At 35.0% G+C, this 72,089-nt stretch overlaps 1 protein-coding gene and 2 long non-coding RNA genes across 3 annotated transcripts in view; 2 read left to right on the top strand and 1 right to left on the bottom strand.

The window, feature by feature from the left end:
* Positions 1-49,124: 49,124 nt before the first annotated feature.
* On the bottom strand, positions 49,125-50,027 carry LOC136811185 (uncharacterized). Its single transcript, XR_010847206.1, has 3 exons — positions 49,752-50,027; positions 49,430-49,535; positions 49,125-49,246 (listed from the first exon to the last, which is right to left on the bottom strand). It is a non-coding gene; the product is annotated as an uncharacterized lncRNA (long non-coding RNA).
* Positions 49,439-52,289, top strand: LOC136811184 (uncharacterized). Its single transcript, XR_010847205.1, has 3 exons — positions 49,439-49,523; positions 49,651-49,737; positions 52,229-52,289. It is a non-coding gene; the product is annotated as an uncharacterized lncRNA (long non-coding RNA).
* Positions 52,290-70,374: 18,085 nt separating this feature from the next.
* LOC136811182 (zinc-regulated GTPase metalloprotein activator 1A-like) overlaps positions 70,375-72,089 on the top strand; it is a 16,209-nt gene continuing 14,494 nt past the window's right edge. The window contains exon 1 of the mRNA XM_067067800.1: positions 70,375-70,593. Within this exon, the coding sequence (XP_066923901.1) occupies positions 70,389-70,593 (205 nt within the window). The 5' untranslated portion in view covers positions 70,375-70,388. The remainder of the gene's footprint in view (positions 70,594-72,089) is intronic.

Here is a 72,089-nt window from a genome sequence, read left to right as displayed (position 1 = left end):
TTTTGAGACATGCCATAACTTACCTGAGAAGTGCAAATATATTATGGCACGGATTGTCTCAGAAACTGAAAAATGCCAAATTCTGCTCAGCGGGGGGTCTAATTTCAAGTTTCAAGCAATTTTTTGGGCTCAAAATCCCCCTTTCGTCAATTTTAGGGGCTAAAACTTGAAAAAAAGTCAAAATTTTCTGAAATTTTCACCTTTTTGACTTTTCGTAAATTGCACCTTTTCAAAAAGTTAAATATTTCACAAAAAATTGATTTTGACCTAATGGAAATGCCTCAAAATGGTTGGAAAAGGGTTATTTTTCACATTTAAGGGGTTTTCTCCTAATTTTAGACCCCCCGCAGAGCAAAAGTCGGCATTTTTAATTTTCAAAGACAATCAAGGACAAAATACTTGGCACAAAAGGGAAATTCACCGGGGTGTTTTGAAACCACAATCGATTTGTAAGTGCTCTAAAGTAGGTTCGAAGGGTAGAGTTTTAACTCTGAGTTTTAACGCTAGACTTAAGACTTAGGACCTTAGGATCTGAGGATCCAAAAGTTCAAAAATGGTCCAGTAGGGCTTGAAATATAGCCTAGAAACCAATAAATCCCTCCCAGATCGAAATAATCGATGAAATCAAGTTGAGGGCCTAAAATTGACATTCTCGCTCGAACTTCAATTTTCGAAAAATGGTAAATTAGCCAAAAGTGCAAATATATTATGGCACGGATTGTCTCAGAAACTGAAAAATGCCAAATTCTGCTCAGCGGGGGGTCTAATTTCAAGTTTCAAGCAATTTTTTGGGCTCAAAATCCCCCTTTCGTCAATTTTAGGGGCTAAAACTTGAAAAAAAGTCAAAATTTTCTGAAATTTTCACCTTTTTGACTTTTCGTAAATTGCACCTTTTCAAAAAGTTAAATATTTCACAAAAAATTGATTTTGACCTAATGGAAATGCCTCAAAATGGTTGGAAAAGGGTTATTTTTCACATTTAAGGGGTTTTCTCCTAATTTTAGACCCCCCGCAGAGCAAAAGTCGGCATTTTTAATTTTCAAAGACAATCAAGGACAAAATACTTGGCACAAAAGGGAAATTCACCGGGGTGTTTTGAAACCACAATCGATTTGTAAGTGCTCTAAAGTAGGTTCGAAGGGTAGAGTTTTAACTCTGAGTTTTAACGCTAGACTTAAGACTTAGGACCTTAGGATCTGAGGATCCAAAAGTTCAAAAATGGTCCAGTAGGGCTTGAAATATAGCCTAGAAACCAATAAATCCCTCCCAGATCGAAATAATCGATGAAATCAAGTTGAGGGCCTAAAATTGACATTCTCGCTCGAACTTCAATTTTCGAAAAATGGTAAATTAGCCAAAAGTGCAAATATATTATGGCACGGATTGCAGTTTATACAACCTAACATGTATGTAGTTACATGAAATATGGAAGCCCTCTACTGTTAGAGACTAGAGAGTATAATATGTATACCTTCATCAATTTTCCTTTTGGCGTGTTTTCGTTGCGATTTTGTGATGGTTTGTTGAGGGCACAATTCATTCCTCTGTCTGTTAGCTTCATCAAGGGTTCCTGACATTAAAAAGAAAAATATATCAGAAAAGGCCGAATATTAAAGATCTCAACTGAATGTTTGACATATCTAAATGCTCCTGATGAAATGCTCCTGCTCATGAAATCATCTTCTCCCGAAGCAATATATTCTTGTTGGCTATCTGGAAATGGTATCGCTTCTGATGAGACATGGGAGTCCTTGAAATGACGCTGTGCATTGTACTTTCTTTTAAATTGTGCCAGACAGTTTGCGCAATAATATACACCTCCGACATGAATGACATCCATTTTTCTTTTGTACTGCACGAGGCTATTCATGTATATTTATTCATGTACTTGTCTCGAAATACTTTGATTGGCTAGCCTCTGGCTGTTCAAGCCGGGTCAAAAAGAAACTGGCCTGTCGCCCTTCCTTCAGCGCATGTTAACCCGCTGAACTTAACTGTTTGTAGGTAATGGTAACTGCAGACGTGCAGGCGCTCATTAACGTCCCCTATGTTGAATAAAAAAGGTGACACCGCCCAAACAGGGCGGGTGCAAAATTTACGCCCAAAACGTCTGTTCTTTTTGAAAAGAGATTTTTGAGCCCCCTCAGAAAAATCCCAGATCCGCCTCTGTCTAGGTATATTGATTGACTCTCACCTCAACTGGAAAACACACACCACTTTTCTGTCATCAAAACTTGCACGATCCAATGGTATTATATCAAAACTCAGGCACTATGTTTCAACAAAAACCATTGTTAATATCTACTATGCTCTTTTCCATTCTCATTTACAATATGGTTGCCAACTTTGGGGACTCACTGATAATACTACATCAAAACCTATCTTTATTCCTCAAAAGAAAGCCTTACGTCTCATGACCTTTAATAACTCTCAATGCCCTTCTTCTCCACTTTTCTTAGATCTTAAAATTCTCAAAATCTTCGACCTTGTCAGATGCCTTAATATTTCTTTTGTTCACAAATTCTTGAACAACAGATTACTTTTCGATCTCCTGCAATTTTTTAACTTCATTCAGCTTGATGCTGACGGTGATGATAATCAAGGTACCAGAGGAGCAAAATTGAAACTTCTTTTTGTTCCTTCCTTTAACACTATAACTTTTGGTAACAAATCATTTACTAAGACCTGCATAACACAATGGAATTGTTTACAGCGATCATACCCTGATATAACCTTGAGCCCATCTGATTATGATTTCATTAAATCTCTTGCCTTCACTCACTGTATTGGAGAATACTGAGCACACCCCCTCCCCAACCAAGAAAGCAAAAAAAAATAAAAATTTATTCTATTTTTTATTGCTTCAATTTTTTCGGCACTTAGGTGGCCGCATCTTTTTTGATTAGCTTAGCTATAAGGCGGTCTCCTTCCTTTTTATTTGGTTGATTCCGCCTCTTTCCGTGCTAAAAAGGTAAATAAATACTTACTTACTTAAAAAGATACCGAAAAATAGCTAGATCTCCACTGGCATATTCTAATGTGCTACCTTGTGCGAAAAAATTGAAGCAATAAAAAATAGAATAAATTTTTTTTTTTTTTGCTTTCTTGGTTGGGGAGGGGGTGTGCTCAGTATTCCCCAATACAGTGAGTGAAGGCAAGAGATTTAATGAAATCATAATCAGAAGGTTATATCAGGGTATGATCGCTGTAAACAATTCCATTGTGTTATGCAGGTCTTAGTAAATGATTTGTTACCAAAAGTTATAGTGTTAAAGGAAGTAAAAAATTGCAGGAGATCGAAAAGTAATCTGTTGTTCAAGAATTTGTGAACAAAAGAAATATTAAGGCATCTGACAAGGTCGAAGATTTTGAGAATTTTAAGATCTAAGAAAAGGGGAGAAGAAGGGCATTGAGAGTTATTAAAGGTCATGAGACGTAAGGCTTTCTTTTGAGGAATAAAGATAGGTTTTGATGTAGTATTATCAGTGAGTCCCCAAAGTTGGCAACCATATTGTAAATGAGAATGGAAAAGAGCATAGTAGATATTAACAATGGTTTTTGTTGAAACATAGTGCCTGAGTTTTGATATAATACCATTGGATCGTGCAAGTTTTGATGACAGAAAAGTGGTGTGTGTTTTCCAGTTGAGGTGAGAGTCAATCAATATACCTAGACAGAGGCGGATCTGGGATTTTTCTGAGGGGGCTCAAAAATCTCTTTTCAAAAAGAACAGACGTTTTGGGCGTAAATTTTGCACCCGCCCTGTTTGGGCGGTGTCACCTTTTTTATTCAACATAGGGGACGTTAATGAGCGCCTGCACGTCTGCAGTTACCATTACCTACAAACAGTTAAGTTCAGCGGGTTAACATGCGCTGAAGGAAGGGCGACAGGCCAGTTTCTTTTTGACCCGGCTTGAACAGCCAGAGGCTGAACGTGTAATAATCGTTTGTGGTGATATTCATATATACATTGGGAAATTCCCTAACTGCAATTGCGCACATATAGTTTCATCCCACAAAACTTTCATAAAACGGAAATATAGTTTGAGCAAAGAAATATAAGAGTTTTATTATATTTCTTATATTTCTTTGGTTTGACCTTTTATTTTGATAAAACAGACACCCAGATTATGCTCAAAACTGCTTATTTGGTGTATATTCTTTTATATATTCATGGTTCTTGCAGAAAATGTTTTAGAGAAAGCCATGGATAAAAGAGCAAATAAATGGTTTTGAAGAAAAGTTTGAAGAAAAAATAAGACAATTTATAATATTAAAGGGACCCCTCGCTTAAAAATGATAACAAGACACTCACTTCATATTTATATGAAAAGCAACTTCCCAAAGTATTAGCACGCAAAACTCTTTCTTCGATCCATAATTAGAAATTATAAATTTTGATGTTCACTCAACTTTCAGAAGTTTCAAATGGCTTCTGAAGGCCTTCGAATTTTCTCGCGCTCTTGTCGCACCAAGTTGTCGATACAAATGCACCGGAAAATTACAGTACGAGGTGTAGAGGCCGGCTCTGGTTCGAACAGTCTAGAATCTGCGCTCTTCTCCTAAGAAAACCCTTTGCTTGGAGTCGAATTGCGGGTTTATGGAGAATCGGTATCGGCTTCAGAACTCCCAATGAGCCCTGGTTGTGTTGGTTTCAGTCAGACGGAGACGCCATACTGTTTTCAGAGGAATTTTTCGATATCTCCGCAGGAACTAGCAGTAAGTTTTATGTCCTTTGAATATGCTGTTAGGGGTTTTTGGACCAATATAGTTTAATTTCCTAAAGATCACAAACAAGCGAGGGGTCCCTTTAAATACTTTACACACTTCAGTTTGATTTCGTGAATATTTAAATCATGGTAAAAAAGTTCGATGATTTATTCTTTTAACCATTTTTTATGGAATTTCTTTGTAGCGAATTAATTGGCTGACAATCAAGCAAAAACTTTTCATGTCGAGTATGTTTACATTATAAAACCAGAAATGGATAATATTTTGAAAACAGTGATCAAGTTAAAAAATAAAGGAGATTATTTATATAATACATATAATACAAGAGAATACAATAAGATGGAAAAATAAAAGATTGCCAAAAAGTGGAGTACACCATAAGTACTGAAATAATGTGTTTTATGTGCAAATACACTCTAGAAATTCTAGCTTTCATTCAGAAATTAGATGAATAATCTCATAAAAAAGTACTTTTTACATTCAAAGTAAAAAGTTTGATGTTTTTTAAAAGAATTATTAAAGGTACTAACAGTAATCATCAACAATGTGTAGGAAAGCATTTTTTCAACTTTTACAATTGTACGGAGTGTTGTTTATAATTCTATTGGTAGAGATTGTTGTTATATATCATTTCATAAATTCTGCATTCAATCGTACTCTGTTATGCTTACTTGTAGGGGGTGGAAGAGGCAGGGGCAGTACTCTCAGAGAAATTTCATAAAATGGGGGGTCATTATTAACTGATTTTGGGTTGATTTTCCCATAAAACCCAAGGAAAATGAAGGTTTTGGCACTTTATCAGGAAAATTTCATAAATTTGAGGTCATTACAAAATGCTAATTGGGTGATTTTTACCAAAAAATTGCAAAATTACCACCTGCAATTAAGCACAAGAGGGTAATTTTTTCAGAGGTCACCAATGTCTCTTTTTGTATAAAAGTACCATATTTTCATATGATCACGTAAAAGTAATCTTAGTTTTGTTTTGCAAGTATAAAGTGGTATGAACTCTCTCTTCTTACGACATGACGAAACCAAAAATATTTCCTCGCATCACATTATCTTGAAGCATGCATGAAGGTTCACCTTTCCAGAAATTTCATTCTTCAACTAAATTCAATCAAATTGCTAAAATGTTGTTCCCTAACCGAACCTTTCTTCCAGTCTCTGTTATAAAACAAATTTTGTTTTGTTTTTCTATAATAGTTTTCAAAAATAAAGCTAGCTAGCTTTTTATCCATGTGAAATTCATCAATGTCCAATGATGGGAGAAGAATGTCTCGAAACGTAGCCATGTGAAATTCATCAATGTCCAATGATGGGAGAAGAATCTCTCGAAACGTAGCCAATCACAAATCTCGTGATCCATATATAGCTAGGTAGATTTTTTCCCCGTGATATTCCCGATGTCCGATGATGGGAGAAGAGCCAAACGTAAATCTCGTGATTATATTCAAGACACGATAAACTTCCACCAAATATTCACAATTAAGTTCTTTCCCATAAAAAATTACAAACTTCATTTATCAAGCAAAATTTATTTAAGTTTTGTTTTTGTTGGTATGAATGCTTCTCCTCTAAAGATAAACTGAAACAAAAATGTTTCCTCAGAATGAAAGTCGTCTTTTCTTTTTCTTTCACACCACATCAAACAAAAGCAGGTGAAAATTCCATCATACAGAGTCTTTGTCAAAATCATCATACATTGATTGATATTGTTGTGTGATTCTCTCAAATTTACTGATTAAATTGAACCAAAAATGTCCTCAAAAAGATAAGTAATTGTCTGATTATTAACACTTTTCAGGACTTCAATTCCTTTCTTTTAAACACTGCATTGAACGCTTGCAAAGAAGTGAGGTCGTTTGCCGTACGAATGGCTACCCTTCAAATCATTTCAATATTTTGCCGGCGACGACATGCGACTGAATGTTATTTTTGTAGGAAAATCTTTTACGGTCAAAACGGTCGGTCAGGTTCGGTCTCGTATTTTCGAGAAATTTCCTTGAACCACCTCAAATTTGCCATTTCACTGGATGCATTTTCTGAACCAGGTTCAAAATTAAAGATTTCCTAGATACAACCACTGGTAAAATAATATCAAGGTATGACCAAGAAGAAAAATCAGTTCCGATCAGAAAACTAGATTTCACTTGAAGAAAGCATGGAGGTATAAAGAAACAGGAGAAGTATGCTATTGTAACCATGCTCGCCCTACGATTAAAAAAATTACGAGGTATGCATGCTCATAATCTCATATATCGTGCATTTTTAATGAGCTCTTTTGTTGATAGGTGAAATCTTATTGGCTAACTTAAATGTTGGAAATAAGAGGAAACGAGATTCATTGTTTCTGACATTGGTGTAAGAAAATATTTGGACTAAAAAAGAGCCTGTAAACTTTGCAATCCTTCATCAAATGACAAGGTTTTCGATCAACATTTTCTTCAAGATGAACCCTATTGCTTAATACTTTCCTCCAAAATTCTCCAGCGACTTTTTGTCTACAAATTAGGTCTGAAATTGTGTGTGCTTATAAAGAACTTTTTATTTTCTGGCTGGATAAAATATCTTTTCAAAACAAAATTTAATGGATGCCAAAAAAGAACGCAAACTTATTTCGTGGAGCTAAATTTTATTTTATTCTCGTATATTAAAAGGCTAGAAATCTTCGATGCTGATAGTAAGAATGTTCAGAACAGACTTGAGTTCTACTAAAAAGTCGTATTTCGTCGGGCGAGCCTAGAATTTCTTTTGATTTATTACATAAAAGAAATCAAAAGACTTTAACGACCAATTACCGACAAATTCATCTCCTGTCTTTCTTTATACCTCTATGAAGAAAGGGTTTTTTTATCTACTAAAAGGGTTGGGGTGGTTCAGCTGAACCATTTGAACCCCCTTAGATCCGCCACTGTGAAATCTTGCAAATTCTGAAATATGACGGACAATCACCCTACGAAGACTGCAATCTAGCTTTGCGTTATCAGCACCCTGACGGCGCATTCTTTCAATGAAAACTTTAGCTTTAACTTTCAGGTCCTCGAAAAGTAACGTTGATCGAGCAATCCTGAGAAGTTCACCAACAAATAAAGAATAAAAAATGGATTCAGGCATGTTGCTATCTTTATGTGGCATTCAAACTATAGAAAAAGGAAAAGCGTCGCGCTTATCAAACAACTTGTAAATAAAAATCCCGTCTTTGATGGAAATATCTGGGTTTAGAAAAGAAGCATGAGATCCAGAATGTTCAATTTTGAGTTCAAGTTCATCTGGATAGATTTCTCCATACACAGATTGAAACAAGTTCCCATCATTGATAGCACACAAATCGTCAATGAATCTCTTTGATGAATGAAAATGGCGAGCTTTAACCTTATCTTCCTCGATGAGCTTGCTCATGTACCGTTGTTCATATTGGTAGAGGAAGAGATTAGCCCAAAACGGTGCTGGATCAATTCCCATGGGAATTCCAATCACCTGACACATAATAATGTAACCTGCCTTGAAAAAACAATTTTTAATAAGATGCTTCATAGCTGTCTTCAACGAATTTTGAGTAAAGGACACAGAAGATTTGGGTTTTGTTATTGACCAGTATGCTTTATCATTTTTCGAAATAGCAATGTATTTACAATTGCCAGCATCAAAAACAAAATCAATGACTTCTGAAAGTTCTTTAATCGGGTGCATGTCACTAGTCCGACAGTAAAATAGTCCGAATCTATAAAATAAATTAAAACAGCTAAATCCAATTTCTTGACTCTTGAAAGCATAATCCTAATAAGCTTACCAAAATTTAAGAAAAGTCGGGTTTAGGGGCCCAACCTCAAAGTCGGAACGTGGTTTCTTATAAAAGACGTGTCTCCTCTTCAGCGATTTATATGTTGTTTGTTTACTCGTTGTCCGACAAAATTGTTGACGGAATACTGACGCATTCGTCAAATCCAACGTCGGACATTTTTACTGTCGGACTAGAAAGTGTCGGACTACTGACGACCTCCCCTTTAATCAGCTTGTCATGAGGAATCTTTGTGTACAATGTACTAAAATCAAAGATCGAAATTGATTTAGCATTCTTCTTTTTATTGATTCGGTTAAGAGACTCTAAAACCGGCTCACAATTTTGAATTACCCAAAACTTGTTGTAATGACTCAAAAACTTGGCTTTGGTATGAAAATTTTCAACTTGACGGTAGATCAGTTTAAAAACAAGACTAACTGATTTGGAAATTTATTTGGTTGAACAACGTTTAGAAGCAATGATAAATCGTTTTCCTGTTGGATTCTTGTGTATCTTTGGAGTCCAATAGATACTAGGAAGAACCAAGTCCTTCTCAGAAATAGCAAGACGAAGGCGTTTAGAAAAACCAACATTATTTCATTTACAATCTCTGCCTTACCCCGATCAATCCTAACTTATGTTTCATTTCCTGTACCCAATATCCCAATCTACTTCGAAATCACTTCAATATAAAAACGTTTACAAATAAATGCAACGTTATTAGCAGCTTTATCAATGGGAACAATGAAAATTTGTGTGAAGTTCATTTAAATAGTCAATGACATCTTTTCTCTTGAGCACTGAGCTTACTTTTTTGTACTTGGTCTTCTTTTTGAGGGATGAGATCTAGCATCAACCTGGTTTAATACTTCATCTTTCCACGGAAGAAAATTTTAATTTGTCTCATTAATTTTTGCTGAAGTTTTATTCACAAAACTATCCAAACCACCAGAAATAACATCTCTACATTTATTCCAACTGATATTTCGAGGTTCGCGATAATTTGGTCCTTTAGATATCAATTTTCGCAAATGATTATCTTTAATGAAACTTAGATCCCCGGTCATGACATGACCAAGTACATGGTGTTGATCAATAAAAGAAGAGTTATGAAAATCACATGATGTAAGGTTGGTGCCAAAAGTTTCTAGGTCTGTTGTATTGATGGAATCAACAGTTTCTTTATAATTAAAGATTTTATTTCTGATCGTAGGAGTTAGAGAATAAACAATTGATGGTGGATCTTCTTGAAGTTTTTCAGGGAGTTTCGAATTCACACAAGGTTTGCGATGAATGTTTTTGAGCTGAATAAACTCAAGACCTTTAGTGTGGAAATAAATAGGAAGGATATTGGAAGGACATGTTTTAACATTAGGTTTATCAAATTGCATCGTCTTCGCAAGAAATGTATGTATCAATAATTCATACCATCTATATGATTATATATTTAAAACCTCTGTCATGTTAGTCTAAACGAGATAATATTGGGGAAATAGACCAGGCCATGACTTGCTGTCCCAACACCTTTCAATAGAAAATTCTCTTAGTGTTTTTTATTCCCACTGATACGTAGAAATCCACAGGGTTGACGGGCCAAACAGGCCCACGGGGGTCCCCGGGCTGAAATGGTCACCAAGGGTCCCCTTTACAAACGAAAATTTGAAGGTCTGTAATTCTCATATCTAATATGACCAACTGGTAGGGCTTGAAGAGTAGATGAAAAAAGTGGCCTCAGTACGCTCATAGTAAAGTTCAGGTATGTTTTTGGAAAAAGTGTGATTATTTAGAATCACTCAAGCATTTTCTTCCACTTCAATCTGTGAAAGTGACAGAGAACTCACCTAAAATTGGGTACCAGTATTGACCTTCTGTTGCCTACAGTATGCCTTTAAGGTTGATTGAACTGACCAGGACACTGTAAAGAAAGAAAAAAAAAGATTATTAGTATCTGTCTGAAAACCCTCTCCAGGGTGGTCATTTTTTCACTGATTACACCCAACTCAGTTCTCGCCAAAGTTAAAACTTCTCCCGACTTGTTTTGTGCCACTGCTTTTTTTGACGCATCTGGTATTAAAACAAAGGTTCTTGAATTTTAAGGGTAAACTCAGACCCACTCCCCCTCCTGGTTCAATTTTTGAAAATGGTTTGGTGAGAGGGAATTCTGGGTTAAATGATGTAATCTTCCTGGCCTCAGAGAACTGTTGCTCTATTAACACTTTCTTTTGAGAGAAATTGTGACCTGCGTTTTAAACTAGCCCGTCAAATGACAATCAAACCAATAAAATACCAGTAATACTGTAGACCTTTTGATTTTACAGCCACAATATAAAAAATCTTATGCATCCCCTATTTTGTATCCACGCGATAGATAAGAAAATTTAAACCACTATTGCGGCTGTCCACATTGTATTTGTGCACTGATAATATCGAAAATTTGGTACCCCTGCCCCTGTTCCAAAGCGTATGCAAATGCCTGCCATTCCAATCCGTAAATGGGAGGGGGGCAACACAGAATTTAAGTCAAAATGATTTTTGAAAAACTTGGGATTTCTAAGATATTTTCTGAAAAATGAGAAAAACATGGAATTTCCAATGCCTCCTCTAAAAAAGTGTAATTTAAAAAAGTATTTACATTTAAGAAGGAACCAGACCTATGTGATCAATCCTATCGACTATCGGGATCACAAATATCTTCGTTTCGCGTCACCCGACCGACTCCTGAAAATTGAGTAAAATTGAGTCAGAGAGTCGGTAAATTTTTCGGACTTTTTGTTTTGATGACGTTTCCTTTGCTCAAAAATTTTATTTTTGCCGATTTTTGTGAGCGATTTCTAGCGCATTCGCAGCATTTTAACTTTGTTTATCATTGCACGTGCCATTAGGTGTCAAAGGTCACAGTGTTTAAATCTCATAATCTGAAACCACGCAAAACATACACGCGATTGGGCCTCCTGCCGCCTCAGTTAACGCCTTTTTACCTTTTATCCTCTCACAGACCAATTTTAAGAAAACCCAAAATTTTTTACTACCAACCGACCGACTGACCGACAGACTCACTTTTTGAATCCAACGAGGACGCGAAATGAAGATATTTGTGATTGCCGCCTAGGAGATTGATAGAGGATTCAGCCATAAAAAAGTCTTGAGTATTGATCCTTTGCTGATTATTTATCGAGCTAGTATTAGTTCAATCAAGTATATCGATTGTAAATTGATAGAGCTTGATCATTAGAAAGAATCGATAAAATCAATATGATCGATAACAGATTATTGATGATAAATCGAATGCATAATCGATAATTAATCATAAGCTTATAAAATATCTTGAGTATCAATCCTTGATCGATCTCCTATCCGAATCAATAAGTATCCATCAATCACATCTCGATCTGTCATCAAGCTGTCCCGATGATAGATCCTATTGACTATTGTATTGAGCAGTCAGGGACAGTCGCCTTATTAGGAGACGCCTCCTGATTAGGAGACCCGTCTCCTAATCAGGAGGTTCACGTCTCCTAATCAGGAGACGGGTGTAATTATCTCGTGAACGAGCAAACTGCGAATGATTTGATTGCTCCCAACGGAAAGAACACAAAAAATTGATTCCATATGGTGATTTTCAGAAAAATCCACCGGTGGAATCAATCACAATTCTAATAATCCATAAGAACCAATCAGAAGTAAGAATCTATCTTCTGAACAAAAGCGTCTCAAAAAGAAAAATGGCGGATATGAAAAAAATCAAGAGGGGCTTCCTTGTAGAGCTTTATATTAGGATTGTGATCGATTGCACCGAGAAATTTTGATAATTTTTTTAAAACTTTACCAATTCGAGGCTGCTCTTCCCATTAAAACTAGTTTCAAAATGCGTGGAAAAGCCTAAAGCCCTTAAAATTGAGATCAAAGTTTTATGTCTCCTAACTAGGAGACGGGTCTCCTAATCAAGCGACCCCAAGCGACCTACATGTCTCCTAATCAGGAGGCGTCTCCTAATAAGGCGACTGTCCCTGACTGTTGAGCGCAGCGGTCTGGCCTGGGAAGGAAATTCCTAACCAAGGCCCTAATTTTTACGAAAATGTCGTCCGCAGGGGTAAAGATGACAAAGTTTAAATAAAAAGGTCTAAGTGCAAAAAAGTTGAACATGTGCCTGTAAAGTTGGATGCATGTAAACAAACATTTTTAGTTCCTCACTTTTTTGAGTCTTTTTATGTTTGTCTGCGAGTGAGGTAAATCTATTTTGACGGCCAGAAAAAAAGCAACATACCTTTCAAAAATTAATCCTTATTGTTCATGGCACTTGGAAGCAGGAGAGATGTTGCCACAACACGGTTGAATGACAAAAAGAAATTAAACAGAAATTGTATAAAAGCATCCTTCTTCTTTCTCGATAAGATTTTAAAAGAAAGTTTCGCAGAAATCCAACCAGGTTGTTGAGAGTTAGCCTGGGCATAGACTGATTTGATTATAAATAACGAACATTGCGGTCTGAACGAAAATCTAAGTTCTAAACCAATTTGATAGTCTTTCCCGAACAAAAAATATAGCGCGAAGTTGTAGATCTCAATTATTGTTTTATTTATCTGTTCAAGCCTCTCCATTATAGCCAAACAGCCTGGATGGTTTTTTACTTTATGACGGAATGCGGCTAATAGCTTAGCGTTACACACGAACACGACTCTCTTTAAAGGCCCAGTTACGCTAAAGCTCTGGGCCAATAAGGAAGAATTGAATGCCAAACTTGAAGCCCAGAATAATCTGATCGAAGAGCATATCAATTTGATTATGGCTATGCAGGAGCGAATTGATCATCTGGAAGAGTTGGCACAAGCAGCCCCTGTTCTTTCACCTGTAGCAGTAGATCCAATTCCTTCAGAGCTTTCGGTATTTGCCTTATATAAATATCAATTACTCTCGGGTATCTAATAGCCGGGGGATTGGAAAAAAATCTCAAAACTTAATAAGCAGGGGGTTGGAATAAGAATGTCCTGGGTGGAAAATTTTTGCAAAAATTAATCAGCGGTGGCGATGGCTATTCGGTAGCTGAGAGTACTGTCTCATCTTTAATTTGAATATATTTTCTGTTTGGAGTTGCACTAGGTTGCTTTTAGATAATTGAGGCATTTTTTAGAAAAACTGTCAATTGAAGAATAACATATTTGTTTATTTTCCATTGTAGGACAAGGTGGCTTGTAGTGATCGTGTTCGATTGTTTAGGTTGAGTGATCCAGAACGTGGTCAACAAACCATCGATTTTGAAGCTGCTTATAAAATGAAGGATGATGAGAATGAAAGGTGGAACTTTGACTTAAGGTAAGAATATTACTTCTGCAACATTAACTAACTATTTAGACCTATTTTACATATCCATGACCTGTATGCTATATGGATTGGTAGCTATGTACTGAAATGATAAACTTATATGTGCAGGGTGTTATATATGTTACTGGACAAAATAAAAATCAAGCGGTTCAAGCATGGTGTATCAAATATTAATTTGTAGTAAAATGACTTCATTTCAGGTTTGATGATAGTGCCAACGTTAGGATTACAGCATCCATAATCGAAGATGTGGCACCATTCGATCCTCCGTATCCAGTAAAACTGATCAAAAGTAAGTTTTTGTTTACCATTCAATCCTTGCAATGGTTTCTTTTGAAATTTTTAGATTATTGAATAACTGAATGACTTTTTAAAGTTCACGCGCACAAGTTTTCACTGCTAATATATGAAATTATATTAGTTTGTCTATAGTTTTGTACATAAAATCTGACCTTGTTGACAATATCGACTCATCTTTCATTCATAAGGAATATTGGTTAGGCCTAAACATAGAATCGTTTAATTCTTTCTCATCTGTCCAAGTCTTACATAGTATGAACCCCCCTTTTTTAAGGGGGGGTCCGAGTTTTCAAGAAAGGCTTTATAGGGGGGGGGTGGGCAATTTTCCAGTTAAAATGGGGGGTTTGAACTTATAGAGGGGGTCAAATAAAAATGGGGGGATAGTAACTTTTTGGTCAAAAAATTATTTTTTTTATGTTATATGCTGATTTAAGTCAATGAAATTTAATATCACATAATTTCGACTTATCTGATTTATCAAAATTCTTCCCCAATACTGGGAGTACAAATTATATGCTGGGGGCTCGGACCCCTGTAAATGGTGCGGGATCAAAAAATTTAAAAAATAGGGGAGATACATTTATAGGGGGGATGAAATATTAATGGGGGGGGGGGGTTCAGACCCTTCTGCACACTATGTCTAACTTCTTGAGTCTTAATTGTAACTTTTTTGTTGTTTCCAGGTGCATGCAGTCGCTACTTCAGTCATCTGAAACGGGCGAAGAAGATGCAAGAGCTGCTATCTCCAGAGCAATTAGAAGTGAAAGCCAGACAGGCGCGAGTAGCGTTAAGGCGTAGCAAGGTAAATAAACAATCATTTTGTATTGATACAGAAATCAAATTCTATTACATACTTTGTAGTCATTTTCTGATAAGTATATTGTAAATACTTAATTGAAATGCCTCACGTCCATCCCCATACTCGTACTCTCCCTTTTGATGAAGATTTCGATTAAAATGTGTTACCAACTCCAAGAGCATATGGAAATGAAAAGTACTACAGTATTGTTTGAAAGTGTTATGGCTTAACATAAATTTGTATTTATCAGCTTCTTAATTATTTTTTACTTTTTTTACAGCTCTGCAAGAGACGCCAGAAAATGGGCCAAGGAATGGACTTAAATGAAGACGAAAAACTCCTCCTGTCAGATCTTCGAGCAGAACTTATGACAGACGAAGAGTCAGAAGTGGACGAGCTAGGGAATAAAACCCTAGTTCGTCGGAGGTTGACCTGGCGAAGTGAGCCGTTAGAAGAGCTAATTGTAAAATTAGACGCCAGCCGCTCTTCAGCGAGGGGTGTTATGTCCAGGAATGAAGGAGCTCCTTCCACCCGTCAGCCGTCCGTCAGCATTCAAGGAATGTACCTAAGCAACATGAACGTAGCTGCTGAATAAAAATTTTTTAATAACTTTTACTTGAAACTAACTTGTTAATTTTGTACTATTTGTAAATAAATAAACTCATTTGTACTATTAAGTCCTATTTCTTTACACACTAATATGATTAAAACTAATCCCTTAAGAAAAAATTAAATGTGCAGCAACTGTACAGACAATGTGCAAGTGAGCAATCTAGTTTGCAAGTAAATATTTAAGTGTGCAAGTAAATATTTAACTGTGCAAAAAGAATGCACACTTCAGACATTTGTATTTAAATGTGCAATTTTAGTGTGCAAAAAAAGTTAAATGTGCAACTTTACTGTGCGTAAAGAGTTGAATGTGCAATTTTACTGTGCACAAAATCAGGTGTGCAATTTTACTGTGCACAACATCAGGTGTGCATTTTTAGTGTGCACATAAAAAAATTAATGTGCAATTTCTCTAGTGTGTAAAAATTTTTCAAACTGAAGTGTGCATTTTTTATGTGCACAAAAAGACTTAGAAAATTTTCCAAAAGAGCCACAAATTGTCTCACAAAGTAAGCAAAATTCTGTCCTAAATGTTTGTTTTTTCTAGAAACTTTATTTGGTAGGTCAGTCTGTAGTGCAATAAATAAACCTATCATCATCTTATGGTTGCTTTGTGACACGTCAAAAAACTTTGAAAATGTCAAACTTCAACGTTACCAAAGAGCTCCACAAACAATAACCTTCCAAAACGACCAACCATTTTGTATTCTACTTTGATTTCCGATTTTAGAAGTCATGCGCGCGCAGAAAGTTTTCTGATGGCGTATTGGCGGCCGCCCACAGTGCTCCTTTTTTTATGTCGATGTCTTCAGTCGGGTTCAGCACCCGTGAAGCGTAAAAATTGAAAAAAATCGAGAAACACTCACTGAAAACCGGGATTTTTCATCTGGTTTCTTGGCGAGTTCCACAAACGAAACCTTTCAAGAGTCCAGAAGCAAATTCGATTTTCCCTACTGCAAAAGCTTCAAACGTTTAAAGTGACGTCAAAGAATCTAATGTTCGGAGCCCATGGCGTTCTAAATCTAAGCCCAAAACCTAAGTTTTAAACATTCGAAAAAGTCGCAAAGTGAAATAGACGTTAATTGCAGAAAAAACGCAGGCGACATCTAGTATAGGCTACGAAACAACGTTTACCGCATGAACTAATAGTAACGATTTAAAGCAATTTAAGCATGATATGTTTGTGCCGTGAGGGACGAAGGGAGTTTTTCGCGAGCTGTTCGGGAAGTTACTGGTTAAATTCTCTTCTAGGAATGGCTCTGCAATAGATGGTGTTTTTTCCGCAAGAGTTGGAGATTTGGCCCAAACCCGTATAACTTGCTGACTGAATCATGCAGCTAGACCCAACAGTTGCGACACTGTGATTATAATATTAAATACCAACGCATTTAATTAGCTCCTTCCCATGTACTATGCTCTCAAGTCACATAGTGATGTAATTTACAACCTTTCAAAATCAAAATTGGTTCTAATTGAACGTTCGCTACATATTTTTCTATATAATCAACAAACTTGCTAAGGCTCGAGCCCTCAAATAATAATTTGTTTTCTTTAAGTTAAAACTTGTTAGATAATCTGACAATAACAAGCCATAACTCTTGACCCAATGAGCATAAAAATATGGTATACTATCAAGGGCGCCAAAAAATTTTTTTCAGAAAAAGAGCGTTGTTACTAAAAGAGGTAACGAGTGGTAACGAGTGGTAACGATGTGGTAACGAGTGGTAACGAGGTGGTAACGAGGTGGTAACGATGTGGTAACGAGGTAACGAGTGGTAACCAGTTGAAAACGGTGGCCCTAAGTCTCCAAATTTTAATTTCTCGATTCTGGTGTTTTTGCAACAGATGATGATGGATCTTGAGGTTCTGCAGCAGGACCTGGCAGATCTGGTGAATGTGCAGTAGGAATTTGAGATTTGGGGGAATGTTATGGTGGAGTTGATGGATCTGGTGAATGTGATGGTAAAGTTGGTTGTTTGGGTGAATGAAATGGTGGAATTGATGGTTCTGGTGAATATGAATCAAAGATTGATGGTTCTGGAGGTTCTGCATCAGGAGTTGGTGATTCTGGTGAATGTGCATCAGGAGTTGGTGATTCTGGTGAATATAATGCTGGTGTTGATGGATCTGATGGATCCAATGGTGGAGTTGTTGATTCTGGTAAATGTACAGCAGGAGTTGGTGGTTCTGGTGAATGTCCAGTAGGAGTTGATGATTCTGGTGAAAGTACAGCAGGAGTTGGTGGTTCTGGTGAATGTCCAGCAGGAGTTGGTGGTTCTGGTGAATGGGCAGCAGAAGTTGTTGATTCTGGCGAATGTGCAGCGGGAGATTGGTAATTCTGGTGAATGCAATGGTGGAGTTGGTGGTTCTAGTGAATGTACAGCAGGAGTTGGTGGTTCTGGTGAATGTGCAGCAGGAGTTGGTGGTTCTGGTGAATGTACAGCAGGAGTTGGTGGTTCTGGTGAATGTGCAGCAGGAGTTGGTGGTTCTGGTGAATGTGCAGCAGGAGTTGGTGGTTCTGGTGAATGTACAGCAGGAGTTGGTGGTTCTGGTGAATGTAAAGCAGGAGTTGGTGGTTCTGGTGAATGTGCAGCAGTAGTTGGTAGTTCTGGTGAATGTGTAGCAGTAGTTAAAGCTTCTGGTGAATGTTCAGCAGGAGTTGGTGGTTCTGGTGAATGTGCAGCAGGAGTTGGTGATTCTGGTGAATGTGCAGCAGGAGTTGGTGATTCTGGTGAATGTGCAGCAGGAGTTGGCGGTTCTGGTGAATGGTCATCAGGAGTTGATGGTTCTGGTTAATGTGCTGCAGGATTTGATGGTTCTGGTGAATTTGATGTTGTTATTGATGGTTCTGGTGAATTTGATGGTGGCATTGAAGGTTGTGATGAATGGTTGTAGTAGTTGAAAATTCTGCTGAATTTGCAACAGGAGTTAATAATTTGATAAATTTTTATTGAGATGTCATTCATGGATGTAATGAAAATACAGTTATGGTTAATCTGAAATTTTTTGCTAGTTAATGAACGTGTTGTTATTACATCCATGAATAACATCTCAATAACAATTTATCAGTATATTAACTCCTGCTGCAAATTCACCAAAACTATCAACTCCTACAGCACATTCACCACAACCATCAATGCCACCATCAAATTCACCAGAACCATCAATTTAACCATCACATTCACCAGAACCATCAAATCCTGCCTGTTTATGCTGAATGAAAACATTTTTCAAGCCTTATGATCGCATTTTGAATCGATTTTAACCTTTTTCTGCTGAGCAAAAACGCTTTTGATGCCTTCAGATGGTATTTGAAATGAATTTTAAGCGTTTTATGCAGAATGAAAACACTTTTGAAGCAGTCGGGTGGTTTTTAGAATCAATTTTAAGCTTGTTTTGCCGAATGAAAGCACTTTAGAAGACTTGGGATGACATTTTAAAGCTTTTTCTGCTGAATGAAGACAGTTTTCAATCCTTCAGATGGAATTTGGAATCGATTTGAAGCTTTTCCTGCTGAAGGAAAACACATGAAGCATTCAAGTGGTATTTAGAATCGATTTTAAGCTTTTTCCGCTGAACGAAAACACTTTTGAAGCATTGCTAATCTAAATGAAAGTAGCTTTAAAAGATTAAACACACATTTTTTGCAAAGTTAGGACCTCAGTTTTGATCGAAATTCAAATTGAAAATTTCCTTGATTTTACATTGTAACTTTGACACACTGCAAAGTGAAGACCTGAAATTATTTTGTATTTTTACCTACATCTTTCAAACAGGAATAAGTAATGATGATTAAAATGTCAATACTTACATCCAGAGTATATTTACGATTTTTAGAGCTTCCGTACTATTTGAAACACAAGAACTTTACCTAAATTTTAGTATAATACCATGAATTTTGAATGGTCAAGATGATTTATGGTTGGTTAAATTTGTAATTGTTTTTAAGTCAAGATGTAAGATGTTCCTAGCATGATAAAATTATCTTAGAAAAGACGATGGCAAAGCGAATCTAAATGAAAGTAGCCATAAACGATTAAACACACATTTTTTGCAAAGTGAGGACCTCAGTTTTGATCGAAATTTAGATTGAAAATTTTCTTGATCTTATGCATTGTAATTTTGACACACTACAAAGTGAGGACCTGAGATCATTTTGTATTTTTACCTATATCTTTCAAACAGGAATAAGTAATGATGATTAAAATGTCAATAATTACATCCAGAATATATTTACGATTTTTAGAGCTTCTGTAATATTTGAAACACAAGAACTTTACCTAAATTTTAGTAAAATACCATGAATTTTGAATGATCAAGATGATTTATGGTTGGTTAAATTTGTAATTGTTTTTAAGTCAACATGTAAGATGTTCCTCGCATGCTAAAATTATTTTAGAAAAGACGATGGCAAAGCGAATCTAAATGAAAGTAGCCATAAACGATTAAACACACATTTTTTGCAAAGTCAGAACCTCAGTTTTGATCGAAATTCAGATTGAAAATATCCTTGATTTTGCATTGTAAATTTGACACACTACAAAGTGAGGACCTGAAGTCATTTTGTCTTTTTACCTACATCTTTCAAACAGGAATAAGTAATGATGATTAAAATGTCAATAATTACATCCAGAATATATTTACGATTTTTAGAGCTTCTGTAATATTTGAAACACAAGAACTTTACCTAAATTTTAGTAAAATACCATGAATTTTGAATGGTCAAGATGATTTATGGTTGGTTAAATTTGTAATTGTTTTTAAGTCAACATGTAAGATGTTCCTAGCATGATAAAATTATCTTAGAAAAGACGATGGCAAAGCGAATCTAAATGAAAGTAGCCATAAACGATTAAACACACATTTTTTGCAAAGTGAGGACCTCAGTTTTGATCGAAATTTAGATTGAAAATTTTCTTGATCTTATGCATTGTAATTTTGACACACTACAAAGTGAGGACCTGAGATCATTTTGTATTTTTACCTATATCTTTCAAACAGGAATAAGTAATGATGATTAAAATGTCAATAATTACATCCAGAATATATTTACGATTTTTAGAGCTTCTGTAATATTTGAAACACAAGAACTTTACCTAAATTTTAGTAAAATACCATGAATTTTGAATGATCAAGATGATTTATGGTTGGTTAAATTTGTAATTGTTTTTAAGTCAACATGTAAGATGTTCCTCGCATGATAAAATTATTTTAGAAAAGACGATGGCAAAGCGAATCTAAATGAAAGTAGCCATAAACGATTAAACACACATTTTTTGCAAAGTCAGAACCTCAGTTTTGATCGAAATTCAGATTGAAAATATCCTTGATTTTGCATTGTAAATTTGACACACTACAAAGTGAGGACCTGAAGTCATTTTGTCTTTTTACCTACATCTTTCAAACAGGAATAAGTAATGATGATTAAAATGTCAATAATTACATCCAGAATATATTTACGATTTTTAGAGCTTCTGTAATATTTGAAACACAAGAACTTTACCTAAATTTTAGTAAATTACCATGAATTTTGAATGATCAAGATGATTTATGGTTGGTTAAATTTGTAATTGTTTTTAAGTCAACATGTAAGATGTTCCTCGCATGATAAAATTATCTTAGAAAAGACAATGGTAACGCGAATCTAAATGAAAGTAGCCATAAAAGATTAAACACACATTTTCTGTTCTCCATTTGTCCAAAATCCAAACAAAACCAAAACTATATACAAATGGTGCATTCAATCTGTCCGCTATTTCAAACGTAAGCAAATAAAATAAACAAGAAATAAGGGGAGAGGTTACCAGCACTTCACCCTTCAATATTTAAAACATAATCATCAAGATACCGTGGGCGCCTAACATTGCGTCTCGCACGATTGTTGGTGTCTTCCTCAGGGTCAGCACCGTAAATGTTAGGGGTGTCATCTGGTTGAAGAGTTGTTTCCTCGTCAGATGAAGTGAAGTCGTCGAAATGGTTGTTGTCCCAGTCGTGGAAGTATAGTCGTTGGCGGGGAGTTGCGGGGTATATACGTGTCAAAGGTAGATTGTACTTTCGAGACATGAAACGTGAATTATCGAACTTCTGAACTGTAGCCATATGGCCAACAATGTTCGTAACGATATATTGCTCGCTAGATTTATGCTTGGAGCCTTCTTGTTTGATGAATACCAAGTCCCCGACTTGGACGGTAGCATCTTTAGCGGCATCCCCGCCTCGGCCTTTGGATCGGGCACTGGGTTGATGGTTTCGTTGTCGGAGAAGCTCGTGTTGATGAAGAAGTGTGTTGTCCTTCACGTCGATTTCATTGCCGGTTGATTGATCTCGTCGATAGATGATTTATTTCGCATACAAACCACGGGATCGAATACGTGTGTCGAGGTTGTAAAGGGCTTGCTCGAGAGCAAGCGGGGTTAATGGCTTCCCCTCTCGCTCAACACGGATTAGTTCATTTTCGAGCTCTTGAATACCCTTGTTGATTGTTGCGTTACTGTTTTTATTTTTTACCAAAGTTAATTAAAATACCGGCAGATGATAAACTTTTGTCTATCTTGAGAGACTGAAAGCCAGGGGCGGCATCGACACAAATGATTGTAGAAGTTGTTCTGAGATGGTAAGTGGCAGATAGAAGAGCAGAACGAAGACTTTCAGATTTTTCGTCGGGAATAAAAACGGCGGTAGTGTAGCTCGAGAAAATATCGCGAGAAACAAAGATTTTTCGTTTTGTGCGGCGTAAAATGTCGGCAGAGAACATCTTTCCTGGGTGGTGTGGCAGGGTTGTTGAAGTTTGCTCGTAAGTTTCGTTGAGAAGTTTCATTATGGATTGAAAAGTGTGGCTTGATGTGACAGACTCGATTGTAGAAATGCTATTTATAGCATAGAAATGGCGATCAAAGGCCTTTTGGAGTAGAATACGGGTTGGGTGATTGAGTTGAATATGAAGGGCGGTGATAAGCCCGGGGAGGATGGCGGATGGTACCACGATCAGCTGTCGTTGGTGGACGTAAGGGTCATTCTTCTTGACGCCAAGGAGATTATTGGCAGAGATTGTAGCGACGCGTAGGTACTTTCGAACGTCTTGAATGTGTCGCGCCTTCCGTGGTGGACGTGTCCCTTTTTGTAGATGGGCGAATGCACGACGTAAGGAGGGACATTCTTGTTGTGCAGAGTGCCAAGAAGAATTGTTGAGGAAAGGCATTCTAGCGGATCCTGAAAGGATGTCGTCGATCGGTACTTGCTGAACCAATGAATCGACTGTCTCTTGTACGAACTTGCAAATTTGGCACGATTTGTCGCGGCATTCGTTCGGGTTACGAGAACCAAAATCGCTCGAATGGTTGGATAAACCACTGATGTGGCAAACTTCTACGTTGAATTCGCTGAGTGTGGCAAGAAAGGTCGAAACGCGACTCGAGGTGGAAAACTTTCCTTGACTTAATCGTCGGTTTGCACGGTTCGTTGTCGGTCAGCACGATTCGTTGTCGGTCAGCACTTGAGTAGAGTGGCGAGAGTCTCGTATGTATGGAGCAAAGTGATGAAGAGCGGATGATATGGCAAGGGCTTAATGTTCACAAGGCCACAAGACTTTAGTTTAAAACTGAAGAATCCGCCGATATGACGTTTGCCATCACGATCGAGGAAGAGTGTAGCGGCTAAACCTTGGTTGACTGGAGAAGCGTCTGTTGTCAATGTAAGCTTATCGTCGGGTCGAGGTATGGTGATCGTTTTGGGTGAGTTGACAGCCTCTTGGCATCAAAGGAATGGAGTCCTCAGTTCGTCCGTCCAGTGTATCTTTTGCTGGCCCTGCATGCCTTTAATGGAATCCTCCAGTGGTGCAACGATCGAAGAGTAACGTGGTATGCAACGAGCAAGGGCTTTAAATGCACCGATGAACGATCTCATTGATGTGCATGTTGCTGGTGGCTTGACGGAAGCTAGGGGTGATGTCTTGTGGACGCAGGGTGATAATGTGCCATTTTTCCATTTCCAGCCAAGGATTGTTGTTTCTACTGGACAGACCACGGTCTTGGCAGCGGATAAGCAGAGATTGTTTTAGGAGAGTCGTTGGAGCACCTTTTCCCAATTCTCTAAAAGTTCCTCGATGGTGTTTCCAACAACGTGAACATCGTTAGCAAGAATAATAACAATTCCTTGCTGAATTAAATCTCCAAAAATACGACACATTAGCTCTTGTAAATGTTCAGACGAGCCGGGCATACCCATCCCTTACAGAACTTCCACGCGTTTTAAATGCATCAAATTTGTCATTGAAATTTGAGTTTAATTGCAATTTAAATGTAGTGAAACCTGGACCTAGACAAAAATGTTAAACGAATTTAAATCGCATTGCTAGAGTAAAAACTTTGTAAATAAAATGCATCATGGAATAGCATACAGTATGCACTTTAATTGCATTGAAATAACATTTGAAAAAATAGGATCTACTACTACTGCTACTGCTACTGCTATTAATGGGTTTTTGCCTTTAACATCGAAAATTGGGAATGAGCGTAAAAAGTGAAAAGAAAAGAAGAAACGTAAATTTCATTTGCCACATAGGGCATAATATTATAATAAACAACTACAAAAAAAATTTAACAATAAAAAATATGTACATTACAAAATGTACTTAAATATCTGTAAAAGTATAAACATTTGATGCTAAAATATTAACAATAAATAAATTGCTTTATACTCTAGGAGCTGAGTTGTGTCCCGCATGCACATCGGCGTATAGTCATTTTTTCTTTTGATCATGAAAGTATAGTCCTTGAAGAGTCAGAAAACGTGTGTGGCGTTATTTGGATCAGGCTCAAATTTCCATAATGGCGGATTTTAGATTTTCAACCCTTTTTAGCCCTCTTGCTTGAAAATGAATTTTTTTTTGACTTCAAACATAGACATATTATATACCAATCGATCACAAATTTTATGCTGATTAAGAAAAAGGTCAGAACCATGGTCTGAAAATTTCGCTATCTAAAGATATGAAGCACTTTCGATTTTGATTTTTTGAAATGATTACTTTTGGTTCCAAATTTGCGTGGCTGTAACATTTGATTGGCTTACTTGATTTACTTGAAATTTTCCGAGGGTCTGGTCTACCTTCCAAATAATAAAATTCAGGAAAAATTTTTTTTTTACATGAATTTAGAAATCCATAATGGCGGATTCAAAATTTTCTTTCGTCACATGGGGTCCTAGGCTCTGCTAGCCTAAGAAAAATATTTTTTGATCTTAAAACCATGTATATTATATACCAATCGATCAGAAATTTTATGCTGATTAAGAAAAAGGTCAATATTATGGTCTGAAAATTTTTCTATCTTGAGCTATGAAGTACTTTCGTTTTCAAAACTTAGAAAACGAAAGTACTTCGTATCTCTTGATAGCGATATTTTCAGACCATGGTTCTGACCTTTTTCTCAACCAGCATAAAATTTCTGATCGATTGGTATATAATATACATGGTTTTAAGATCAAAAAATATTTTTCTTAGCCTAGCAGAGCCTAGGACCCCATGTGACGAAAGAAAATTTTGAATCCGCCATTATGGATTTCTAAATTCATGTAAAAAAAAATTTTTTCCTGAATTTTATTATTTGGAAGGTAGACAAGACCCTCGGAAAATTTCAAGTAAATCAAGTAAGCCAATCAAATGTTACAGCCACGCAAATTTGGAACCAAAAGTAATCATTTCAAAAAATCAAAATCGAAAGTGCTTCATATCTTTAGATAGCGAAATTTTCAGACCATGGTTCTGACCTTTTTCTTAATCAGCATAAAATTTGTGATCGATTGGTATATAATATGTCTATGTTTGAAGTCAAAAAAAAATTCATTTTCAAGCAAGAGGGCTAAAAAGGGTTGAAAATCTAAAATCCGCCATTATGGGAATTTGAGCCTGATCCAAATAACGCCACACACGTTTTCTGACTCTTCAAGGACTATACTTTCATGATCAAAAGAAAAAATGACTATACGCCGATGTGCATGCGGGACACAACTCAGCTCCTAGAGTATTATAAATATGTGAGTGATAATAGTACAAACTCTTTGTCTTAATTTAAGTATAAATATTGCACAATGGAAAAAAGATTACTTTATCAAATGTTAGTTTAAATAACATCTCGTTCTTTACTGTTAAAAAAGTTGAATTAACAACTCTTGCTGAATTGATTAAAGATGAAAATTTAGGTGGGACAAGGGAAGGGTAATAGGGCTGTGGACAAAGGGAAGAGAAAATAGACTTTCATAAGGAGGTAAAGACACTTGAGTCATGGAAAAAAGGACACTACCACATAGTGTTACAGAGATGTTCATGAAAAATAAAATAAAGCTGCTCGCTCACTGATCAACTGTTACTTGTAAGATTAAAATCGGACTAGATTATCGTGTATGAATTTTATCAGTTTAAAAGGAATAAAGTTTCAAAATGTTAAAAATGTGGTTTGATCAGTATAGAACCATTCTTGCTTGCCTACATGTGTTGGTAATCGAACTATCCAACTCTCGGTTGGAACATAGTGACAGTGTTTTGCTTTGAAATGGCATATCGTCACTCAATTGACTAAAAGTTCATCCCTCTTCATGAAAAAGCCAATCTCAATGTTCGAGATTAATCAAGTAGAAGATTTCACACTTTGTGAAGCACTATTAATGAGATTGAACTGGTCAAGTGAACGACGATATGACAGCATCATTTATGACTTCTGACTATACTAGTCATAGCTTTCACTAAATGCCCCCACATAAAGATCATGTCATGCACTTAAAGCTTTAATGCTTTAAAGATTAACCCTATTCAAACTAGGCTTTTAGGGGCGGTTCAGAACTAGGGGTGGGGGGGCTTTTCCTGTACCACCCCTTAACCTTTGATCTAGTGGGTCTTTTTGGATGAAATTTGGCACACAAGATCCTTTTGACGTAAGGTAGCTTTTGACAAAAATTTTTTTTGATGACGTCACTCATCATGCCCAAAGTGAGCAAAAACCGAAAATTTCCTTTGTTCTTATAAATAGCTATTGTATTCTAACAAAGGCTTTAGAAAAAAGTTGCCTGAGTTTAAAATGCTTATTTTATCCTAAATATTCAATAAATTACGGTTTAAACGATATATTTGACAATGAAAATAAATTTGTATTGGAAAAGTGTCAATTTTTGTGACACCTTACTGTCAGAAATGTCATCATGCTCAAGGTGTGAAAATATTTAGGTGTCAAATTTTTTTTTATTTTGAAGCTAAATAAAAGTTAGGAATTTACAAAAAATTTCACGGCAAAAGCTCTATTATTTCAGGAGCTATTAGCAATAGTTTGACCTCCGAACAGAAACAGCCCCCCCTAGTACGAATAGGGTTAAAACATTAAATAATAATCAGGAATAATTGATTGATTTAATTATTGATTGATTGGTTGATTGATTGATTGATTGATTGATTGAGGCATTTGCTTGAAAAAAAATTATATTCCATTAACAAAATACTTGAAGAATTCGCAGCTTGAAGATTTAATAAAATTTAAGGAAAAGCTGGAAAAGCTTGAAAAATTATGGTATCGCTTACAGGTTTTCACATCTCCTGTTTGTTTTTTTCTCCTTAGTTTCTTTCTTACAACAATATATATCGGGATTATTATTCACTAAATAGACCTTTTCTGATAATGCCGCAGACATCTTAGATTGTAGGCAAAATATATAGTGGTGAATAAATCAACAAGGTAACCAATCAGAAATAGCTTGTTTTTTTCATTGGCTGCTATATTTCAACAATTCTCTATTGCAACTTTGCATAGTACTTTTTCATGATGCAATCTTTTCTCCAAGCAGCGCAGCCGGCCTCCACTTGCGTACGCTGTGATTGCACTTCTCAAACAAAATCTTCTATTTTATTGGTCAAAAGAAAAATAAAGGAATGCCATTGTGGTCCATTCAGACGTACAGTCGAGAAAAGTTGAAATGCGCCTAAATTTTTTTTCAAGTGCATAGTACTTTTTCATGATGCTATCTTTTCCCCAAGCAGCGCAGACAATGAAGAGACGTGCCTTCAGGAAGCTAGACTTTTTGAGTTTATAGCTATATATACTTTCCCTTTATTGTGTTTCTGTATGACTGTCTGTGTACCTAGTCTAACCACCGTTAAATGCCTTCGGGAAGGTCCATCCTAACTTGGATGGCCAGAATTGGAGCTATTCTACCAAACCACTGGAGCATAAGTTATTTAGGCTATCACAACTGCATGAAAAAGTTGAATGTGCGCATGTAAAGTTAAACGAATGTAAACAAACTTTTTGCAGGTTTTTGAAATAGATTTACCACACTGAAAAAAACAGTGAAAAAACTCTAAGTGAGGTAAATCTATTTTGAAGACCGAAAGAAAAGGTTTGTTTACATTGATTGACATTCAACATTCATTCAACCACTTTTGGATTCAACTTTACATATGCATACATTCAACTTTTTTGTACTTTGCCGGTATTTTGTTTTACTAAGTTAAGATGTAAGAAGGGCTTTCTCGAGTTACGACCATATGATTGTATTTAAAGCTCGAGAAGCTCTATAAACAATAAAGGTAGTTATTAATAAAATAAAAGACAAAGATAAATTAGAGTGTGAACAAAAATATCAAATGTACATTTGAAAACTTGAGCAAAATTTCTTTAAGGATTCCGGAAAAAGAATTGAAATCATTGCTGAAGTGAACTTCTGACTAAATTACAGTAGTTAGTATTCAGTTTCAAAGAGAAGAAACAAAATTTGACATACAAAACACTTTTTCCAGTCAATGAATCAGCTCATCATCATCATAACCAGTCTGCCATTTTGTTTGTTTTGATTTGCACAAGTAATATTGTAATTCGTGTTATATCATACACTGTTATGATTTGCATTTATAACACTCGCTTCAGCTTTTCAAAGCTAAATCAAAACTAAAATTGTAATATGTAATAATAGTAATAGCATATAACGTAATACTATACTATTATATGTACTACTAAATATTTACTACCGTCCCGAAAAAAAACCGAACATTTACGGAAGAGACTAACTACGGATATGCTTACGCGACAACAAGAACAAAACAATTCGCAAAATTTTGAGATTCCAGTCCAATATCTATGCGTGAAACTATGAGTGCCTCCTCGTCGCTACGCTCCTGCGGGGGCAATTATCACAATAACTTTTCTCAGTTGAAAAAAATAGATTTCGTCCTCAAAAATTTAAAAAAATGTTAAAGGTTGTTTGATCGGTATGGATCCATCTTGACTTTTCAAGATCTTCATGATAACATAACCAATCTTGCTTGCCCACATGTGTTGGTAATCGAACAATTCAATTCTCGACCAGAACATAGCGACCCGTGTTTTGCTTGTTTTAGGATCAGATTTCAGGAAATCTCAAGTGAATTAATTTTTGTGTGGACGAAAAGGGGTTTTGATAATTAATTTTGCGACTTCTTCGATATTCTTGCAGATGTGTACTTTAAGATTTTTTGATAAACTTTTATGACTCCCATAACTTTGATTTCATACTTTGGAATATATTTGATTTGTGTTTTTTTTGGTATCTTAATAAAAAAAGCTTATTATGAAAAGGACATGTCCATTCATTTCAGATGTAATAGAGTACATTTTGTGAAATCATTTTTCATACTTTGTTATAAGATTGAAGCAATTTTGTACGATTTATAGTTTTCTTTTGTGATAGAAGGGTGAGAAGAGTAAGCGTTTTCAGATATAGTCTCTTCCTTAATACAACATATATACATTATTATAACTGTTTTATATCTTACTTAAACTCAACTGATTCTTAATTATTTTTTCAGCATAAACACGACATGTTAATAAAATGATAAGTGAAGATTATATGAACCTTCCCGGTTTGGACAGAAGCACCACTAAACCATCAAGAAGCTTTTCAAGACCTTAACAATATGCTAAAATCGAAAACCAACATGAACCCATCTTTATCGCCAACTTGTTCAAGAAATAGTAGTGGATATATTAACGATAGAGATTTGAATCGTAAAACGACTTGTCCGACAAGGACGTCAAGGACTAGAGCTAAATCATGTAGCTCGTATCCTACAAATAAATCACCTACACATACACCTTCATCTACGCCACAATTATCAAATATTATTTAATTATTCAAGTAATGAAAAATGAGGACAATTTTACCTTTAATTGCATTACTCTCGTTTTCAGGCAACTTTTCATATTCTGATCGATCACTTAGTGTAGACATCGATAGACGTTCAAGTGAATACATCTTCTTCATGAGATAAGCTATGCACGAGCCAGGAATGTTTTTGGACCTTGCAAGGGCTATGGTTGAAGCTTGAACCTTGACATTGGATCCTGGCATAAGTTCCATTATTCCATCATCTCATTGATTACTGTCAGTCTAAATATAAATATGAATATAAAATAGCACTGAAGCACTACCAATAAGAAAATATATTGACATAAATTGAAAAAAAGCTGGTTTACAAGGTAAAATCTTCATAAACTGTAATCTTGGCCCATACTCAAAATTTCTCTGGAGCACTTGCAAAAAACTTTATGAAGAGAAATTGATTGATCGCTTCTGGGTCTACAACGGAACTGTTTTTATTTCGATTAATGAAAATAATATGGATGTGCATACTAAGATTGAACACATGAACACGTTGGAGAAGATATTTCCAGGTTATGATTTTTATACCTTCTAGATTTTCAATTTTACTAGAATTATTGTCTTTTTTTGGATCCTTGATTCACGGGGGCACTCCCTCTTTTTTTTCCTTCGCTCTGTGATGCGAATACCCATTTTTTAGTTTAGAAGCCAACTCGCAATTTTGTTTTGATTCTTTTCAACTTTTTCCCGTATTCACTTTCGTTTTCTCGTTTCCTCATTTCAAGATTTTTTTATACAGTTTTGTTGTTTTTTTCGTTTGTTGGCGCTGGTGTTTTTTACCTTTGTTTCGTTTAAAACTCATTATAATTAAGTAAGTTTAACTTTTATGCCTTCACTATTTCCATGCTCAGTATGTTCTAAGATAGTCAAAGAAGAAGGCAACTCTATATTCTGTGACTCCTGCAAACTTTGGACTCACTTAAAATGCTCAGGATTAACTCTTGCTGAATTTCAATTTTTATCTACCAGTTCTAATGACTGGTACTGCCCCAAATGTCTCCTTGGGGCCCTTCCCTTTAATCCCAAACCTCGACCTTCCCTCCCTGGTGCTTTAAACCCTAAACTCATCGATGTTGCTTGCAATCTCCACCTAATTTCTGAGAACTGCCAAAACAACTGTCTCGACCTTGATAACCTCATGGCTGCTGACTGTAAGTATTACAAAACTCCTGACTTTCAGAAACTTACTCGTGAAGTGGGCCCTTCTCTTTTTCGTCTCTTCACCTTAATATTGCTTCATTAGCTCTACACATAGATGATTTAACCACTATTCTTTCTAAACTTAATTTTAATTTTGATGTTATGGCAATCACTGAGACCCGTATTTTGAAGGGGAAAAACCATCTTTTAATTTTAATCTTGAAAATTTTCCAGTGGTACTATGCTATACATTTCAAGCAATCTTACTTTCGAACCTCGGAAAGATCTTGACTCTATGCTATACTGCTCAACCTTTCTTGAATCTACTTTTGCAGAAATCTTGCATCCAAATTCTCCTTATACTATTGTTGGATCCATTTATAAACACCCTCTTTTTTCACTTGACAAATTTAATAAGCTTCTTGAACCACTTTTGAATAAAATTAACAAAGAAAATAAACAAATTCTTCTACTATGGGATTTCAACATTAATCTTTTGAATACTTCTACTGACCCCAATATATTATCTTACTTGAACAACCTTTGATCACACTTTCTTATACCTAATATTTTTCATCCGACTCGAATTACTGACCACTCAATGACACTTATTGGTAACATTTTTTCTTCGATTTCTGAAAAGCGTACCTTTTCAGGAAATTTACTTTATTCTATCTCTGATCACCTTCCTCAGTTTCATCTTGTCTGTGGCCCCTCTATAAAACCAAAGAATGAAAAAATCTACCGAAAAGACTGGAAAAACTTTAAGCAAGACGATTTTGTTTTAGACTTTTTTAATATTGATTGGTAAATAAATTATATCATATAACAGATGTTGATCAAGCTTTCAAACCTTATTGATCATCATGTGCCAACTGTTATAGTGACTAAACACCAACAAAAAACTCTGGCTAAACCATGGATCACTCCTGGAATTGTTAAATCGATCTCACAACATTTGTAATGAATACAGACACAAAACGATTTTATGCATCAGAAAATGTATTTCCATTATGTAAAAAGCACTTATATACAAAGTTAAGCATCCCTGTAAATACAGGGTGAATCAAGATGAGGTAAATACAGGGTGAATCAAGATGAGCTGCAACAGTTCAAACAAGGCATTTTTCTCAAAACTTTCACCTTCTCCAACTTTCTCAACGATAATGTACACACAGCAAAAAACTATCGGAAACTCTTGGAAAGACGTTTTGTGTAATATTGTGGGGGTTGAAGCATTCTGCATCTTGTTTATGCCCAAGGGGAAAACAGAAGTAAAAAAAAGCAATAAAGCTAAAGAAACATAAAGAGTGTTACAAGGAGCAAAACTTTGTATTTTAATGTTTTGGTAAAAGAAGTCCTTTCTCTCATAAAACGATACCCCTGTTTTTAACCTTTTTTGACATATATCTAAATTGATATTTTAGGTTTTTGATCATAACTTTTGAAGCAATGAAGTAAAATTAAAAAGTAATACACCAAACTTTAAGTTAGGCTTTGCTCTGAATGATTCCGAAACAATCTTTGAAAAATCTCTTTTCTACTGCCTACAATATCAAATCAAAGAGGGTAACTTATTTGTGGCACACCCGGTATAAATCGAAAACTCATTTCATTCGAACAGATTCTGTGGTCCCCTCAGAATTTACCCTGAAAACCTTACAAGAAAACACTTATAATTCGAACCCGTGTAATTCGAAAAGATTTCCGGTCCCATCAAGAAATTTTAATCGTGTAATTCGAATTTTTTCGAGTTTTTGAAGCTTACAAACTTGACATTTTGTCAATCGATCGTTTCCAATGAGATTGATGACGCGATCGAGACTCTCAAAAAGATGACCCTTTTCGAATCATCAAACGTCATCCCACTGACTCAGAAGATCTCCGAAGAGATTTCCAAGAAACGAGAGCAGGAAACAAAACAATCAATTTTGAAAAATTATGAATTTATTATTTCATTATTCTAACTCGAAAATACAAAAAATGTTCAAAAGTAAACCTGGGAAAGACTTTTTTCATCGAATGAGGTCAAAAATACGAAAACTCATCAAGTTTGAAACTCATGTAATTCGAACGAAATTCTCGGTCCCTTGAGAATTCGAATTACATGAGTTCAAATGTAAAGAAATTAACATTACGAAATTTACAAATATCTTTTTTTTTTAAAGAAAAATATATAACAAAATAATAAAGATAAAAATATCGTTAAGAAATTTACAACTATTGTTATTTTAAAGAAAATACAAAATAAAACATTCACCTTCTACGAGGCCCCCAAGCGGTTTTCGTGATGGCGTGATTGGCGTTTTTTAAGGTCGTGATTTCGTGATTTGAGATTTTAAAATGCGTGATTGCGTGATGGGAGGAACGAACGTGATCGTGATAGATAAGAAATTTAACTCGTGATTACGTGATTGAGACTGTGTTTCGTGAGCGTGATAAACATTTTTTATCCAAAAATCATTTTTGTTTACTTTATAAGAATCCGAGGCCGTAAATATACGTTTTTCGGGCGGTTTCATCTGTCACTAGCTTGGATAACGACGTCTCTCTACCAATTGCTGTCAAAAAAATGGAAAGTCAGGTGATAACATTAAGAGTTCGTTCATTAATCAAGTAAGACTGATACAAATGTGTGAAAACCGTGCAAGAAAAGTAGAAGATCCAGAAATGATATTAGCAAACGATACATTCAACATATGCGACAGCTACTGTGACGAGTGCTTCAAAAATGACAACGTGTGCGCTGAGTGTACATTAAAAGGGCAGACACATGTTGTCCCGTCGCTCAGAGCCTGTGAAAATTGTCTCAAGTATGACATAAAATGTATCGAATAGTAAAACAAAAAAGAAACAGAAAATGAAGAATATAGCACAATTCTACAAGAAGTTGATCTTTGTTTTTCGTCTTTATTAATTCATTTTCTTCTAGAAAGTTTTCCAGTCCTTAATTATGTTTTCAACGGGCACAAACGTGATGTCTAAATCATATTATATCAAAAGTTATATTGAGACACACTTTACACCAAGATGGTAATGCAAAAGAAGTCAATGAAAAGCTCAAACTTCAAACTCTGTTATCATCCCCATTTAGCTATCTTTACAATGCGACAGAGCTTTTAGTGTACTGTGATGGGTTAAAAAAGTCATCACAATGTCATCAATAAATTAAATAAATTGATTGATTAAATGTTAACCAACAAGCAAAATGTCCCAATTAAAAATTTTTAGAAAGAAAGTTTGTACCTTGTTTGATGTCACACTAATATTTGAATCTAAAAGGGACTTTTTAGGATCATCATCAATCTCTTCTCTATCCTAAAAATATTGGAATTTGTAAAAACATAAATAATAAATTTTAGTGGGAATTATTTTTTTGTGAATGACAAAAAAACTATTTTCATTTACTACCACTAATTTAAACAAAATGTAAATTTTTCGGTCAATCTTGGGATAAAGGATGTAATTTGGGATTTCCCTTAAAATATATTTATTGTTAAGTTTAAAATTTTTCGTAATATTTTAGTCCAAGAGCTTTGTGCCTTTTGTAAAAACATTCTTTCACGTCAAACAATTTGTGCCACTAAATATTTGAGACAAAGGGGAGTTCCCAGTGTAATTTTGAACACCACAATTGAATTTTAAGCGCCTTAAACTACAGTTGGAAAGTAGAGTTTTAACTCTGAGTTTTAACATGAGACTTAAGACTTAGGACCTTAGGATCTCAGGATTTAAAAGCTCAAATTTGCTCGAATGAGGCTTGGAATATAGCCTAGAAGCCACCAAACCCCTCTAAAATCGAAATATTCAATAGAAGAAAGTGGAAGTGCTAAATTAGCAATTCTCACCCGAACTTTAAATTCTGAAAAACGTTAAAGTACACGAAAACACTAAAGTCTCAATATATTTCGGAGATTGTGGGTCCCAGAGGTACCCGCGAAAGGTTTAAGATACATGTAAATAACTTAAAATTGAATTACTTAACTTTTACTATGAAGGACAAGAGATTGGTTGGCATCACATTGTCAATTTTTACAACTGGGATTTGGGACCTGCAAGACACGTTGTAGGATTACGCATGGGCCACAAGCTCCGTGAAGAACATGTCAATTTAGATCCACAAAGTAGAATGAAAGTCAATCTAGCAGCTCAGGTATGTATATTTGGTCCTTATACTGGCATCTATTGAGTATTATTTCACAACTCGTACTTATAAATACTTATAACTTAAATATTCGTACTTATTTAAAACATTGTTGTAAGGTTTGGTAATATTTCTCAAAAAGTTGAAATTTAAGAGAATTTTCTTTTGACATGATACCTTTCATACACTTTGTTTATAAAAAAAACAGTAAATTTTGGCTAGAGCTGGGCTGTTCTTAAACTTTTGAATTTTTCAGGCTTAAATGTTCTTACAATGTTCTTAATACGCTTTGATTCTTTACGTAATAACTTAAAATGGGTTTAAAACATGTTAAAATCTGTTAAAACTTTATTAATAATTTCTGAAATTGAGGCTCAGATTGTTCTTAATTTGTTCTTAGGTTTTGGCCAAATTTCAGCTACAAGCAATAATATGCTTCTGTTAATGTCTTTGTCTTAAGGTTCTCAGCAAGACAGTTGCTGACATGCTTGCAGAACAAGATCTCATAGACACCAAATCGACAGAAAAGTTCATCAGACTGATTGACAAGTTTTTCGATTGTCTCAATGTTACTGCAAGAGGAAAAACCGCAAAGCAGACAGATCTTCCTATGAATCTGCTAATGACTCAAGGTTTGAGGTATGTATGCTTTTTAGTTGAGTTTGGTTGGGTGGTTTTGGGCTATTTAGTATTTAAACCATACAAGATTTTCATCGGGGTTTTTCTGGTATTCTGGTATTGTTGCTTTGGTAATTAAATGAGTCCCATTTTAATTGAAATGCCTACTCTTTTGTGCTAAATTCGAAAGGGTGTGGTGTTTTTGGAGTGATTTTCCTGAAATAACTGTAAAATTAATTTTTGACACTTATCTAGGGAAATTTCATGACATGGGGGTCTTTTGAATGTTTAAATATGAGTGATCTCCATCCCTACCATTTTAAACAGTCTTGTTATAGACAAATAAATAAACACTACTACTACTACTACTTTAGAAAACTTTTACTATTTTCTTCTTAGTGGCTGGAGAACGATTTTCTCGAATTCCTTGACAAATGGGAAGCAGAAAGTAAAGACTTGGACCTAACAAAAACTGAGAAGGGTAAACTTTGTTTGAGTAAGCAGACACTCCAAGGATTGCGCACAACAAGTACGTATTTTTAAGGATCCTCTTAAGAGGCCCCCCCCAGCGGTTGGCGTGATGGCGTGATGGAGGGTTTTTCGTGGCGTGATGGCGTGAATTTTTGAAAAATATGGCGTGATGGCGTGAAACTGAAGTGCCGGCGTGATCGTGAAATCAAGGTTTTTTGGGCGTGATAGCGTGAAAATTTTAGTAAAGCGTGATCGTGAAATCAGGTGAAATCAATTTATCGAGGCGTGAATTATTAAACAAGCCACACTCCCTTTTTTTCTATTCTTTATGACTTTTACCGTCAAATCAAAACGGTGGAGACATTCTAAAAGCAAACAAAAGATTGTTTACAACTCACCTGACGCAGAGAGAAAGGTAAGAAAATTTTCCTTTTCATTAGTATTTTATTTATAAGAAATATATCTTCTTTTTTTTATAAGTAAAATTCTAAACAAACTGTGTTACATCTTAAATATATGCTTATAATTACTTTTTTCTTATGATGGAAAGGAAGTCATTTCGGTAAGAAATAGTCAGTTTTCTTTGAAAACAAATGATGTACCGTAGGACTGTAGGACCTGTTTGAGTGATATGGAAGAGTAAATAAAGTGTTAATTAGAAGAATAAATCAAATATGGAGTCTGATGAAGTAGAGGTTGTAGCCTTCTTTTACGAGCTTGGTAAATCGAAGCAAGATTTCTTGAGGAAAGAAACGCATCACATTGTCGCGCCGCGAAAGGTGGGGCAAAAGGACCTGACGCTTTCAAATCTAAAGAAGATCTTTTCGTAAGTTTTATTTTTTTCGATTTCGAAACGAATGAACAGTAAAAATCTTTCTTTTTTATCAATTATTTTGAATTTGTTGTAAAATTTGACTCTTGCAGTGCATTCTCACAAAAACACACCCTTACACACTTTGGTATGCTGAAAAACCCAACCCTTAAGCGCGGCACATGGCGGCTAAAAGATCCGTATTGCTGACCGTTAGACGCTTCTCTGCAACGTCACATTCGCGAATCTGAAACTTCAGATTACACGCTTTTTTAATAAGAATACATGATGAAAATGGCCAATAAACTAAGAATATGCTAAGAATATCACCATCATGGGATTTTGCTACTGAAGCTAAGAATGCCATTTTTAGAGCATTTTCAATTTTTAATTATCAATTATCCCCATGTTAGGCTCACTCCTTTTACAAAAGTTCCATTTTATGCTTGAGACATATGCACTAAATGTTACATCTAGAATGAATTAGTATCCTAACCTAAGAATGTGCTGTAAGAATATTTTAGGATGATTTTCCCAAAAAAGTTAAGAATATCCATGATGGAACGGATTTATACCATTCTTATAAAAAAAAAGCGGACTGGGTTGTACCAACCAGGGCGTAAAATGAAGTAACATTTAATGTTTCAGGGAACAAGCTAGCGTCAGGGAAACGGCTAAACAGCTGGGATGGTCAGATTGTAAAGTTGAACTTTCAAGAGCAAGAAAATCTAAAGAAAATGGTACTCAGTTGTTCGCATTGAAGTCTGACTTTCACGTTACATTAGAGATGCCTCGAATCATTAATGGTGCTGACAGACTCCATGGTAAGAAAAAATATTCAGTAAAGTTTCACAATTAACTTAAGACCTTTTTTCATGAGTCTGTTAAATGACGCGCCTTACGCGCCCACGCGCCTTTAAGTTTTGACGCACCTTCTTACGCGCCTTATTATCGATGTTCCCTAAATTTTTGACGCGCCTTACTTACTTGCCTTATTGTTTAAATCTCGAGATATTTTGGTTTAAATATTGAAAATTATCGATATTTTTTGCTGAGTCAGCAGTTTTTCAGCATATTTATCCACCTTAAAAATGAATTATCTCGAGATCCATACATTGAAAGTTGACAAGTCATACCATTTTTGGATACTGCTAATTCCGGGCTATCCAGCTGTGGGAATGATCTTTTCTGAAAATGCTCCTAGGAAAATGCTGACGTCATCGGAAAACGCCAAAAACATCGATTCTTCGCCTTAAAATGCCATTTCTCGGCACCAGGTGGTCGAAACTTAACAAATAACCCCATTTTCTTTATCTACTTTTCACGCTGAATTCGTTGGTAGCCTCAGATATTTGATTTTCAGACTTCGAAAAAACCGTTAGTAAAGGGGGCAAATCGATTCACTCAAAAACTGCAGGAGATTCTAAATGTAAGGGCAAATTTTTTTTTGTCAATTCTACACCCTATTAGGAGCATAATATCAAAAGTTTGCCCTGATCTAAGGGGTGCCCTACGAAAACCATTTTTAAGGCCTTTTTTGAATCTCGGACGCTGGTCTAAAAAATTTAAGGTAGAAATACTGTAAGGCACGTTAAAAATTTAGGGCGCATTGATAATAAGGTGCGTAAAGCGTGTGGGCGCGTAAGGCGCGTCATTTAACAGACTCTTTTTTCATCTATTGCATACATATTCCTCGTAAAAATCTACCACCCTCTGTCCTATCGCTTAGAGAAGACTCGATTTCGTAGTAGAGGAATTTTATGCAATGCAAGCTTAGTTGATAAATTAATTTATGGGCAGCTATTTTCAATAGGGATTTCAGATTCGGTGAATTGATAGAAAGATACTTAAGATTTAGCAAGAACTTTATTTGACATTGTACGCTAATTTTTTTTCCAATCAACGGTCGAACCCCGATTAGCGGTCGAAAATCGTTCACTTGGTATTCATGAAATTTTGGATACGGAGTAATTAATGGCTATTCCCATCCTATACTTTTACTTGAAGTTCCTTAAATTGAGAAAAATTATTCAAAAGTAACGCCATCTTGGTGGGGGGCGTACGAGATTTCGGTATTGCGGAAATGGGCCTATTTTTGTGCGGAATTTCGGTAATCACGTCAAAACACTCCGGTATTTCGGAATCCAAAAGGACTTCGGTTCCGGAAAAAATGCATATTTTTACTGCGGAAATTCAGTCTGAAGAGCTTTAGTTTCGGTTTTTCGGTATCCGATTGTGTGCTTCGGAAATAATTTCTATCCACAAAAGACGCTTTTTGAATCAATGACGTCAAGCACAAACGCGCGCTAGAAGCTAGCGGCGTTCGCGCGCACATATGATGGGTATAGGTAGGTATGGATTGCTCCACAGTACAATCTTATTTCTTGCGCGGACCTTTTGTAGCCGTGCTGTCTTTTATAAATTTAGTTGCTCAGGTAAATCATAATTTGAAGCTTTTAACTTTCGAGTCCAGATTGAAAATGAACAAATAAAAACATGCGTGCCTTTTCTATTCAGGAAAAGAAAGGTAAACGAATCTAAATCTTTTGTTTTTTTCAGTTCAAACTTAGCATTTTTATAATAAGGCGTTAATATTTTACTTTTAGTCATATCATCACCTATCATTCGAAACGATTGAAAGTCCAGTTCTATAAGCTATATAGCTTCGGTTTCAAGGTCAAGATTGTTTTTATTGCAGGGGCCTGCCTCAAGGGTCTCTATCTAATTACAATTTTTTACTCTCTTCAATAAAAGGGTGAAGAAGAATAAGAGGGTAGACAAATTATTGAGGCGATCTATTTACATTACCGAGGACAGGTATGAGCTAGATTTTTTCACTTTTCCACAGAAAATTATGAGCTGAAGTCGCTTCCAGAGGCCAGTGCCGTAGCAACTGGGGGGGGGGCAAGGGGTGATATGCCCCCCCCCAATAATTTTTTACAAAAATGGTTATTTTGCAAAATGCAAAGTTTTTCTTTTTTAATTTGTCATAATTGGCTTTTATGTGCATGTTTTGAGTGTATTAGTAAGCAATCTAGAGCTCAAATTTTCAAAATTTCCCCCCTCAGGCCAAACCATGGTTGGCCCTCGCGGTGTCACTAAACTTCAGCCCCCCCCCAATATGAAAATGCTTCCTACGGCAGCACATTGGTATCTGCAGCATTAACCTAAAAATTAACATAGAAACCCTGGCTTCCCTAACTGGTGTTCATGGTTTTGTTCCGACCAAATCATTTATCTCACTTCTGAATGGTCTTTAAAAAAACTTAAAGAAAACACCCACATGTTTAATTTTAAAAGCACTACATGTTGAGTATATGATGACGCTTTCGGTAGAACATTTCCACTCAACTACACACACACAAAACAAGTGCTTATGAGCCAGCTACAGTACTCGCGTGAATTTATGAGGCCCGTGAAAGAATCTCTTAAACGTTTGTACCCATGGTCGGCTCACTATTTTACCAGCAGGAAAGGTAGCTGGTATGATCGAAAAGTTCGATAAACTTCAAAGAACTTTTTCGTGTTTTACCACGAAAAAACGATCAAGTCACCCCAATCTCCAAAACCGACGAAAAGAAACTACGAGTCTGGGCAAACAGATATACTTGTGCCGTTCGTCAACGCACAGTCCGCCAAGAGACAACTATGGCTAAGACGGGTACACTTTCCCACTATTTGTATTCGACCAAAATTAGTGAAATTGCAGATACCACTGAACTCAAATCAAGATGATATTTGGTGACAAAGATAAAATGAACCTGAGAAGGAACCCACAAATTTTGCCAAAGACAAAGATGAGAAGGAACACGAAGATTCTTACGATCTTGAGAGTGGAGGCAGTGAAGCTGAGGACGGTCACAAAGATAATTCGGAAATTTGAGGCTTAGACCAAGCGTCATTCTTTATGATTGGTCGATCATCAAGATTCGGTCGTGCAATCAAAAACAACTCAGTTCTTCACCCAATTTTAAATTGATTTGATTTTACTCGATGATTTTAATTAATTTTGTAAAGCGTGTTTAATTTGAAACTAGAATTATGGTGTAATAGTTGTACTGTATCTGGTTTTATGGGGGTATAGCAAAGGTTTTTCTTAGGTGAAAATTATCTACAGAAAAAAAATTCGGTATCGGAATTAGTGAAATATTTTTGCGGAATATCGGGAATCAGGTCAAAAATGCTCGGAATTTCGGAAATCAGAAACCCCGTACGCTCCCCCCATCTTGATCTTTGGATGAAAATTGTACAAAATCTTTCAAATTTTCTTTTTGTCAAATTTCCCCCTATCTTCTCAAAGACCCGGTGGGACATCCTCTAACATGAAATGAGGCAAAAATATTGTCTCCAGTGAAAAATTAAACTCCAATTCTTGTCCCTGCCTTACTGAAAAATATCGTGTTATCTTTCCAACCCACTGAATTTTCTGACTTCACAAAACTGAAATTCAAATCCCCAGCCGTAACAAAACGGATGTCTGCGGAAACGCATAGTACGATATTCCAACGTTGTTCTTCTCAGATAAGTTTAACTTTAAAACCATTTTATTATAGCGATCATGTACCCTATACTATCAAGATTCAAATCAGGAGCGCCAATAATAACACTCGAAGTAAAAGCCAGTGAAGAAGGAGAAACATCAAAAATAATACCCAAGCCAGAAGAGCTTAAAGATTATGCATCTCTCGCAACTGGTTAGTTATAGTAATTGAATGGAAAAGCATACATACAAGACATTTTGTCTGTGATGTTATATTTCATAACAGTATCCAAAATGCACTATTCATTGTGTGAGGTACCCACAGTGATTGATTTAAATTGAATAATAAAATCTCCTAGGAACATGGAGGAATCAAATTTTGCCTTGGAAAGGGGGGTCCTGAGAAAATTTCTTTCATTATGTTTATTTCATTCCAGAACTCGAAAAGCTGTCAGCATCAAAACTCTCAAACGGTGCTTCAGGAAGGCCAGTGAAGCTAAAACGAGGGAAATCCATCATTTGGCCGTGGAACGTCATTTGTGGGGTATGCGAAGAGACTTGCATGGTGCGATTTGATGGTACGACAGCAGGACGAGTAGATTACTTCAAAAAGAGTAAGAAATTTTCTACTAATGTTTGTAGTGTAGTGCTGAGTTTAAAAATGAATAGCAGATTTCTAAGGTTGGATTGGGATTGATTTTTACTTATTATTATGCCTTTGACGTGCTCCTTTAGGGACAAGCTTTTCAGTGAATTGGTAGCCTGGGGACACTTACGCAAGTAAATGGTTGCAGCGTTGCGGGTATGTGCTACCCTTAAGGATCTGAAAAGTACTAAAAATAAATACATGAAAGTACCAAAATAAGAAAATTTCCCACCAAGAGTCGGAAAGATAGGAAAATATTGAAAAGATTGAAATTTAGTCAAATAAGTTCCTATAAGGATTTCAAAATCACGAAATCGTCCGTCCGAGGGTCAAAAGTCAGGCGGCATATACCTTTCAGCTCGCAACCCTAGTACCTTCCGGGATTAGTAGTCTACTAAATAGCTCCGTTTTCATAATTACAATTCAGGTGTTTTGGCATTTTAGGAGATATGTATGTCTCTATGTTTCATTAGAGCAGGCAATTATAAATATCCTACCACTATTTTAAAATTCGATGACAATATTTCAAGTTTCAGAAATATTTTTGAACATACTATGATGTCAACTCACATGGATAGGGTCATCATAGTGATGACCTCGGTGGGATTTGAATTTGCTTCAGAAATGTTACCAAGCACGGTGATCTGGTGATGGAAGTATGAAAAATCGGGAAACTTGGACTCGGTTTTTTTAATAACTCGAGTTTTAATAGTCGAATGAAGATGGAAATTTTTTTATATAGTGCAATTGATGTAGTAAATAAATTAAAATCTAAAATTTCCTAAAACAATAATAAGGTTTTTTGAAACAGAGCACTTTCGTTTTCTCAGATCCCTCAAAATCCCTAGAAATCCCCTCTCAGATCCTGCAAATCGGAATTCACACAATTCCGACTGTAGTGGTGTTACAGATCTAAAATTTTGGCTGTAGGACCAGATCATAAATACAATAAGGATAAAACAAAAAACTTTTGTTGAATGATAAATTTTTCTACAAAAATTGAAATTTATCGATATTTTGAATCCGATAGCAGATCGCTGTGAAGTTTCCCCTTTCTTTCAGAACATTACGACGAGTGCTTAAAAAAGAAAAATATGAAAGAGAAGAGCGAGAAAGAAGAAACAATTAAACGTAAACGACCACCGCCTAAAAAGCGATTGAAAAGATTCCCAGCTAAAGAAATCTTCATTGGGGGTAGTAATAGGCTGCTTGCATCCTCTAACGAATTCGTGCTTCTTTTAGAGGATGCTTAATAGTCGGTAAATCCTCTTTCCAGAGATTTGCCGCTCTTAGCCGTATATCGGCTAAAGACAGTTTTCAGCTGGCGAGAGGTTAGAAAGTGAAGCCCCAGACATTACGTAATGTTTTCGAAATTGAACTCTCCCCGATACGAATTAGGCACGACTTAAAATTTTTTTCACGAGTTTCAAAATTGAAGCGGTGGTTGTTTGTTGGACTTGGTTGCTACTTATTTTCTTGTATAGCATGGATGAATCAACTTTGTTGAAGAATTTGGCGTTCCAGTTTGGTATCGAAGCTTTTCACCAGCCCCAAGTTAATGTTCTGAGGGCATTTTTTAATGGAAAACACACATATTTCAGTGCCCCAACAGGTTTGACAGGCAGTCATTATATTAATTTCATCTCTCCCAAAAACTCTACTTTATTTGAGACAACTTCTCAAGATTGACCATCTAGGCTACTAGGCAGGCATCATATTTAAAAATGGTTTTTGAATTATACCCATCAAAACAGCAGGGTAAAGATTCCAAGTTTATCAAACGTGTGTGTTTATACTATGATAAAATTAAAAAATTTAAGAAAGCTTAAACAAATTTAACGTAGTCATAAATTAAAAATCAGTTGTGTTATTGTCATTTAGGCTATGGAAAGTCAGTTGTTTTCCAAGCAGTGCCGAGGTACTTTGAGGAGTTACGTCCAGAGATTAGCAATCCAGTGCTTCTAGTATTTTCACCACTCATAGCCTTGATAAACGATCAGATCAAGGCTGCTGGGGATAGCTGTATCATGGCTATTTCCTTAGACAAGACTGTAAATGATGAGTGTTTTGAAGGTATGTCTATATTATTTAGATTTAGAATTATTTTACTTAAGATAAGTCTGGTTGTCAGTATAGACTCTAGATTCATCAACAAAGAAGTACTCTTCTCTTAGGGGCGTAATAAATTATTACTTTGTCCTAAATTGAACCCCCTGTTTTTTTAAAAGAGATATTCATATAAGCCCTACCGTGAACATCAAATGACTGACCAATCAAAGCAGAAGAATTTCAAAACAAATGAACTACGCAGCTCCATTCACAGCTCTACTCTACAATTTTTGTTTTGATTTTACTTTGTATCTTAATGACCGACCAGGTCATTCATTTGAGGGCTATGCATGTTATCCTCCACTGATGAAAGTTACCCGATCTCACAGTAACAATTAGCATGGAGTTACATGGCTTTACTTTCAGGCGACTTTAGATAAATAACCCCTTGTTTCCTTAAACATTTTGGCAAATAACTGTCATTTGTTTATTACACACCAAAGAGTAGAGCAATAGCAATGTACTAATAAGTAAGCTGTCAGATAGTACAGCAGTTTCATTTTATAATATCTCTTAAAAAGTTTTATCTGAATTCAATGTTGTTCCCTCCAAGATATCAAAGCTGGTACATATTCATTGGTGTATGTCTGTCCAGAAGTGTTGGAGACGAAACGTTGGCGAATGTTGTTTTCTGATTCTGAGTTTATTGACCGTTGTATAGGAGTCGTAGTTGATGAAGCACATGTAATGGTTGAATGGTTTGTAGATTATTTTAATCTTTCGGAAAGGCTTTACCATGTTTCTTTCATGATATTAATGAACCACATTTTTTTGTCTTCTAAAATTTTACAAACGTCCTGCTCTCTAACACTACTAATTTTCTATTTTTGAGTGTCTCTTCATATATTATACGTCAACTAACCAGTCGTTACACGATTTCACTTAAAACATATTTAACAACCATAGGGGCAAGTCATCAAATGAATCCACAAAAGCATTCAGAGAAAGCTATTCCAAGATTGTTGAGCTGCAAAGTCTCTTGTCATCAAAAGCAAGGTTCATGTTGTTCACTGCCACTGCAACCTCTGCTACTCAGGCCACCATCTTCTCAATGCTAAATCCTCAATCAAACGATGTGTACTGTGAAATATATCACCCTAACAAAAATAATGTTAGGTAATAACTAGACGGTTCCCGTCGTCGCAAACGCCGGTTAACGGTTTTGCTTGCACATCAAAAGCCTTTAAAATACTATAATGTGGGTTAATTCCTGACATCGATTTGGCTTAAAATGCCGAATACAATAATAAAAATTATACTTCTAAACTTTTTACATTAGTCAAAATGTTGTGTCTGTAAGCCTCGATGATATGTCTTTTTAAGATAACGGAAGTTTGTGTTCAATGAAATGCCATAGTGACCCTGTCAAAATTATCGAGGGTACCCATCGTTGCAGACGCCCAAAGGTGTCTGAGGTGGTTCGAGGGTTGCTTCTAGGAAAGAAAAAACCTTAGTTGTGAAGAAGAGGCTCGCGCTTTGCGATTGAGCACTGAAGGTTTTCCCGTTTGTTGGCTTTACATGCGGACAGCTTAAGACCGGCGCATATGCAATGCAACCAACATTGAAACCTTTTTAAATAATGTTAGACGAAGTTTAATCATCAAACAACAATGTTGGATTTTGTTGCGTGTGTTGATATAAAATAATTCGAAATCGTGCAACAAAAATGCCACACCTTTATTTGAAACTTTGTGACGTCGCAGTACTTTTTCATGAAATTGACGTCAGAACTTTTTTCGTTTACAAATAGCAGTGTAGAGTCTTCTCTAATCCGAGTTTTCTACGCTTGTCAAACTTAGCGCGAGACTTTTTGTATCGAAGGTGGATAGGTTTTCCAGCCGCGGCGTTCAAATTTTAGAAACCTTAATATGTTACTGGGCTAGCGTTACAGAAATTTTTCATAAACTCAATTAGTATAGAAGATTATTTAACTTTGGTATATACAAAATATTCAACTAATTTTCTGATCTGACATTTTGTGGTTACAGTATAGTAAAATTATAGTTATGATAGATGATAAATAGATATTTGATTATAAAAAATTAGTAATAGCTCTCTTAGTAGATAATGTTATTAGAAGAAATTCCTAAACTTTGTCTGTCAGGTTTCAAATTAAATCTTTAAAAAGAAATTTTTTTATTCACAAGGATTTTTAGACTTCAAGAAAAAGTACAATGATAAGGCTATCAGTATCACATCATTTTTTGTCAATAGATTCACAGTCGAGCAGATTTCAATGGGCAAAGAGGATGGCAGGTATCTTGTCAATTTCTTTGACTTTATCATGGAAGAAATAATTGCCAAAAAAGAGCATACCTGCAAAACCATTATATATGTCAACACAAGAAAGGAGGTCAACCTGTTAAATAATGGAATGGTTTCTAAACTCGGGGTTGATCTTTTTCTTAGTGGAAAGGAGGGTAATCTAAGGTACCGCCTTGTTGAAGAGTTCCATGCATATAGTCCACAGTCAGTAAAAAATCATGTCCTTGCCCAAGCTTCAATCCTTGAAAGTCATCTACGTGTCATCATATGCACATCAGCTTTTGGTATGGGGTCAATGTTAAAGGTTTTAACTGATGCATCCATTTTGGACCGCCCTATACGGTTGAATCTTTTGTTCAGGAGGTTGGCAGAGTTGGTAGAGATGGTTCACCAAGCGAAAGTATTTTGATGTTCCATAAAAGTTTGGCAACCCATGCATCGTCTGATATGGTTAAGTATGCCGGAAGCCATGTTAAGTGTAGGCGGGATTTTTTGATGGTCAAGTTTCCAGGGACCTACTCGTCTCTTTCTAACTGTACTTGTCGTGATCTTTGTTCAAATGTATGTCAATGTAAAGAACCGAACTGTTGTAAGAAATTGAAGCAACTTAATGTGAATGCTCAAGCTCCTGTAACTGAGCGTAAAAGAAACGTATCAATGGCTGAAAGGGATGAACTTAGGGGGTTATTGAATGATTTCCGTATGGAGATCTTCAATAAAAAGAAAAATCTAAAACAGGTATCATTGCCTAACTTGTTCCATGAGTTCACAGAGTACCATGTGAAGCAAGTTATGGTAAATGTTACAAAAATTTTCAACATCCAAGATCTTAAATCTTGTGTTGAGATCTGGCGGACAAGACATGCAATCGAAGTCTTAAAAATTTTAAACTCTGTTTTTCATGATATTGAAATAGACCAAATGGAACAGCTAAATCTTGAAGAGGAGCCTCTGGGGCTTGATGATGCAAGTTTTATGAATGATACCAGATATCAATCTGTGACAGACTCACAAGTCAATAGCTATCTTCTTTCTGATTGCACTGATGGCAATATTTCGAAACGAACTCTTGAAGATGAAGACTTTTAATTTATACTTACATGTTTTGTGCACCCCTTTATCAGGGGGTTGGTCTAAAAAGCAGGGTTAGCTTGTGGGGTACCCTTTTTTTGCCCAAATATTTGAAGGCTAGTGCAGGCTAGTGTTTTAATTTGTTAAAATACAATGTTAGAACCTTTAACAGAAATCAGGTTTAAATTTGCTCCAAAACTTTAGTTACCGTAGTAATTTTGGTAAAAAGTACAAAAATCTACTTCTGTTTACTGAGTTCAATCACCATCTTGTCTTCCTTTCTCTCACACTCTGAAAATTACAGACCAGACCATTTTTATGGTGAAAAGTAGAGGCTATTTTTAGATCCCCAACATTCTAAAACAGACTCAAAATGAAAATCAGATCTCATAACATCAATGGATAATTTACCTCGTACCTATGATAACTTAGGGATTCACACCTTGTAGTTGTAAGGATTACATATCAAGGATACATTTATTAATTATAGGTAATCAAAAGGTCTAAGTTCAAATAGTGGAAAAACAAATTTTGACCATGTTGTGTTAATTCAAGTTAAATCTTTGGCTACCCTCCCTTTTAGACCAACCCATTATCAGGTCAGTTATAGTTAAGGAAAGTCCAAATCATAAAGACAAATTCAATATTGTCATTATTGGAAATAGAGAGATGACTTCAAATCTATATATACAACTAACAGCAAATTTTGGGTTTTGGCTGATGATATTGATTATTATAATATTCTGAAAAAATTTGATATCAGTTGACCAACATATTTTTTGATATCCTTAGTTTCTTTGAAAACCTGGTATTCCTGGGTAAAAAATTGATTAGCTTCAAGTGAACAATTTTTCTTTTACTGATATCAGTTATGGTATTCATGAGTTTTAATGACATAATTGAAAAAAGGTGTTAAATTGCATTTATAGAATTGAAGTCAAGACAAATATAATTTCTTTGGTCTCTTTTCAAGGTATTTACTAACCCCACATTAGGTGCTTGCTTTATCTTTAAATTTCTCTTGTTTTTAAATAATGTATGGTTCTATTTTCTTTTTATGTAGAATTTTTGGTTATATTTTGTCAGTGAAAATTATAGTCAAGTCTTTTATTGCAGTCTATTCTTGGAAAATGGCAAAAGTACTTAATATTATAGTATATTATATTATACATTTATTCAGAAGTTGTAGCAAATCTTTTGATTAGAAGATTTTTTACAAATTTTTAGATGTAAAGTATATACAAGTTCAACGTTTTTATCAGACTATTTTACTTTGAGTAAGGTTCTAGACACTTATTAATTTTCATCCAAGTATGATATATAATAATAATGTAATGATATAATAATGAACTGAGATATTCAAAATATAAACTGATTAAGATACAAAATTGGGTTAAGATACAAAATGGGGTTAAGATATAAAGGAGGGTTCAGATACAAAATGGTTTCGATACAAAATAATACAAAATAATAAAAAAAATCCAAAAACTAGAAAATCAACGAACAGTTTTTAGGGTTTTCATCTGATGTTTGTGCGTTTCGATCCATTTATGAAACTTCGTCATATCAAAATTGACGAGCATGCTTTCCTTTTGATTTGAAAAGTATTTATATTCTCGTCCAGGAGTTGATTGAAGTGCCTTTTTGTTTTACTAATTTAATGAGATCTCCGTCATCTCTTTTCTTTGTATGTTTTCCTGAACGTTTTTTCAATTCGTTTTCATCGTCAAACTTCTCTAGGAGCTCCTTATTGAAATGAAGTGCTTTTGCGTACCTTGAAACAAAATAAATAAATTGTATAAAACCCAGGTTTATGTAAATTATTATTTCAAGTCTTAGTTTTACTGAAATTGTTAGGATGGAATAGAAATAACTTGGGGCGAAAAACATCTACATTAACCTATAACCTTAAAGTATCGTTTCAGATAAAAAGAAATAATGAATTTATAATAGCTACCTTGTCATCACTTTTTCATCCATGGCATTTGGACCTAACTTTCTCTTGATGGTTTTCACCAGCCGGATGTAATGCTCGCATTGCAAATCCAAAGGTATGTTGTGTCCTGAAAGTAAAAGTGATTGACATAAATATACAAATACTGCTATATTTTTTTATATTAATCTTCTTTCCATCATCCAACAAAGCAGACGATTGTTTAGTTTCCTTATCTTTTTCAGGTCATTTGCAAAAATCGAAAGGATTCATTTTATGGATCGAAAACTTGTTTGTTGGAAACAGAAGACACCTGCAAAAGGAACAGTCAGGTAGATTATATTACCTTTCCCATTTTTGTTTCTACAAGTGCGGTTCCACATCAGGCTGTAAGCGTCTTTCTCACTTAAAAGGCAATTAAGCTGCAAAATCAAATAAAACGCCTCCACGTTATATTTTTTGCTATGTGGTCCATCTTTGAAGAAGTATGGGAACAGGAACTTCCATCACCTTATCACTCTGTCTCCATCTCCTTCTTTCACTGCATCGGAAAAATTTTCCCACAGAGCTAAATACTCCATCAGTGCGATCTGATAATTCAACATGTCGTCTTGGATCTGAAAGACAAGAAAATCCTAAGCTTAGGTCTCATACGTGTGAACCTTAATTTCAAAATTTAAATTAAATCATTTTTTGATTTTAAAAAGGATTAGCCTTTAAAAATATCTTGACTTACGTTTTCTACTTGATGTTCTTTCTGTAGATGTGTGCGAAGAGATTTTCCAATGAATTCGAAGAGTTTGTCACACAAGTTGCACTTGAATTTCCCTTCTACACTAATGAATTCAACTTGCTTCTTTGTAAGATAATTCTCGGCAGTTGACGAACGTAGAATGTAGTTGTCAACAACCTCTGTGCAGATGCTCTCCAACTTTCTGTAGAAATAATAAGAATAATCGTAATGATAATGATAATTTATCATCAGTGAAACATTTTTTTAAATAAAAGATGTTTTGCGAAAAGATTCTAATAATTAAATCTAACCTCCTTTTTTCTTCTGGCGAAGCCAACTTTTCAAAGTAATCCACGTTAAAAGATTTGGTCATTTCGTCGACGTCACTGATTTCGAGTATATCAAGGCCGGCTGCGATAACTCTAGCTTTGAATTCGACGTCAAGAAAGCTTCTCACAGCGGATTAATGCTTTTTGACTTCTGTTGCCACGTTTCTACGGTTGATGAAGGACTTATCAGCCCCCAAGGTACATTTGTCCGGGAAGGAATTCTTGCAGAAATGATCCATGGCATACTAAAATATAATGTTATCGCAATCAATAGTAAAGATATTCATATTTCTGCTAGAATTAGTAGAAAACCGTAAGAGCCATTTAAAATACCCAAATCTATTCTTACCTGCAATATTTTCATGTCAAATGAAAATCAGCGACTTCACAGTGCATTCCTTCGAATCTTTCTTTTGCGTCAAATGCGCCAGCTGATTGAAACATTACATTTATACATCGCTCAATGGTTAGCTGATCTCCGACAATTGCTTTTTCCGTAAATGTTATGTCGTTCCCTTTCCCCGAAGTTGACTGGTATTGTTGGAGATCTTCGAGAACCTTTCTACACCCTTCATTTGTATTTTCATTCTCGTATATTATCCCCAAGAAAACCTGAAATTTACAGGTATAAAAAAGTCTAGTTTTAAATCTAAGATATATATTGCAATGTCTAATCGTAACATCGTAAAAGACATGTATTCTTAGTTGCACACAATGCATACTTTTTACGATTTGGAGGATTTTTAACGTTTGAAATATAATGATCTGAAGCCCATTGCTCGGGGATAATAGACGATATCGGATTTAGATAAATGCAATGCATTCTGGTTTCTAGGGACTAGCAAAGGAATTATAATCTATTATAATTGATCTATTATAATTCCTTTGAGAGTCCCTAGAAACCAGAATGCATTGCATTTATCTAAATCCGATATCGTCTATTGTCCCAGCCAGGATTTGATTTTGAAGCGTGAATAACCCAAATCTTAGACTTACAGTGTCACTCTTTTTGGACCTACCTCCGGGTGCCCCGGTGGAGGTTCTATAAATTAACCCATGTCCGTCCGTTCGTTCGTTCGTTCGTCCGTCCGTCCGTCTGTTACCAGCTTTTCTCAGGATTGGCTCATTAGTTTTTTCAGATTTTTTGCACAATGATGCAAAATGGCAATGCCCAGAACGTGACGGAGCCCGATTTTTGAGAAAAAATTTATTTGGGAAAATTTGGGCCAAAAACTACCTAAAAAGAGGGTTTTTTGGACTTTGCAAAATCCTGTCATTACTTTTTTCTGATTTTTTGTACAAAGATGGAGGGCAAGATTCTCTAAAGAATGGCTGAAGCGGTTTTTCCCGGAAAATTCTTATTCGCCTTAAAAAACGGATTTTCGTATTTTGGGGAAATTCCCTTTAACCAAATAAGAAAATATAGCTTTTCTCAAAGTTGACTCATTATTTTTTTCTGATTTTTTGCACAATGATGCAAAATGACAATGCCCAAAATGTGATGGAGCCAGATTTTTAAGGAAATTTTTTTTGGGCAAATTTGGGCCAAAAACAGCTTAAAAGGTTTTTTGGGTCTGAATGGTTTAAGTGATTTTCGTATTTGGGGACATTCCTTTTTACCATTTTACATTATTCAACACACAAGCTTTATTTTTCCATTCTGAATTTGTGTACAATTATTGTCACTTTTTTCTTATTTTCATCTGATGTTAATCATTAGGTAGGTCCATTCAGCATGTTCCTTGTTTCTCATTTCTTTAGAATGATCGTGGCGGATGTGACGGATTACTTCAGACTGGAATGGTTTCAAGCATTTTACGTGATTCTCGATATTAACACGATATAGTTCAGACGTTGTTTTACATGTTCGGCTGGAGAACAAAGAAACAAACTGTTATCCAATTCGTCAATGGTGTATTTTGGGTGCGTTCCGCTTAATTCGTCAGGTGGGGTGACTCTATCAAAAACAGCAAGTTTCGCAGTATGGTGTGTGCTGACGTTTTGGTTGTTCTCGTTCATGTCTGACACTTTATGGGTGGTATCCAAATTGTCGATAACAGCCTTGAAATCTTTTTCAGTGGCTATTGTGGAAAAGAAACAAGATTACTACATAAAATACATTACAACGGAACTATTATAATGCTCGAAAACAAAACTTTTTTAAGACTAGAACTCCCGTGATGAATATAAAGAAAGATTGATTTACGACGTACAATTGAACTCCAAGGATTTTTTAGCGGACTTTTCAGCGGACTTTTCAGTATTGGAAATGCTTGGTCGTTCAACCGTGGTAATTTCAAAGTTAAGAACAGACTGTTCAGCCGCGACGGAATTGGATTGATCGCCAGATCGTTCAGTCCTGCTGATTCTGGAATTGGCGTCGGACCTTTTGGGTGTAGAACCTGTGTAAATAAGAAAAGGGTTTCCAACGTACGTAGCTTTATGAAATGGTGTAGATAAATATTAAAATCATTCTGACTATGGAAAAAGTTGAAATTAAATGATATTGTTACCAGATATTGGTGGAGCGACCATTTTCTCAATAACGGATTCTTCGTTTTGTGTGTAAGTTTCTAAACGAACCAATAAAGCTAATAGCATTAGCTAGGCTAACTTTCGCAGATTTCGTGAATTCATGCTGAATTTTTAATTTGAAAAGGCGTCATCTCTAAAATCATATAAACAAATTTCTAAAATTGTCCTTATTGACGTTAAAGAAACGTTAGAAAGTATATATAAACAACTAGTATGTAGATTTTGGCAGTATAAATCCACGAAATCGTGAAAAGCGTCATCTGCAAAATCTAGCCCTTGCAAAATCAAATCATTTTAAAGTTATGTAAACTGCCTTTAATAATCACGTTTCACGTTTCACCATATTCCGCTCAAAACACTGCATGAAAAGTTGTCTTCTCTAACGCAAGATATATGACGAAAAGTTAACTTTTCTCTCGATTTTCTTGTTTTGAAATCATTGAATTTTCTTCTGTGTGAAAACAAGTAACAGTGAATCTTCACTATTTCTCGAAAAGCTTAAATTTTCTAAATAACGACATAATTAACTTTTCGATGTACAAAATGATTACATTTTTAGCCACGAAAAGTACTACTTTTCTCTGAAGTGAAAATGTAAGACTTTCTCCACGCAGTGAAGATTCACTTTTACTTGTTTTCTTACCCATGGAAATGTTAAATTCAAAATTGAGAAAAGACGAACCTTTTTTGTAAAAAAAATAACGAAATTCTTTTAATGAAAGGAAAGATTAACAATTTATTATTTACGCATTTTCGAAAAGATGCAGATGTCTAGACCAGAAATAACCAACGTTTCGTTATTGGGAATATATATTCTAGCTTAAAAAATACTTGATCCGCCTCATTTCATAACATTGAAAAGGTAAAAAACTTCTAATATGGAAACATTAAATTTCTGGTTACTGTAGCGACAATTAGACGCGAGATTAAATTCGATAAGATATTGAATTATTAAATATTCTTGGATGATTTTCTTCTTTAAAATTAAAGTCAATATTAAAAAAATCATATTACTATCTATTAACTCGTAATTCTTGTCCTAAAAATCTAAAGTATGCCTTATTTACATAAAATGACATAAATTAATAAGATAATGTAAGATAATAAATCATGATATATAATTTTTAAAACAATGGCAATAATTGATGTGGTATAGAAGGAGCTTATAGGGTTGGGGGATATTTCTGACATTGTAAAGCATTTTTCGAATTTAAGAAATAAGATTTAGGTTACGGTTCAAGAAATTGTATTTGTATAAAAAATGATGAACTAATTAATAAAAGAAGTACAACAATTACTCCTTCAGTTGTATATCGTGCCTCTTTTCCCGAGGGTTCTCCGATACTTCGCTCATTGAAGCATTGAAGATGTTTCTTTTGTTGTGTTGTCGAACAATCATCTTTACTTCTTTTTCTTAATACCATTTATTTCTTGGTCTTCTGATGAGACGATGTTCATTTTGTGATAAGTTTTCTCCACACGTCTTTGACATTGCACAGAATTGATGTTTAGGCTCCCACCGCCGAGCTCGCGATACGTTTTTCGACTTTTTGTAGAGAGAAAATGATAAAAATTATACTCTACTTTTTAAACAGGATTATCAAACAGATTAATTTATTTTTATTGAAAATTGAATTGAACTTTAAATTGAAAATAACTAGTAAAAATCCAAAATGACTTGAAGATTACAAAAAAACATAATAGCAAGAAAGAAATTACGCGTTTTAGACAGGTTATTTCAAAAATAACTTGAACAAGTGAGTACTTACATGATCATTGCATGGCCTCTTTAGCATTATTGACGCATATTCATCGCCAAGTATTTACTTGTTTCACTGTAAAGTTCGTGTGAAAGCATATTACAAGATTTCGTGACAAATCAAATTTCTTTCCCTCTTTTAATTTCTGCCAATTAAAATCTCTTTATCAACATTTTTCTATAAGAGACTTAATTGGACTGCAATTGAAAATATCGTAATTTCTCCACAATTATAAATGTGTTAACACAGGGTCCCAAAGGGAATGGTGTTGTTCAGTTCAAACAGTTAATTGTATTTTTTTGATGAAACCTCCAAACAAATTTTTCAGCCTTTGAAATATCGCCAAAAAAGAGAAACTACGAATCGTTCTTTTCTTCCATCAAGTTAAAGCATTCGAGTTTAATTTTAACAAGTTTAATTAATTGAACTGTTTTTAGGAGCTCTTCGTACACACCACTGCCCCAAGTTTACGAGAATTAGTTAACGCAAAAACTTAATACTACACGTTTTTTTATAAGAACAAACTATATAAGAACATAAGGCTTAAAAGGCCAAAATGTTAAGAACAAGTTAGGAATATTTCAAGGCTTTGGGAACTCAAAAACTCCCGATTTCTTAGGAACATGGCCATAAATACTCATAAAATGGGAGGGGGATAAGAACATGTCAAGCATACTTTTTAGGCTTATTTCCGAAGGCAAAAATTTTGGATGTTCTTATAAAAAAACGTGTATTCATGAAATATCAAAATCAAAGTGGTTTCTTTTTATATACATTCCTGATTCGTTCTGTATGAAAAACTCGTCAAACTCACTGACCATAAAAATTATTTTTGGCTGATTTGCAAAATATCTAATACATCCAAAAATTTTATGCTATCTATAATGTAAAATACAGGCTTAAATGCAACCTACTAGCCGTAAGCAAAGCGTCACAAACGCTGAAAGAATGCCTCAAATAAATTGTTCTCCTTTCCTTCTACAAAACACCCTTGCATTTGATTCAAATATATAAGGAGTAAAAATTGCCTCGCATTACATTTGTCAACTATAATGAAGTAAATTGAAATTAAGACTTAAATAAAAGATCTTTGAAAGATTTTGAAAAGTTTTGCAAGTTTTACAAAAACACAAAATTTTAAAGATAATCTCAAAATGGAATGAAATGAAAGCTTTAAAGTCATGTATAATGAATTTGAAGAAGATTAATTTGAGCATATCCAGTTTACAGCCCTTAAAACAAAAATCGTTTCCAAACATCTCCAATTAGTCTAGTTGTAGAAAATCTGGTGAAGATGCTAAAGCACAATGCTTCAAAGCCAAGAAGGGGAGGATTTGTAAAGCTTTTTTAGTAGATTGACAAAATGTATAGAAAATGTTTTAAACTTTTAAACTAACACGAGTAAACGTATCGATGAATAGATTTTACCGGTATTTTTGTAAAGATTAAAAATTTCCAAGAATAAATTCAGGCGAATTTTCAGCTATAGCCTCAACTAAAACTTTTATGTTAATAATGAATTAATGAGTTAATAATTTTATGTTAATGCGTATAAAATCAAAAAAACAATGCGTATAAAATCAAAAAAAACAATTTTGCATACAATGCATTAAAATCAATAAGTAATTGAAGAGGGAATCTTCATACACAACTATTTACTCAACTCCATTGAGACACCCCTGTGTCAAGACCCGCCGCAGTTGGATAAACAATTCTTTCAAAATCCCAATGGGGATAGAATTTATAATAATGATGAGTCAAAACTTTTTTTAAAATGTAGAACTTAAAGTTTCATGCTTACAATCATCAGCTACATATGATACAAGTTTGATCTAATTGAAAAAATTCAAATTTCAAACACCGCTAGAATCGACAAGTCGTAAAAATTAATGAGTAATTAGAATTATAATTCCCATGTGAGCAGCTATGTCCAGTCTTTTGTTTTATAATGTTTGAACATAAACTTATTCATGTGACGACATTTAGAAACGATTTCGGATCTTTTGTTAAGCAATTCGTCTTTGTTTTCGAATCTCAGGATTTCTAATTTTTCTTGTAAACAAAGGCGGCACATTTTGGAAGTGTTAGAGTAGGATTTGACCCGTTTTTGGATAGACCATTTTAACGTCGGGGCAATATTCTTTTCTTTTAAGGCCCAAATATACGTAGACAGGGTTGTGCTGTTTTTGTACTTAGCGTTGTTGATAGATTGCTTGTGTTCATTATATCGCTGCTTGAATTCTCTTTCGGTAAGGCCAATGTAGAATTTATATACTTTTTGAGTTCAAAAATATAATGGAATGGTTTTGAACGCAATTTCTTAAATATAATTTTTATATGGGGATGAATTCAAAGTCAATTTCCCAGTGGGGCTGAAATGATAGGGTATTTTTCATCAGAGGATGAAATTTTTGCTAAATTTTCCAGTGGGTTGTGGTTCCATGTGGGAAAAAGTTCCACAGGGGCTGTGAGACAGGGATGTATTGAGTTTCTTTAAAAGTAGTGATACAAATTTTACAAAATTGGCCTACAAATTATGCAAATAATGCTGAGGTTGCGCGAAGTGTGGTTTGCACTTTCAACAGTTGTTGATCTGACTTTATTGTCAAAATTTAAGATTTAAAAGAAAAATCTAGAATTTGAAAAATCTGTATATCATAGAGTACAAAGCTCCCCGGTGGAGCTTCTCCCACTATGGGGATGAAAGTTTATACAGTGCAATTTCTAAGCGGAGACGAAACAAAGTAAAAGATGTAGGACATTTCTTTCTCCTTTCGCCTTAAAACTTCTAATTCTAAGGTGCGAAAAAGAAAAGCGGCACCTAGTTTGGTCAACAGAGGACACCTCTTCTTTTTCCTGTCATCACGCTAACAGGCACAGGGGTCATTGGACAATATAATATTTTTTAATTAAAAAATAATCTTGTCAATCAAGGGATCAATCCTAAAGAACACATTCTCATAAAATTGAAATATTTATTTTACTTTTGCCAAATCAGCTGCAAGAAAATCTGCTCCTTACTTTTATCCCGACGTAGATATTATAATGTTCTTTAAAAACGAAATTCTTACCTTTTTTTATTGTATTTGATGATTGTATTTTCGATAAATTCGGCATGAAAATTTGATATTTTCATGAAAAATATTTTCGTTTAAATTTCAAGACGAAAACTTTATACTCGAGTGTGTCAATGAGGTGAATTTTCTGGTCTGTAAAATTTATCAAATTTTGCGATTTTCATAATCACAGGAAAAAATTTTCGATTTCCAAGGTTGGAAATTCAATATTTTTGGGTTGAAAATTTTGGTTTTATAATTGAAGGTTGAAAATTTGAGCGATTACCTTAAGCTGATTTGGAAAACGTAAATTACCCATAGGTTTTGTAGAATAAATCAATGCCCTTGAAAAATCAAGTGAAAAAAACCCATGTAGAAATGACAATTTTCCAAGGCTGGTTGGAAAACATGACTTTTTGGGTGGGAAATTTTTATTTTCCAAACAGTTTGGGAATTGAAAAAAAATGTCAAAAATCGATGTGAAAATACATATTTTAGTAAATTTGATACCTCAAGTTGAAAAACTAGACTTTTTGGGTCGGAAATTTGTGTTTCTCCCAAACAGTTTGGAAAACGTTAAAAATCCATGTGGAAATTACATTTTTCTAAGATTGAAACTCTTTCGATTGGAAAACTAGACTTTTTGGGTTGGAAATTTGTGTTTTTCCAAACAGTTTGGAAAACGTTAAAAATCCATGTGGAAATTACGTTTTTCTAACCATTTTCTGCGCATGTCCTTGGGAAAACCACAAGCGATTTTTCGCTCAAAACTGTTTTGATATATAGCTAACCTAGATATTAGGTTATAATGTGAGCAGTCAAGCTGTAAGTTTCCGTCAGGTGAGGCGTCTCTTCGGAGCGGCCTCGGTCAATCGCAGTGAGTTCGCACAGTGAAGCACATAGGGTACTTGTGTCATAGCTTCAAATAGCGCCCTGCTGAGCTGTGTGAGTGATCTAAGATCAACCACGTATCTGTGCGAACAATAACGAGAGATTGACCGGGAGCCATCGAGCCTAGGCTAGCGAGTGACTGTTCACAAAAACAAAAACCTTGTTTAAGATCTCTTTTCCACATCTCTGCCATCACTTTTTGGATTTTGGCTTTTTTCAACGTGAATTTTAAAAAATTCCAACCTTGTTAAATTTGGAGTTTGGCTTTTTTCAACCTGGATTTACGAAAATTCCAACCTTGTTAAATTTGGATTTTGGCTTTTTTCAACGTGAATTTTAAAAAATTCCAACCTTGTTAAATTTGGATTTTGGCTTTTTTCAACCTGGATTTACGAAAATTCCGAGCCATGGAAAATGCAAAATTTTCAACCTTGGAGAATGTCCCACATTTTCAGGTTGGATTTTCCATTGGATTTTATCTTTTTTCCAACTAAGAAAACTTGAAATTTCCAACCTTGGAAATCGAAATTTTTTTCCTGTGAATGAAGAGTATTGAGCTCAAAATTAAACGTATAAACAAGTTCAGAATATTGTGTAATTGATTTATTGTGAAAATATAACCTTTTAACTGAAGTTTAAGGCAAACTCTTTTGTTTAAACTGTCAAGAACCGCGAGTAAACGACCACTGAAGTAAGGTCCCAAAATTGCTGTTTATCAAAAAAAGCAACGACTCGGCCGAGAGTTAAGGGTCAAAAACAACTGTTCAGGGTGGCCTGCACATAGGGGCACCTGATCTAGGGTCGGGGCTAATTTTATGGCTTAAATATTTTCTTCAGGAAGTTATTTTGTCAAAGGAAATTTCGAAGTCCAGACTTTGATCTCCTGTTATTCGAGATAGGGACCATGAAAAAATAGCCCCGACCCACGGTTCGGTCCGCAATTTATCTGGCTTTCAAGAAAATCTAAAATGGCTTTTTGATAGCCAATACAATCGCTGCATTTGCAGGTTTAGTGGGCCCCATTATTCTGCTAAAGAAAATTCATTGGATTCTAGGAAACATCAAAATTACAGACCAGACAAAAAATTACGTAATGCCCTCTACAAGCCATTGTGATTGGCTGATCGGGAAAAAGACGTGAGATCTGATTGGCGTAGAAAAAAGTGAATTTTTTTAAAGAAGGAGGCGAGGAAGAAAAAGAGAGGCGAAATGTCTCAAAATGAACTTCAAAAATCAAGAAACTTGCAAAAATTGAAAGGAAAGAAATGAATTTTATTCTTCTTGTGAAATATTTTATAGCTCATTCATAGGACGGGGATGTATCTAAACTAGAAGGACTAGATATCAGATTTAGAACAACGAGACAAGGTGACTTTTTGATACACAATGCACAATATATTTTAAACTTTCTGTTGCTCAGACATAAAAAATCCAGAAAAAAATTACTCCAAAACCATCTGAAATCCATTTTTTCTACATCCTGAAGAAAAAGAAAGAATATAAATAAATCAAATATAAATCAAGATTTGTGTCATCAATCCATAACCTTAGAGATAAAGAAGATTCTTTCAGTGAGACAGGGATGGTTAGCATAAAATACCCATCTTTTACTTCCATTCTCTTTAAAGACCATAATAGCATAACATAGCATTTCAATCTACATTCTGCCAGAACAGGGATATTAGAAAATGAAAGAGCCTTAGCTCTTATGTAGGGAAATTAAATATCTAAAGTGAGGAGAGTGAAGGGGGTTTAGCATTTGCCAGCAAATAATAATGAGCTGAGTCAGGCTGGATTCTCCATGAATTTCGAGGTGGTAGAAGTTTCACAACTCCTTCTTCAGTTGACAGTGAGAGAATTCTCTTGCTCTTGTCATCTGCGACTTGAATAATATCAAGAGTCCACAATTAATAAAAGTTAACTAACCTTTGTTTTATTGCAGTTGAGCTCCATCCAGCACGCATTTCAAATTCAAAAACATCTCAAAACTGAAGAAAGCTTGGTTTTTTCTTCTTCCCATCTTCTTCGTTCTTAAATTGCACTAACATCATCATCATTGACAACACCAAAAAAAATCTAAAGCTTTTTGCAGAATAAAATAAAGAATTGTAAACAACAAAGAAGTGAATAAAAATGAATTTAACTGAAGCTATAACTCTGGGCAAAAATAATGCCCTTCCAATAAACTTGTGCATCCAAAATACAGTTAAAATTACTAAGAAGTGTTTCCTGATTATAAATCATAATTCTTTGAAAGAAAATACGTTTTGACTCTGTTTAATGAAAAGAATACCGGTATGCAACATTTAGAAAAAGAAAATATCACAGTCCTTCCCCTCTCAGAAAAAAAGATTTCAATGATTTCGAAAGATCGAGTGACAAATAACATTTTACAGACTGTCCAGATTGAACGTACTTACTAAAATAAAGTGTTTCAAAACATTCGAAAACATTTGCGCGCTCGTGTGAACACTCAAAAACATTCGATTTTCAAAGCGCTGTTTACATTTGAAAATTCGAATGTATTTTCGGCGTAAAGCTCTGTTTAGACTTAAACACGGAAAAAACTACAGACTCGCAAAATTCACCTCATTGATTTCCTCGAGTATTTTCTTGAAATACAAACCAAGAAAAGATAGTCAATCTGGAAACATGAAATATTTCCTTTTCAATGAAAAACGACAAAAGAAATTATCCACCTTTTCGAAGCAAGAAATATTTAAAGATTATCTTTTTTCAAGAACTTAAAGAAAAAGAATCTTTTCTTAAAACTGTAAGGAAAAATCGATATTTCCGCAATCGTACGTTCGAAAACATTAAGTTTTCAAGGACAAGAAACTGGAAAGACATATATTTCATGCAGTGAAATTCAATTAGTAGCACTAGAAATTAGCGTGAAAATTAAGTATCATCCTACCTAAAGTTGTGTTCTTCTCGACATGTTTTTCAAAAATCTGCAAATTAGTTTGGTTGAGAATGTCTAAAATATGATGTATTTTTTAAACATAATACAATACACCTTTTCATAAATAACGTCACGAACATCACTTGCCTCGTTTTGAAATTATTGCCATGGTGATTAACTCCTAGCGGATTTTATTACAGCTACTTTATATTTATAAAAAAATCATTCAAGGGATATCATCATCAAGGGATATGATCACCATGGAAATTTGTGTGAATACGAGGCAATTGATGTTCGTGACGTAATTTATGAAAAGGTCTATTCGTGTAAATTTTCATAGTCATTGTACATTTTTTAACTAAATGATGATTCTCGTGTAATATTTAATAGTTCCTTCGAATTTGTTGAAGAATAAGAAACCAAAACTAGACACTGTCTTAAATTTAACTAGGACTTTATAATGAGTGCTAATTTAGAGAAATTGAAAAACTTTAGATATATTTTAGGCGTACAAACTTTCGCGAGCATAAACTTTTACGAATCAAGACTTAAAATTGAGAATTTTCACATAAAAATAGCTTACAGGAACAAATTCTTCTTCGTTTAGCTTGAAACATTTGTCCTTTGACATATTAGTCTTTTAGCAGGCTAAAAAGTGCCATAAAAGTTACGTTTTATTCAAAGTTTTGAGCTTTACAGATTTTCATTTTTTTCAAGAGTTTTTCGCGAGCATAAACTTTAGCGAATAGTCCTTCCTAGAATTTCGGAAAGGGCCTAAATTCGCGAAAATAGCGAAAGTTTCTGCTCGCGAAAGTTTGTACGCCTAAATTGTGTTAATTTAGAGGAATTGATAGAGCTTTCGAAAGTATTAAGAAATTTTACCTGACAAAGGAATCTTTTGGCCTATATCTTCCATTTTCCGATACTTTGCCCATCTTGCTGTTTCGTCCAAATGATCTGGTTTTTTCACGACTTTGACCTCTGTCTCTTTAACACCTTCTTTCTCAAAAATACGCCTCCGAACCATATCGTCATGACCTTCCCCAAATTCGTCCATCTTCTTATTAATGTAAGGGTTACTCACAAGAAGTTTAAGGGCACCGAAACGTTTTAATAAAGACTGAAAGAGATTATAGAGAGATATATAATATTTTTCGCTGAAAAATAAAAAAAAACTCAACTTTGTTTCGAGTCTCAATTTTCTTGATTGGCAAAACTTGAACCCTGATAGATATTTTCCAAACTTAAGTTGAAAAAAGGTTCGAATGATCACATGTAGACCATGCCAGATAAAATTTTCAATTTTGCGACCTGTCAGACACTTTTGGGCTTTTGAATTACTGAAAGAATTTTAGCCAGATGAAAATTTTTGAAAAGGAGGCTAATGCAGCAGAATTGGGGCAAAGGAGGGAACTTTAAAAAATATTTTCCAAAAATTATTAATCGGAGCGGTTGGAATAAGAATGTCCTGGGCTGAAAATTTTCGAAAAATTAATTAGCGGGAGGGGGAGATTTCTTTTGGAAAAAAATTAGGTAGAAAGATTATTTTTAAATGATTTACGGTGTATGATGAGTGATTTTGCATCAGAGTCAAATATAGCTGAACAGTAGTGACTCTTCTTGAATTGTTTTTAAACATGACAGCAGCGGCCATTACAATTGCATTTGTAGTTGACATAGATGATAGCTTGGTGACATCTTTTGTGGCAGCAACAGACAAAAAACTCTCCAAAAGATGACACAGTGTTTTCAGCTCCTTATGTGCCTTTTTGAACGAAAAGCCTAAGAGGTCTTCCTTTCGGGTACTTTTGAAAATGGTTGGAGAAAATTCACCGTCAACCTAGATATTAAGAAAAATTTATCATAAAGTACTTCACTCCAAACTACTACAGTTCAAATTGAAAATTCAAAGATTTATTTAACCTCCAAAATATAACAAGCAACATGCTGAATGGACCTACCTAATGATTAACATCAGATGAAAATAAGAAAAAAGTGACAATAATTGTACAAAAATTCAGAATGGAAAAATAAAGCTTGTGTGTTGAATAATGTAAAATGGTAAAAAGGAATTTCCCCAAATACGAAAATCACTTAACCATTCAGGCCCAAAAAACCTTTTAAGCTGTTTTTGGCCCAAATTTGCCCAAATATATTTTTTTTCGAAAATCGGGCTCCGTCACATTTTAGGCATTGCCATTTTGCATCATTGTGCAAAAAATCAGAAAAAAATAATGAGTCAACTTTGAGAAAAGCTATATTTTCTTATTTGGTTAAAGGGAATTTCCCAAAAATACGAAAATCCGTTTTTTTAGGCGAATAAGAATTTTCCGGGAAAAACCACTTCAGCCATTCTTTAGAGAATCTTGCCCTCCATCTTTGTACAAAAAATCAGAAAAAAGTAATGACAGGATTTTGCACAAAGTCCAAAAAACCCTATTTTTAGGTAGTTTTTGGCCCAAATTTGCCCAAATAAATTTTTTCTCAAAAATCGGGCTCCGTCACGTTCTGGGCATTGCCATTTTGCATCATTGTGCAAAAAATCAGAAAAAACTAATGAGCCAATCCTGAGAAAAGCTGGTAACAGACGGACGGACGGACGGACGGACGAACGAACGAACGAACGGACATTGGTTAATTTATAGAACCTCCCCCGGGTACCCGGAGGTAGGTCCAAAAAAGAATGATAAATGAAATTAAAGTTACAACGGAACTTCAATGTTCTTATAATTTTCAGAACTACCGACAAGTTGACTCCCTACTTCACGTCTTTAGGACCTGTTTGATCTAGTTTCTCCTGATAAAAGTGTTTGTAATTTTGTCTGTCTCTAACCATGCGTGATTATTGAATAACATGAGAAAACACAAACCAGATTCTGATTCAAAAAGCAACTACAATACATACATAATCAAAGTAAATTTGACGATGCACATACAATAGCAGCTTCCAAACCTCAAAATTGGATTGATGTTTCTGTATGTTTTCAACTGAAGAATCTGGCTAAAACACACTGAATGTAAAACATCACAGAAAAAAATCATACCTTTTCAAGACATATTCTTTGGCATTCTTTCTAATGTCTTTCTGTAAATAATTCAAAATTTCTTTCCTGGTGTCTTCCATGTGTAGGACACAGAACCCGATAGGATTGTTTCTGAGTAGTCTTACTGCCAATGAATTAAACTGAGGTTTAAGCTATAAAATAAAAAATCGTCTAAATTGTAATTAAAACTAAAGCAGTTAGCCTGGATATCCAAGCTAAACTAATAATTTTCACGATTTTTTTTCGTTTTCTAGGTGTCTGTAAACCCAGGGTTGGTATTTACTAGCGGAGTGAAATAATTGAATTTTGAAAGAACCTTGCTACAGTTTACAGCATCAAAATAATATGAAACATCAAAACTTATCAAAATTAAAAAAAAAATCATTTGCAGTCTACTATTTCGAATCAAAGAACCAATGTCGATTTCCCAATAGATTTTAATAATTTTTTCTTTGTTACAAATACAATTGCATTTTCTTTTACCGGGTGACCCATGAAAAAGTTCGGACGGTTTTCGTTGACTAGGGTCTGAAATAAAGGTAATATAAATTCAATCTTTTTTTTAAAAGATAGAGGATGCTCTAACTTAAACTTTGAGCTATTACTTTTTAAATTTGGTTCAGTGGTTCTTCATTTATGAGCTTTTAAAGTCAAAATTCAATTATCGGAAAGTCCAAAAACACATCAAAAATGAGGTATCAAATTATAAATGTTTTCTTTATCTTTAACATTGTGTTTTTCGAGTGTGCTGATGTTTTACGACCTCGTTAATTAGTGTTGTAGGTAATTAAAGTTTGTAAATTAATAGATTAACAACGAAGTAGATTTATATAAATTTATTGTAAATAATTTTATCAAAAATATTTTGCAAATAGGCATATTCTGCCTTCTTTATGAAAATGTCGTGTCTTAATGAAAGAACAGAGAGTGTGGGTTTTCCTGGAATATGCTAGAAAGTGTATGGTGGTGGTTCTTTTCTGAACGAATAACTTGTTAATAAATTTTGTGAAAGTAAAGAATCTAAAAAAAGTTTTAAAATTGAATAAAAATATCTAATGCTCTTTTCTAACGATTTAACGACCTTGCTTGATTGATTGATAATAAAACAATTTGATACCTCTTTTTTGATATGATTTCGCTCTTTCCGAAAAGTGAATTTTGACTTTAAAAGCTCATAAGTAGGGAACTTGTGGGTCAAATTTAAAAAGTAATAGCTCAAACTTTAAGTTAGAATATCTACTTTCTACATATTAAAATTTCAAGAACTTTGAGACATTTGTTCGGCCTCGAGACGCCGAAAACTGTCCGAACTTTTTCGTGGGTCACCCGGTATATGATCATAAGTAAAATTTACCTCTGTAATTCTGGATCCACTTGGCCAGCTAACATAAACAAAACTTCTGGTGACCTCTGATTTCGAAACAGCAAAAGATAACTCGGTTTGGCAAGCAAACGATCGGACAGACACTGGTTCGTCTACTTCTTCCTCATTGGTATCAATCTATTAGAATCGTTGTAGATAAAGTGAAGTTTTTACAATTGTCCATCAGGTGAATAACATTCCCAACTCTTTAACTAAATACTACCTTGTAGAAATCTATACCAAAGGCCCAATTACCCATAGTGCCCATCAGGGTCTGTTTCTCATTTTCCACATCTTGCCTCCAAAAATCTCTCCCCCCCCATCAACCATAAAAGTTGTTATTACTATATTAGTTCTAATTCAAGAATAAAAGGAAAAAAGGAAACAATGGTTAGGAATTTAAGTTTTTAAACTGTAATATTGCAGTAATAAAGTGCAAGAAAAACTTAGCAAACACCATATGAATCTATTTTCTTGTTAACCTCATAAAATTTCCCAATCTTTCTATAAGCATAAACTTAGGGCAATATAAATGTCATATTTTGTCGCATGTCCAACATTTTGGTTAAAAAATGGTGCAGCAATATAAAAATTATTCCTTATATAGTCTGGCTTCAAATAAGACCAAAATCAGTCAAATTGTATGATTACTTTTGAAAATATTACATTTTACATTTGAGCGAAAAATGAAATTTTTGACCCTTTTTCGAAAGGGTGTAAAATTAGGGTTTTAGTTGGTAATTTTCAGCTACTAAAACTTCTATTCCATGGGTCGTCCACATAGTACCTGATAGTACATACCTTATGTGGATTTAATTTGGCGATTGGCCAAAAGACGATTTTTGGCAGGGATTTAATTTGACGATAGATCAATTTAGTATAATTTGGCGGGGATTTAATTTGGCGAATTGGAAATATTGTCACACTGAAATGGGTGAAAATTACTCAAAAATATACTAAACAGTTATGACTTTTCACATAATTCTCATTTTGTTAAATTTGGTGGGGATTTTATTTGGCGAATTGCTGAATTTGGAAATTTTGGTGAGGATTTAATTCGCCAAATTTAATCCCTGCCAACATTTATCCACTTAAGGTATGCTGTTGAAAATGTTGAAAACCTCCCCTGTACGCAAATGGCTATACCCCCTGGTAAGTGCGTACTTTTTCATTCACCCCCTCCCCATCGGTTGAAGAAAATTTCGAATTCAAATTATTTGGTTTGGACCTTTATTTCATACATGAAACTCAATGTTTATTAAGAAACTTTTTCTTCTTCCTTGAAGCATAAAAGTGGCTATAACAAAACTTTCTCTGCATTTCCTTTGACCCCTCCCCTCCCCCTGTACGCAAGCATACGCTTTTGAGAAGACCCCCCCCCCCCCCTCTGTGGACGGCCCCTCAACCAAAAAAGGTTTACTCAATATTATTAGCCAAATAATCAAAGGGAGATTTGAATCAGCTATCAAAAGGTAAAAACTTACAGAGTAGTTAGAAAATACCTTTCTTGTCAAGAAATATCAAAAGAAAAACTAGAAGAATACTTTAAAACACTTTAAGAAAGACAATTCCTTACTTAACCCATAGAAGAACCTCCCTTGCCACCATTTTTTACTGTTTTCAGACGTTTGTTTTGAAATTCCTTACATCCAACCCTATGACCACTTAGAATGANTATCCAATCCATCGATTGGTTATCAAATTTAGGGAAACCATCCAGTATCCCCATCCATAAGCCAGCAAAAACTAAATGCCACTTGTAAAATTAAGTTTCTTACTATTTCCATCAAAAACAACCAAAACAATGCTACTTCCAAAGCTGGAGACCAAAACAAATTATCTTCCAAGATTATGGCGCCCTTTTGGATCTATTGTTATGGCCATCTAAAATGGTGGAAAGAGTTGCGGAAAGACAGGGGCGCTGCTAGTTGAGGGTGGTAGCGCCAAAAGGCCAATATGATCTTCCAACAAAAGGCGAGTTAGTTACGCGCGAGTTACGTCATACACTCACCGCAGCGCACAACCAATGGTGTTTTAGTAAATATCAATAATTATAAGAAATCTATGTGCTTAAATTCAGTAAACTTTGAATGCTTCATTGAAGATTAAGAAGATAAGAAGATAAAAAATGCGCTGGATAAATTTCATTGTAACAGTTTGGTCAATCATTGCTGAAAGTTTGAAAAAGTTTTTCCGACGCAAAAAAAAATTTCAGCCAATTAAAAGCACAGTGTGCTTATATTTACTATGTTTGCTACATCGTCTAGGCTAAAAAAAGTGCGAAAAGACACGAACGTCATTTTTTAATGAGTGTTGTTATGATTTTTTAGATCGCGGTCGCGTACAGGAACTCGCCAAATGTTCCTAACTGAAATTACTTGAAAAAAATGTATCGATAGTATTAGTGAGAGAGTTTGGTCGTTAATCAATGATGTCCAAGTATCCATATGCCATCTACGTTTTTCCTTAGAGACTATGCCAAAGTAAAATTACAGAACTGCTAAGGATTATTGTTTTTATACTTGATAAAACCAATAACTTCCCCAATCGACAAATAAAGGAATGATGGATTGGATATTGATTACCGGAATTATTGATTGTATGAGTGGGGGCAGGTAGGGGAGAGTCTGGGCCAATTGATGAAAGAAGAATAAAGTCATTGATGATTTTAATAATCAAGTCTCAACATTTTAGAATAGGTACGATTTCTTATCAATTATCGGAATCAATCGATTTTCAAATCCAGTAATTGGTTATCAAATAGTTATCTATTGGGAAAAAGTTCTCGATAGACCTTTTCGCCTTTGCGTCCGCCATATTGAATTGTATGCAAAAATTATGGTTGCCGAATTGCCGTGGTGAAATTCCCTTAGAAAGTATGCAAAACATATGCAAAAAGAAAGTATTATTTAAAAACTTACATGCATAATTGGCATTATATTAAAGTGTAATCTTGTAGAAGAAAGATTAAATTTGCTTCTCTTGAAAACTAAAAACAATTATATTCACTCATCTCTTAGAACAAGCACTTCAAAAGACCATATCATTAGATAGAATCTCAAACTGAAAAATCACCCGCGAAGGTAAAAAACAATCCTTATTCGGCTGACGGCAAAATTATTCCTGGGAATAGAACGTTCAGACGATCAAATCAAAACATTGATAAAGTGTGACGTCATAATTACTGCTTTCAGTTTGCGTTTTTTGAAGTTTGATGTGTGTACTCCTTCTCGGAATTTCTTAATGGCATGAAAACAGAATATGCAATGTCTTTAAGAACAAATTCCTAAAAGGCTTTTGTTGTTCTGTAAATATTTCCTTTTGGATTAAGAAATTCCATCTTTTATCATTCTAATGATTATAATATTTATTTATAAGATGCTTTGTTGTCTTTTTAATCTTTGTGTAAACTTGCATATGTTTTGCATACATTCCAAGTAAATCCAACCACGGCATTTTCGTTCCTGTATTTTTGCATACAATTCAATATGGCGGACGCAAAGGCGAAAAGGTCTATTGTGCATCAAGTCAAGAGCCCGGGAGAGTCTCTATGGGCTCTATCACTGTCTATATATAAAAACTCCAAAAGTTTCAACTTAGAACAGGACAAAGTACTAAATGAGATATAATAGCCTATTATTCATACCAGAGTCTTGTGCTCATCCATGACCATGTCAACAATACGATCCCTCAACTTCAGAAGGTTTTTGAGTTTCTCCATCACTCTTTTACATGACTGGCATATAAAAGTTTCCTCAGCCACCTTGACAAAATATTTGGCCCCTGTATGATTGATGGTGTCTTGAAGGCTTTTAGTAAATCTATTTCTGTCCCAAGTGTTTTTGACTGTTTCAGACATAAGTAACATTTTATTGCTTCAACCCACCTCAGGCGAGTTCTCCGCCATCTTGTTTGTAACTTGCTCTCTTGTTTTAAAACTCAGTCCTCAAACGTACTGAGCAAATAAAAAATGACGTAACGTTTTCAACTCGAACAACTCGCTTATTGTAACTCGCCAGCATTCCGTGAAATACACGCACAATAAATTACCCGAATCGGAAAGCGGGTTGTCGATCATTAAACAGACCTATACTACCTGCGGTTTTGTAGAGGTCTGCGATTCAGACTAATGAAGACCCGTTAAGAACTCATATTCTCATGTGTTAAGCATATTATGATAGTTACTTTAGTGTACTTTAGTGTACTTTAATACTATCAGTATTTGGCTCAAAAATCAAATTTTTCTTCATTATGAGCTAATTAGCTTATATGAAATGGGCTAATTTGCTTATTCTAGGCTATTTAGCTGATATTCCGAGATGATAGGCTAATTTGAAGTTATCCCTGCGTATGCATCGCAATTCAAAATGGCGGACTCTGACAGCGACGAGGACGTCCCAATTCTCGTTGACACACGTGTCGAGGAAAATGAAGAAGAAAAGGAGCATTCAAAAGTTCCTGTCACTATCCTTACTGGTTTTTTAGGTGCTGGAAAAACAAGTTTACTGAATTATATTTTAAACTTCCAGCAAGAGAAGAAGATAGCCGTGATTTTGAATGAGTTTGGAGAAGGTATTTTTATTTTTATTTTTTCAAATTTATTATTCCTTTTCATTCAGTGTTTTAACTGGTTCCATTTATTTGAAGGGTCTTTTGGCTACAGTAGATAGAAGAAAATGTCTTTGTATTTAAATCTCATGTATATCGTCAACTACTCTTAACTTGGGACTATCTGACACAACATGGGACGGCAATTCGGCCACCATTTCACCGAACGTCCAAAGTCATTTGATTTGACCTAATGAACGGCATATTAAAAAGTACACGAAAACAAATTTGTTGTCAAAGAGATTTAACAGTAAGTGAAAGTACAGACCAGATATCAACCAGTCCCATGTTTCGACCAATCGTCCCAAGTTAGAGCAGTTGACGGTACTTGATGGGTCAGAACTGTAAGTCGATTTTCAAACTCACTATAATATTTATATATACTGAAAAATTGTGTATACAACTTGCATAACCGGAGGGAAACATGCATACAGGCATATACCGTGGTGAGATTGGGTAACTTGCATCAGTGGAGGCTAACAAGTTACCCAATCCTCACGGTAGTCAGTTAATTGACTTGTCTGGTCATGGTTTTCTCACCTTGTATATGAAAATCAGGCTCAATTGTAATAACACTTTTTTTTAAACAGGGTGACGAGCTCTTAAGATAATAGGCCGATGATGTAAACCCAAGGGTGGTACAGTAGTGAAGTCGCACAACTTGCATCAGTGGAGGGAAACTTGCATAGCCATCAAATGGGTAGTTCCAGAAAAAAACCATTACCCCCCTGTGGACGACAGGGTTTTTTGGATTGTTTTTTTCACTTGAAAAACCTGAGAAATTTGAAAAAGGTTTTGGAAAATCCAGGATTTTTCCTCATTATTTTAGTCGTATGTATATCGGAAAATCCATAAAATTTGCTCTATTTTCTCAGTGCGTCTCAAACCGCGATATTTCGAGAGCACGGAAGCGCGTCAAAACACCAGCTTTTTTAGAGTTTTGTCTCGTTTACCCAAACGCTGCAATCCTGCGTAGGCTTTGGGCTCAAGACTAGAACCCCCAATACGAGACATTGGCCTGACCGAAAAAAAATCATCATCATCAATTTTGTTAATTGTCAGAGTCGTTTACTCACTGGAAATACGCAACTTTCTGAAGTTTCGTTTTTTTTCGGTTGTGCTTCATTTTAAAAATAACGAAGATGAAAAGTTACCATCAATCCCGCGAGTAAAAGAAAGTACTCCGACTAGTCTACGAAAAGTGCGCTCGCGCGGCGAATAGAATATCTCGCAAAATTATATCTGCATAAAACTGACGAAATCCTTTCTTTTTTTGCTTAGGTGACGTCACCATCGATCCTGACTCGACAATGGAGAACCAAATTTGGCAATGTATAATTATTCCGATGCGGCCGAGAAAGTTGTGTGACGCAAAAAAATTGCGCGATAAACGAAGCCCTAGAAGAACGCCCCACTGAAAATTGAAACCAGAATTTATTGAATATTTCACTAATGAAGTA

The sequence above is a fragment of the Clytia hemisphaerica genome, unplaced genomic scaffold, assembly GCF_902728285.1.
Source record: "Clytia hemisphaerica strain Z4C2 unplaced genomic scaffold, Clytia hemisphaerica genome assembly, whole genome shotgun sequence".
Lineage (NCBI taxonomy): Eukaryota > Metazoa > Cnidaria > Hydrozoa > Leptothecata > Clytiidae > Clytia > Clytia hemisphaerica.
Note: the sequence above shows the minus strand (reverse complement) of the source record. Positions and strands in the feature narration are given on the sequence as shown.